Source organism: Passer montanus, unplaced genomic scaffold, assembly GCF_014805655.1.
Source record: "Passer montanus isolate IOZ18808 unplaced genomic scaffold, ASM1480565v1 scaffold2, whole genome shotgun sequence".
Classification (NCBI taxonomy): domain Eukaryota; kingdom Metazoa; phylum Chordata; class Aves; order Passeriformes; family Passeridae; genus Passer; species Passer montanus.
This window is the reverse complement of record NW_024366591.1, coordinates 5,625,075-5,697,163: the sequence shown is the minus strand read 5'-3', so window position 1 is coordinate 5,697,163 and position 72,089 is coordinate 5,625,075. Positions and strand designations below refer to the sequence as shown.

Below are 72,089 nucleotides of genomic sequence, written 5' to 3'. Positions count from 1 at the left end.
TTAGGCTTCATACTTTGGCTGTAAGTGAATATGGTAACATGGCTGACTAACTTTAGAAGAATGTGGGTGTTTTTCATACACACTGAGGGAGGAGATTTGGAATACCCATATGTGACTAACAATGTATGTAGTATTGCATTTTATTTAAATTGTATGCTCTGTCTCACCCCTCCAAAATGTATGGTATATCCTAAGCCTGTGGTCCTGCCCCGAACCATCCTGTATCTGTAATCCCATTGGCACAAGTCTGATTCCACACTCACTTTCAATCTGCCTCTTAAACCGTGTGGGCGAGACCAGCCACCCTCTTAGCCTTTCTCCCCTCCCTTAGCCTTCCTCCCCTCTTGCTCCTTCCCTCCCCTAGGCTCTCCCTTTCCCTCTCCCCCTCCCTCCCCCTTTCCTGCTCAGTAACCATGCTGCCCCTGGGGGTGGGACCCCAAATAAACCCTCATTTAATCAGCACCCTCAAAAGCTGTGTGGAGTCTCCTTGCCTGCCTGCTGCTGCCAACACTCAGCTTAGGGGGCTTTCTGGAGACTCCCCAGGGAGCCCCCTTCCCCCAAACAAACTACTACAAATGTAAGACTCTCCGTTGATGGTCTTCTCAGTTTACTTCAGCAACACCAGAGTTTTGGCCTATGCAGATCAAGAAATAGAGGGTCCAGAAGAAGGGGCAAGGCAGCAGAAATACCAGCATGCTGACATGGTCCTGAAAAGAGATTTGATGACTGATAGAATGGACACTCATTGCAGTGTCACTGAGGGTCAGATCTCTGGGACATTGTGATCAAGGAAGCAGATTAACAGACTCTAAGTGCTCCTTGTGCTTTTTCAGACATCTGCCTCTTCCTAAAAAGTATGATTAGCCTGAATAACTTGGGAGTGGGACTAGATGATAATTAAAGTCCCCTTCCAACCCAAACCATCCTATGAACTAGTCAGCATTTTATTGCCATTCTAGGCAAATAAAATATTCCTGGTTGTCATGGAAAGATGGTGGCAGGTCCCATATACAAAGATGGGCAAGTGTATCAGCAGTACTTTTTTCTCAGAGGTAAACTAAAATGTTTATATTCTGTAAGCAATGATCCCTACGTCAGTGTTTTAAATGGTGAACTAACAATCTGAGATGGTATTTTATCACTTGAAGCATTACATAAATGAAGATCTGACATGCTAGAAGTCATAGTTCTTGATACATTCTAAAAGTATGTAACCAGTTCTAGCAAAACCCTACTGCAGGACACAGCCTTAAAGTTAAGAAGCTTTCAAAGGGCAGCAACAGCCTCATAGAAGATACATTCTCAGAGGGCTGTGAAATATAAGAACATCCAGATTCAAGATGTCTTTAGGTGACAGGTAGGAGACAGAAACAATTCTGAGTAATTATGACTGTATGCTGGATATTCTGTTGTCCACGCTTGTACCTAGGACACACAGGCTAAATTCTACTTTGGTCTGTTGTATGATGCATACTCTTTAAATACTCCATTTTAACTTGGCCTCATGTCACAGGAGTCTAGCCAGAATAAATATTTATCCTGTAATACATAAATAAAATAATCTAAAATATTGCTTAAGCGTCAATATGTGCTCTATTATGCAATGTTTGATTAAAGTACACAGTTAAGCTCATTCTCATGTTACAGGTCATGAAAAGATCCGTTTTCAGGCTTTTATTTCACTGTTCTGTTTGCTTAGCTGAGTTATAATTAAAAATAAGGAGGTTTAGCCTGATCTAGGTGGATGTATTTATAGGGCCTGTGAGTACTGTTTCATATTATTTTATGAAGAATGGATCATGTCAATTCTGTCAATCATTCCAAACCCTTCCAGGCTAAGAATTTAATTTGTTGCCAGAGGCTATATTTTTATGAGAATTTGAGTGAAAATGATCTTGCTACTTTCAAGTATGTGAAAAAATGGTTGGGAAAATAGTTTCTTCCCTCATTTTATGGCCATTATGATTTGTACTTAATAAATGAAGTCATGACTGAAGTCTTGATTTAGTTAGAACTTTAATAATCATGGTATAATTCATATTAGTTTTATCCAGTTTTATTTTTTTTTTCTGCATCCTCAAAAGATTTTTAAGCCTTATCCTAGTTAGAGCTTTAATGAGCATAGTATAAAGCTCATGAGTTTTATCTAGTTTTATTTTGTTCTCCACTCTTTATAGAGTAAAATAACATTTAAATTTTTCCCCTACAGGAAATGCTATCATTATTTGTTATCTAAATTACAAATTTAGCAGAATGGAAACAACAACTACCACCAGCCTGCTGTTGCCTTACTTTCATGGGCAGCTGAGCTGAAGTCCATCATTCGGCTAAGGAGCAGAAATTTGACCTTGTTAGTTGTCATTCAACACAGGGCCCTGCATAAAAGCCCAGATCACTAAAGGATATGGGACAAGTAAGGAGCAGAAGAGCTGAATCCTGGCTCATGATAATGTTGGGCAGAGTTGTAATTCCATCAGAAGGAAAATCTCCACTCACATGCCTGGTTCTTAGCAACAAAGGGAGACCTTTGTTCAACAGTTCAGCTGCTGAAATAGCCAGGTAGCAGCAACATGGGACTCAGCCTTTTTTAATGACAGATATTTGAGCCAATTCAATAGAAGAGATTTTAGCCACCTTTGCCCACATTGTATCACAGAAACACAACATGCCTGCAGTTGAAGAAGGCCCAGGAGATAATTTAGTCCAACTTCATTATCAAAGCAGTTACCTTTGGAGACCTCAGCACGAGGCTGAGCAGGACTGTGCCCAGCTGGCTTTGGAATCTGACCAAGGACAGAGAGTTCCTAGTTCAGATCTTGACCATTTGATAAATATAGAGCATACTTGATATATATTATGAATGCTACCTTGATATTTATATAATCTTACTGCTGTGAATCACAGAAAATTGGTCCGTGTTTATAGGCAATACAGAATGCAAACACATTGTGGAATATACACAGTTGAATGTAAACCTATTTCATTTATGAGAAGCTAGTCTGGAATGTAAAAAAAACTGGAATTAAGCTAGTAATATGGTTTAGGTGAATTTGTATGTAAAGATAGAGAAGAAATATTATTAATATATAGCTCTGGAGACTTTTGGAGTACTTTCTGATCAAAATTTTTTTCATCAAAAAGGTACTGCTGTACTGCTGACACCTAAAAGGAAAAATCAGAATACAGATGACACATGACATGAATCTTGTGTTCTGAGAGGGCAGATCTACCTGCTGTCCTTCACATTGAAGACTGTGAGGTTCGAGAAAGATTCAGGCACTTTAAATTTAAAAAGAAGTTGAAATGGAATAGGACCAAGAATACTGCCTGGTACCAAAGTTAAAATTCTAGTTTTTAAAATTTTAAAATTTTAACTTATTTTTATGGGAATGTAATAATTTTATGAGACACTGCTGATAAAATTAGGCTTAGATTCTTTTAGCTTACTGCAGTTACTGGAAACCAGACTAGTTGAATGATTTTGTTTGAGACCATTATTGCTCTGAAACTGATATTAAGGAAAAACAAAGACAAATATAACTGAAAAACATAACTGTTTCAATGGTAAGGAAATAAATTATTTTATCTTCTCTGCTTTCTTAATTTTTAATAATTTTTTCCCTGAGGCCACAGATTTATACCATTATATTATTAAATGGTAATCCAATACAAGACCTTCTCCTGACAAATATGCTTTATCTATATATGAAATATATGAAATATGAAGAAGGCCATAATAACAAGACTACTACCAGTCTTCACTTCAATTTCAGTAATATCATCACAGTTTACATCACAGGTCAAAGGGACATTTTACTGGCATGTCTGGAAAGTTGTACCTGTGGTAATTTCTCTTTGCAGAAGGGAGAATATTCTCCCATTTTTTCCAAAAAGCAGGATTTACTATTTTCAACAATTATTTGAACACACTTCCCTGTTACTAAGATTTGAAGAAAATAATTTTTTGGTTTTTTTTAATCCCAGAATCTGGTTAATCTGGTTTTGAAAAAAAATAGGTAATGTAACTGCAAGTTACTGACATTGAAGATATTTTTTTCTTGGTCTTTGGGCAAGCCTGATGCCAGAAATATGTTTAACAGAGTTATGGGAAATTCTCTTAGATTTTCCAAAACATTTTCCAGTAGTTTGAATCTTCTTATTTGATATCCCAGCTCTTATAACTGTGTAAACAGATGCTCAAAGATATTAACCAGATTTCGGCTCAGAAGTGTCGAGCTCTCAGTATTTGTTTACTACAATGGAAATGACAAAGTGCCAGCACAGTTCTCACAAACTTTTTTACATGTCTTTCAGTAGTTTCAAAGCTTATCCCATTTTACCCCAAACCTCTTCAGGAAAAAAAAAAAAAACAACAACAAAAAAAAAACCAAAACAAACAAACAAAAAAAAAAAACCAAAAAAAAAACAACCCCACACAAACAAGGCTTCCACCAACAGAGAAAGCACACAAGAAAGCACACAGAAGAAAATAGACATCCATGGAAACTTCAGTCTCCTCTTTCTTCCAATAATTAAATGAAGACTGCCTTGCTTTTTTCTAATTTTCTGGTATGATCTAAATTGGAAGTGGGAAAAGGGAGTTTTCTGCAAGTTTCCATCATTTTTTCTGCACCTTATTTCATCCCAATCCATGTAATCCCAGTCTATGTATTCACTCCAGTTCCAAATTTTCTTTTTTTTTTCACTTTCATTTCATTTCCTCATATATCCTTCCCAATGTATTTGTATCACTGTGTTCACTGTTTTCAAGATTTTATTTCCTTTCATGTAATGGAATTCTTCATTTTAGGAAAGGGAATGGTATCTCGCAATTTCATTAAGTATCATTTCTTGAAGTTTTGGGTAATTTCACTGCACTTCATTTCATTCCATTCCCTTTCAAGAATTTAACTTGTCCTAAGGATTTTATTTCTTGTCAATTTAATTTCCTTGTATTTCCTTTCATGTCTTTTCATTTCACTCCATTCCTTGATTTTTCATTGTATTTCTTTTAATGGAAAATTCTTCATTTCCATTAAAGAAAATGAAATCCTGACATTTAAATGACTATCATTTCACAAAGTTGTGTCTAATTTCACTACACCTAATTTCATTCCATTAAATTTCTTTTTTTTTTTGTTTTGCTTCATTTCTTAATTTTTCAATTTCATTTAATATCAGTCTATTTTGTATTTTAAATCCACAGTACTAATTTCAGTAGTGTGTGGGCCCACATTTATGAGTAGATAAGCTGGATAACTCTGTCATTCATGAAAATCTTCTCCCTGACTGCATTTAGTATTGCCCTGGCTTCAGTTTTGTCCCAAACCTTCCACTGCCATAGGCAGACTCATTCTTCCTTGTTCCCTAGCAGAACTCCCTGTTACCTATCCATCTTCTGCAGAAAGCATTTCCACAATCAATCTACTTCCATCAGTGCTCAAAATAACAGATTTCTTTGGAAGTCCAAAAGGAACAATTAAGTATCTGGTCTGATCACTTGCACAAAATGTGAACTTTCCTTTGTTAAGACAACTCACTTTGAACTGAATTGCCAGCAGTGGTTGCCTTTTTCTTATTTTATTTCTCCAATGTGCAGTTTTCAAGACCTCTTTCTGGACGTCACTGGATTGGACTTGACTTACTCTCCTCCCTTATTCAGCAGTTCTGTACCAGTGCTTGAGAGCCAGCAATAGCTGATTCCTTGAGTATGGATGTACTTGTAACTAAAATGCAAGTAATTCTGTCTACTTCCCATTTTTTAAATATAACAACTATTGGCTACAAGCAGACAAATTATTCACATTTCCTTCTAAGTGTTTCAGAAAAACGAAGTGCAAGCTGTACTTAAAACAAAACCATGCCATTCCAATGAAAAAAAGCAGTTACAACTGGAATAAAATCCTTTATTGAATGAAATATGCTGAAGAAACTTCTACATTTTTATTTGAACCTACATTTGGTAGATAAATTTATTCACCCCAGCCATTAATTAATAATAAAATATCAGTGAGTATCTCACACAAACCCCACAGAAATAAGCTTCTCAAGACATCTGTTGTCAGGTTTGTCACACGAATTTCTTCCCATTGTCAGCAGAGAAGCTGTAAAGGGAGGAAGGAGTGGTTTTCCAGGTGAATAGACCCAAAGGAAAGTGGCTAATAGCTCTGGCATCCCAATAAGTAGTTTCGGGGTGGCGGGGAGGGGGTGTCTCCCGCTGGGGGTTTTTTCAGGAATTGCAGCACAATGCCATGAGAGGGGTTGGGGCTAACCCCAGACTTGACAGGGGAGTGGGGGCCGGCGTCCTGCCTTTTTCCGTTTGGAGATGGAAGAGAGCGCTTGAAGAGGGTCTCAGTCAGAGAGCCGGCCAAGTAACGACACTCAAACCAATGTCGTTTCTCCCTTTATTCAGTAGCTGTGGCATATTTATCTTTCTCTATACACTGTCTCACACCACTAATGCTCATTGGTTAAGTAACTATATTCACACATACATGTTAATTACTGAGTGGTTGTCACGCTATAAGCATCTTTAGCTAAGGTGTGCAGTTCTCACGACGTGCTTGGCAGCCTGTCTCAGCACAGTGCTCACCTCCTGCCGGCTCTGGGTGTGAATGCACCGAAGGGGTGACTGCTGAACAGGTGGGGAATTTCTGTTATTATTTTGTTGGTGCTGGTTCTGTCCTGTTGTGTGTATATATATATATATATAATTTTTTTCCAGTAAAGAACTGTTATTACTTCTCCCATATTTTTCCTGGAAGCTGCATAGGTTTGAAGTTATAATAATTTGGAGGGAAGGGTCACTTACCAGGAAGGTGACCCACCTTCCTTGGCAGACATCTGTCTTTTAAAGCAAGACGACATCTCAGCGTCTTCCATTCACAATCCACAGCGATGTTACCTGACCTGTCCATCACCTGTCCCAGCTCCCCCTGCCCAAGAAACTGATATGAAGGAAAGATAAACAGGTCCAGCAGCCAGAGAAAAACCTTCCCTGGCACATGACAGAGAACTCAGTCCAAGTCTGTTTTGGGCACATTAATTTTTTCTTGCTTATTTTCTAATTTGTGCCACCTTAATTATGTATTAAAGAAAATATATCATCCAAACTCACATACACAATTTCACTGAATTTACTTATTAGTATTCACTGATTAGTAGATCAAAATTTTTTAAAATTTTCATTTCTTATTCCACTCCTTTCCATTCAATTGCATTTCAAATACTTCCTGATCACTTCATAGTACCTTCACTTGAGGCTGAGACAAATTATTCACCAGATTTAGCATATTCTGCTAATTACTCATCACCATTCTTGACTTCAAAGGTTTAAAGAGCTTTGAAAGCTTCTGGATGCTTATCACAACAGGGGAAAAATCTCCTGGGAAGAATAACATCAAATTCTCTGGGGACAGATTAGCAGGGGCAGTTATGACCTTGTATACATGTCAATGAACTTCTGGTTGGAATTTTTTATGTAAACCTGTGCACGATGTGATATAAAGGGGCACCTAGTTTATTTGTTTCTCAGCAATTAAGTAAAACTTACATGTTTATTTAAGATAACATTAATAAATTGTGGATTGTTTTGATGAGTTGCAACAAATTAATGTGACTTTTACCCCTTTATCAGGAGTGCTGGCAATTACAAACTCCTATCCTTGCATGTGGCCATGCAAGCACCTGTCAGCAAATGCCGTGCAAGACATCTATCTCTCTTAATGGAACAGGGTGCAGTATACAGGGAGCAGCTGATCAGCTGTATAAGCAGGAAAACCAAAAATTTATCGCCTCAGATATGATCCTGCCCTAATGATTTTGGCTACAGTCTTGTCTCTGCACAGCACCACAGTCTCAGGTGGATGCAGCAGCTTGTGTTAGAACTAGTCGGTTGCTAGACAGCAGGGCTGTCCAACAGCCATAAATTCTGGAAGCTTTAATTTTCCTCCAGGTGGCCAGAAAGAAAACACCTACATTTTACCAGCAGCTTGTTGAAACAAACACATTATTATAAAATGTTTCCACTGGAAAATTTGTTGGTTTTCAAATTAAATTTGTTTCAACAAACAATCTGATTGCTTCTGACAGTTACCAGCTCTTTTGTCAATGCACTGGGCAGATACCTTCTTCTTCAAGCCCCTCTCCTTCCCATGTCTGTCTGCACCTTTTACTATTTCTCCCCTATCATTTAGCCCTGGATATTCACTATCCTTATCTATTTCCTATCATTTTCTCACTCCCAGATAGTTCCTGATGCACAGATACAATCTTTACAATATCTGGTATCTTTTGGGTTGTCTCTTTTAAAGATGCCACCACCTTAAGATGCACCCACTGTTCAGCATGCAAGCAACATCCCTAGCACATCTAGTCATCCTTCTATAACTGCTATTTACTGCCAAGATCACACCTTCCTCTGTAAGGAACCTGTCTTTACAAGTCTTTGCAGCCATCACATCTGATCCTTACCTTGGCTCAATTTTGAACACTCCAAAATCTCTGCAGATGCCTTTTCTGGAAGCACTTCCATTTATCCCTGAGCAGTGCCTACTCTTAGCTTTCCAGAGTAGGCAACTTACCAAAGTTTTTTCTCTCCACCTTGTCCAGCCAAGCTGGCCTCCTGATTTCCTTCCTGGCTTTGTTCCCGATTTCCACCAGTCACGATGACCATATCTGCCTTCTCCATTCTTCCTTCCTGCACTCCAGAAAAGCCCCTGATGTAGTGCAACGACTTCCCTGCAGCTCACTGGAAGTCTACTATTTCAGACAGTAACATAAACAGCTGTTGCCAACTCCTCAGAATAGAGGATGATAAATTATTTCTGACTATGAAGAAGTGCTAGGATTGATTTGTGGAGTGTTTTGATCCAGAGCAGAAAATTTTTCATTCCCTTCATTTGAGCTGTTTTCCAGCCACACAATGGTGAGAGATCATTTGGGCAGTCTGGTGAGTCCTTCAGACTAACTTATGTGTAAGGCTGTGAGATGGCAGCAGCTGTGTGGAGAGCTATAGATATGTTAAAAATAAGTGGCAAACTCACCAGCTCCATGTACTTGAGACAATGAATAGACCCTGTTTGACTTCTGCTTACCCCCAAGACCATAACCTAGAGACAGGGGCTGGAGCAGGTCTGGAGTGCTGTCCCATGTCCCAAAAAAGGAGGGGAACGCCACATTGTTTTGAAAGTTGTCAGAGGTGGCTTTGTCAGGAAGTGATTGGTCATCATTACTTCTCATAGGGATTCACTTGTTCCACTAAAACACATTTTCTTTAGGTGAAGTTTCTCAGCTCCAGAATTAAAATTTTAATGGGGAGAGACAGAAACAGACTAGCCCACCCCAAACAGAATAATAACTAGGCCATCCAAGGTACAGAGGAGAATATGGAACATACATAGAGAAAATATAGAATAAGGATTTAGGGGAGATCAGAAAGAAAGGAATTAAATATGCCTTTCCTATAACTTGGGTGTGGGGAAGCACTACATAGGAATGTATTAATTATCTTGGAAAGCTCTCAAGGTTTTGTTTCCTCTCAAAGCAAAGGGGGAAAATTCAAACCTGAAGGATACAACAGCTAAAAAAAACCACAGTGGGAAAAGCTACCAAGGTGTAGGTGGGATTATAATGTTTGTTATGTTTGTAAAACACTGTAATCAAAGAGTTTTAATAGATAGCATTTGCAGACAATTCACTTTAAAGCTGCTATAAGTGGCACCCATATAGACTGCATTTCTTTAATTTCCTTTCACACATTAGGATCCTTTCCTTCTTGGCATGTCACCCTAAAATCTGGAATTTGATCCCTAACCCAGACCTGAAAACATAGGAGGTTATCTGATGTCTTTGCGCCATCTACAGATCTTATCAGTCAACTTTCATCTTTTGGGTTTTTTTTATTGTACAGAGCACCGACTAGATGTTTTCATAGAAAGATTGATTATAATTGTATTGTCTTGTTCCTGAGAAGTAATAGTGGCTCAGAGTCCCAACTCGCTCTTTTCCTTTTCCTTTTTTTCTCCTTACTATTATCACAGTCAGACTGACCTCCAACATCTTATTCAGAAGTTCTCTAAATTATACCCAACCCTTTAACAAGTCACCTCCTTTTGGCTTGAAAATCTTCCAATACTTAATTACCCCAGCTTCAAAAAAGTGTATCTTGTTTATGATGACTTTTATCCCCAAATGTAGTTTTTTTCCTCTGAGATGGAGAGGGCTCTTTTAAGAAGCCAGCACAATGGCAAGATAACATTCTTTGTCTTTCCACAAAGAGAGCCTAAAGAGTAGTTTGTGAATTCCCAGGCTACTTCCTGGATGTGAAACTATATATAATTAAACACCTTCTTCAGAGATGAAGAAAGGTATAAAAATTTCACCTCCAGCAGCTGGATACTAAATTCTTTGTGAGAGAAAGGCTCCTTGCCTGAAGGCTGGAGATGTTCAGATGAAAGTTTCTTTGGAGAGCAATCAATAAGCACTAAAAGGAAGCTTGAGGGTACCCAAAACATTACTTTTCCAGATATTGCAATTTAATAACTATCCAAGATACTGGATATTAGGTTAAGGTGACATGGTCACAACAGTAACTCATTTATCTTTTAAAATTACAGCCCATTCATACTTTCATTAAGATAAGGAAATGCTTTCCTAGTCTGAGTTACACACTTGATACTTCAAGAAAAAAATCCAAACTAGCTTATATTCAACTTGCTGCTTCTGGGGGAATTAAAAAAAGGGAAAAATAAATAAATAAAGGGGAATGCTTTTACTGGGCTTTCATGTAAAAATCAGATATTAGCACAGCTATAGCGGAGAGAGCAAAAGTGCAGCTAGAGAAATAAATTTCTGACAGTAACTAATACTGGATGGCAAGGGAAATGATTTATGTAATGGCACAGTCAGAGATTATTCCTTTCTCCCATTCTTTAACAATCAGCAGCTGTGAGGTCTTGAGCTGATGGATGTACTCCAGCTACATTTAACGGTCACCAGTGGACCAATCCTTCATGGTTTTTCCAGATCTTCTTTTGTCTAGCTAGGTGAACTTTAGTTTCCACAGAATCCTGCAGCAGTAAGTTCCACAACTGAGTTCAGTGTTGTGCAAAAAGGATTTTTCTTGTACTGTTTCTCCCCTACCATAAGTACCAAAATATTTTCCCTTATAATCATAATGATAATATATATCACCCTATAAAGACTTTTAGGCAAAAAAGTCACTAGAAACTCTATTTCCTAGTGTAACACCTGCAAAGAAAATAATCCTTTGGAAAAAAAAAATATTTGCCTTTTGGAAACCTCCTTTAAAGAGACAAATTAATTCCTTTTTTCTTTATACTCATGTATTTGCAAGTCAAAAGGATTGCAGGAGGAAAGCCACTTTCTCTCTGAGTTCATCATACACTGTTCAGCCTTCAAGTCTGAACCAATAGTCATTCATATGTCTTAAGTGCAAGTAAGCATTGTTTTGCTTTGTGAATTCATACTAGGGATGAAAAACCTACCTAAAAACTGTGTGTGTACTAATGCTGACACTCTTTTAAGTGTACTATGCACAACCTACTTACTGCCTTTTATATACCAACACACACACAAGTATATAGACAAAATGCAGTTCAATTTTTCGTTTTAATCTGGCAATTCTGAAACTAATTTAAATAGAATATCATTCAATGTCCATTACTGCAAATAAAGCACCATCAATTTAAGGAAAACAGGGAAACAGCTGTTTTCCTAAAAAGTTGTATTCAATAATGTCAAAGATTTTCTCGATACTGTTTTCTATTATTTGGGATGACATATTTTATATGTTGGCCTATTACACTTGAACACAACACATAAAGTATTTTTTGCAACATTAATTAATGGTGCCTTTGCTGGTACCTAAAAGGGACTGGACAGATTTCTGATCTAAATTGTGCAGAGTTCAAAAAATCATGTCACAACACATAAGTGGTTGAAAATATTTTATGGAACATATTTTATTAGAATATGGTATTTATTGCAAAACAATTTCATTGAATCTTGTGGTTTTTTAATAGGGGGAGATGTATATGAAAGTGATGCATCACATCAAACTCAGAATATTTGGGATTGACTCCTTTCTGGAACGTTGTTCTGATTCCTTCCTTTAATACTGTTTAGGCTTACTGTTAGTTCATTAACCTAATATTGTATGTGAAATATTTTACATTTTAAGAAGCAGCTTAACACTACCTTTTTCCCAGCTTCATTCAGGTAATATACATCATAGTAAGGCTACAAATAGTGTTTAGTTTAATACAGCATATATGGGTTTTCACCCCTGACAGAATTTATCTAGCCCTGTCAAATAATAAGTGTTTGGCAATCCCAGATTTTTCTCCACTTAGCTCTCCCCAGACATGGTGCAGTCTGGTGCCGTGCCATTAGATGTCACCATGGACCACACAAAAGAAGACCAAAGCATGAACTAGCATCTTCCAGTCTGCAAACAGTAACCCGTTTCAAAACAGGTATTAAACTTCAGCGACTGCAATATACCCGTGTTCCCTCTCCCATATGTACACCTTGGCCTCCTCCACCACGTTCCTCTGCAGCTGCTGTTCTGACACAACAGCACACAGTGGAATGCAGGTCAGGCACCATACATTAAAAACCTGCTCCTGTCCTCCTTTCATTTCATAAAGGAACAATTTTCAGGGTCCATAGCACCATGAAAAATACAGCTGTGGGGTGCCTCCCAGAGGGCCAAAAGGCCATGCTGAGCATGGTGTCTGAGTTTAGATTAAGTCACTAAATGAGATGTATGGTGGATTGGATCTGAAGCCAAGTGACTAATATTGTATTGCTGCACTGGATTTTTATGGCCTCTACTTCCTTTAGTCTTCTTCATTGGTTGGTTGGTTGGTTTGCAGTTTTTTTCCTGACTGAGTTGTTGCCAGGAGTTTCTGGCAACAACTATGTCAGGAAATTCTTCAATTTCTCTGCAGGAGTGAAGCATTGCATCAGTTTGTTGCAACCACCCCAGGGGAAGCTGGGAGTGACCTTGATCTCTGGAGAAGCAGTAGCAATGGCAAGATGAGGTGTTTCCACAGCTGAGGGATTGGAGGTGGATTCTGCTGATGCTGAAATCCTGGGAGGGAGAAAACCCACGTATTGACTTCTTGTGGCAGCAGGATCACAGTCTAACTGCAGTTATGCTCTTTGTTACATTCCCAAACTTCCAGGCTTGGACATCATGGATGGGCATTATGCATGAACTGCAGGGAGTAGAGCTGCCATGTCATAACAGGAAACATTTTTAAGATCTCCAGTTTTCCTGCTGACATGACTGTACTGCACACACTAGCTATGGAATTCTGGAAGCATCCTGGAATTTCAGCCAAAGGGAAGGTACTGCTGGGGTAAGACTTTTTCCCATTGCCACATAGTTCCACTACATCTAAGCAGCTCAGAAACAGCCAAATGTGGGGCATCTTTGAAGTACCTTGTAATCTAATAATATTTATGTCTTTTTAGGCAGAGTACCTCATATGTTGCAGCAAGGCATTGTTGGATTAATTTAAAAGGAAATTAAAGAAAGGATTGTAAAGCTATAGAGGTTATTAAAGATTCTTCTTTCTGATGGCAAAGGCATTATTCCTTATTAGAAATCACACTGCATACATTCACAGGTGGAAAGCCAAAGGAACAGGAGTTGTGGTTATGAGATCTGATAGTTTTGTAAGTAAAAAGAACTTCCAACCAAGTGAGAAGCATAGCACAGTCAGGCCAAGAGCTCCCATACCAGAAATTACAGCCCTCATTGGAGAACTTGGCCCAGAAACTGGTTGCATAGAGAAGAAATTCTGATCTGTGCTCCAGATATGAGGATCCAGAGCATAAGGTCCTGGGGTAATATCACATGGCTGTGCTGTTTGAGAGGGTTCCCAGTGTGACTAAGACAGACAAAGTGACAAACCTGAACTGAAACACCAAGGAAGCAGGAGTGCTGCAAAAATTACTGGAGAGTTCCAAGTCCAAACTGGCATGTAAATATTGATATCAGCATCAGGTGAGGAGTGTACTTTGGGTAGGAGTAAAGCATTTCAAACTGAGATGGCAGAAAACCAATACCTTTTATCTTCTGACTGTCACCATAATCTTTGCCATTACAGGGGACAAGCTGCTGCTCTAAATGGTAGGAAAAAGGACTGTTAAGTTTGCAAAGCAACTGTTCTCAAAAAAACTTCCTCTGGAATTCACATGCTGTTTTTGAAGGCTCAGTGGGTTTGTCTAAGACAGTTACTTCTCAACCTGGAAGACAGCAAATTGTGTCTTTTTGTCCCACCTTCATTCTCTTCAGTAATGTGAGAAAGGGAAGTGAGCATTTTCTCCTTCATTACATCTTCTCGAGTCTCAGCTTCTTTTCTTATTTTCCCACATTCATCTGGGGACAACCAGAAACGTATCCCAAATTTTGTCATAGGATAACAAAGCCTGCAATCTCTTCTGCACTTCACTTTATATGGTGGAGAGATGTCAAAGGACTAAAAATACAAAGATTTCCTGTTCCTACCATAATTTGATGTCCTGAGAGGGCTGGATTGCTGTCTTCTAGCCAGGGTAGATTGACAACGGAATATGTTGATTAGCAAATGAAAAATTTACACAAAGCAAGTCTAGATTTCTGAATTCTCTCTAGGAAAAACTTTACAGTATTTCCACAAGAATTTCCTTGCAGTAAAGGAGATTTGAGTATCTAATTTTAAATATCCCGTTCTGTGAAGATAAAATATTTCTTTGTGTACCCACACATGTGGAGATGCTTTGGTTCTTTGTGAGTGTTTCTCCTTAATCTGTACTACAGCTGGTGCATTAGTATTATTTTACAGGTATTAAAAATATTCATCAGGCTGGCTGTTAGCTAAGGTTTCACACTCTAGATAACAGAGGGCAGATGTTCTTCATTATAGCAATGAGGATAACAGCTGCCCCTGTGTCAGGAGAAAGAATGAAGAACTTGATCCACACTAGTGTTTGGAGAGAGCTGATCTTAGTTTCTGGCATTCCTAGCAAGGTTGAAAAAACCACTAATGTCTCACTTAAGGGCAGAAGAAGATGGAAAAAAATATCTACCTTGCTGCTAATATGGGTCTGATCACTTTTTCAAGGAAAATTTCAGGGTAAGGATTTCTGCCATGTATCTATACTCTGTTGAGAAACAGCTGCTGAAGAACTACATGTACACAGAGAGAGGAAATTTATTGGTGCAGCAGGGAAAAAAATCTGGGAAGCAGGACTGGAAACAACCTGATGGATAATTTCAACTCAGTTTGTGCTACTTGATTCTACTTATTTCATGCTGCTGCAGAAGGCATGGATGCGAGAGAGCACTGATGTCTCTCAGGCAGGCTTGTACAACATTCCCAGGGGATGCTCAAGCCATGGCATGGAGCCATTAGCTAGCACTGCAATTACAGAGTGGCCATGCCAGAGCAGAACTGAGGCACAAAGAAGCTCAGGGACTCCAACACAAGGACAGCCACACAGCTCTGCTAGGACCAGAAAGAGTACCCCTGGACACATACAGCATTACAGTAGCACCTTATTCCAGATCTCCAAAACAGCGCAGCACTCCCATGGGTAGTGAAAACAGAAACAGCAGCATCTTCCTGAGAGTGAAGAATGTCAGATCTGAGAGATAAACAGCAAAAGTGAAAATAGGAGAAGGACAAGCTACAAAATCCAAAGGAGCTGAATAATTTTTGAAGGCTCACTTAACCAATTAAGTAACTTCAGATTTCCTTTCTTTCTCTCCATATCATTCAGGATTCCTGACAGTGCTACTGATATTTTTCCTATGATCATTGATTGATATCTAGATCTGGAAACACTTTCAAATAGACACTGCAACTGCAAACCCCTTTTCCAAGATCCTGGTTAAAGTAATGCAGTAGGGCAGGCAGTCAAAGCTTTGGCTGAGGTCTAGAAATGTCTGTCCCTTGCTAACCTAAAAGTCATGTTTGTCTTGTAGCAGTGCTATATTTTTCTGGTTCTCACACCAATGTATGTGGCAGTCACTGTGTACCAGTGCAGCATGGCCTACAGTGTTTTATAAACGTAGCAATAACAAAAAAACCCTTGTGAGGGGTAAATGCTCCTCTGAAATTCTTTTCCCAACTCTTTGGTACTGGTATTTGAGGGAGCACATATGCCCACAACACCAAAGCACGCTTGCCATAGCCAGCAGAAAAAAAGCACTAGAAATTCCCGCAGTTGTGCTGCACCCATTCCCAATGGCAACATGTCTGTTATCCAGAGAACTTATTACCAGGTGTACTGGATGTACATGGCAAGCTTTTGGAGGTTGGGGAGGGAGGCTATAGGAGTGGCTTCTCTGAGAAGATTCAATCTTCCCCTATACATGACATAATGCCAACCAGATCCAAGACAGATGCACTGTTGCCCAAGGCTGAGACAAGCAGAAATGGTAATTAATGCCTCTGTAGGAACATATTTAGGAAGGGGGGAAAATGTATCTGCAGTCAGAGAAGAGAGTAGTGAAAATACCTAAAACAACTCTGCAGACACCAAAGTCAGTGCAGAAGGAGGGAGAGGAGGTGCTTCAGGCACAGAAGCAGAGATTCTCATGCAGTTCATGGTGCAGACCATAAATAATGAGACAGCCTTGCCCCTACTGCCCATAGAGGTCCACAGGGCAGCAGAGACCTACCTGCAGATATGAAGGAACCCAAAAGAAGGCTGTGACCCTGTGGGAGTCCTCTACAATGGTGCAGGGTCCTGGTAGGAGTTCTGACGCCATGGGTGCCCATGCTGGAGGAGCCTGTGTCTAAAGGACCACATCCTTTATAAAGAGATGCACACTGAAGCAGTTTGTGAAGAACTGCAGCCTGTGGGAAGGACATACTTTGGAAAAATTCATAGAGGACTGGCTCCCATGTGAGGCATCCCACACGTAAGCCAGGGAAAGATGTCCCTTCCTGAAGGAGGAAGTGGTGGCAGAAACAATATGTAATGAACTGACTGTAACTCCCATTCCCACCTCCCTGAGCTGCTGGAGGGGAAGAGATAGAGAATCAGGAATAAAACTAAGCCTGGAAAGGAGGAGGGTTGGGGGGAAGGTATTTTTAAGACTTGTTGTACTTCTGATTATCCTAATCTGTTTTTGATTGGTAATCAAAATTGGTAATTTATTTTCTCAAATCAAGGCTGTTTTGACTGTAAGTGGTGTGTGATCTCTCCCTGTCCTTATTCCAACTGAGGAGCCTTCCATTATATTTTCTCTCCCCTGTCCATCTGAGAAGCGGAGAGAAGCTTTGGTGGGCACCTGGCATCCACGGGGTAAAACCTCAACACCAGTAGACTGTTTTACATGCTGTAGGTCAATCTCAGACCGAACTAAATTTTTCACACTGGATTCAGCTGTGCTTAAAGTGGATCTGTCCCAATAACTTTAATGGACAGATAATTGCTATGCAGGGAGTAAAGAGTCATGGCCATGTGAAATTTTCTAGTAGTGCTGTAACTGAAGTACATTCCAGTATAGTTTGTGCTTCTCCAGGAATTAGGAAATTTCTCTGCTGTCTCAGCCTTGATGCAGCTTTAACTCAGCACACTCTTGACATAGGCCACTGTCAATTCCATAAGATCCTCTACTCCTGTCCATTGAAGCAAACTCTGCACAGTACCCTCTGTGAGTGAGTATAAGAATATCCAGCAGGGAGGTGAGACTCAATATACTTACTTTATAGCTAACACAGGTGGGAAGAGTACCTTGTATCACTGCGGCCAAAAAAACCAGGAAGACAAGAGAGGCCTTGTATGTTCACATCCTTACATCAGAAAAACATATGGAAAAAGAATGAGGCCATGTGATTTGCCTGTGGTGGGGGATAAGATGTTACACAGAGTAGTATGTAGAGAACATAGTAGTATGTATTTCACACAATAACAAAACCTTTCATGCCCAGTAAACTCTGTTATATGTCTTTTTGCAATCAAATTATGATTCAGGATTACTTGGGCATGGGATGCTTATATTAATTTATGATAGTTACAGTGATTTTAAGAACTCAGTATTTGATAAAAATTTTTAGTTACAATTTCCTGGTCCCTGTTCCCAGGTGTTCAAATGGCAACATACTTTGCAATCAAATTTGTTTAATAAAAAAATACAATTAAGAATGTAACCAAGGAATCTTCATAGGGATCTGACAAATTTGCTGAAGAGGAGTAAGTTTTAAAGATGGTGACATGGCAAAGTCAGGCTATAGATAGTGTGTTTGTGTGTATTTGTTCACAGCCTATTCACATTTTAAAAAATGTGAACAGAAATGTTAAACAAAGCATGAACACCACAGCCTCAGTGGCTGAGGAATTAGAGACCAGCTATGCATCTCCCATTCATCTTCCCCATCCTGGAATGTGCAATATGTGCTTTAACCCATCCCATTGCTGAGCACACAGCATCTCAGCATGCTTACACGTTTTCCATTTGTTTTTCCACAGCCCGCTAATGCTTGTAATTGCCCTGTCACCAGGCTGCTGCAAATGATGATGAATTCAGCAGACCCAACATGCAAATGGAAAAGAATGGAAAATATCTGTTGGTACTGATATGCAACCGGAATTTTGCAAGCCTCCTGGTGTTGCATAACATGGTGAAAATATAGTCTCAGAAAATAAGCACTATCTTCTTGCCAGCACAGCTTTTCTGAAGCATGCCTAAGAGCAAAGCATCATTGTAAAGTAATTCAGTTTTATTCAGCAGCTAGCTTAGTTAACCTTTACAGAAAAGAAGGAAATTAAAAGGAAATAAATATCAATATTTTAATTTGCCACTGCACTTTTTAGACACGACAAAATGAAGCAAAGACTTTACTGCTGAGAGAAGTTTGATATCACGTTGCTCCACAAATGCAATGTGATATCAAACACACAGATGCATTGCTCCACTTAGCAATACTGCAGTGTTTTAATATACACTAGTAAATTTTGCCAATTTATAATGCTGAAGCAATCTCTGCTATGGTTTTCTTAATCACCTAGCTTAGGCCCCAGCTTTAGGAAATGGAGACATAACTGTAGCTCTGTGAATAATTCTTTGAGGGTAGACTTAGCAGGAAAGCACACTTTCAAGACATGTTTTGCGTATATCTGCTCCTTCTTATAAACAGGAATAAAGCTATGATGGAAACACAGGCTTCAGTATATGGGTTTTCATATACAACCATCATAGTGAAAGGAAAAGGATTTAACATTAGCCAAATGCAACAAGAATTTTATAAAGTTTCTTCTCCCACCTCAGATATTGCTGACACTGATGTGCTTTTGTGGGGAAATGCACATCTGCACTTTCTAAAACTAGTTGAGTGAAAACATTTCCCAGTCACCACAGTGCTGTGTGATTTTTATATGCCTTCATACAAATATTCTTAACTCATAAAGCTCATAAAAATATTCCCATTCAGGTCAGTGGTCAAAACTGGATCAGGCCCATTTTGGTTTTGCTAGAAAAGAGAATGCATTTTAAAGCATGCCAAATAAAATCAGAGTCCTTGCAAGCCAGCATGTTTTTGCCCTGCTTTTTAGTGAAAGAATGCAAAAGGAGCATGTCTATGAGCATCCAGGAAGTTAAGGGTGCAGTATATGAATGCATTCAATACCTGTTATTCAATAAAAATACATTACCATGCCATCCTCTACATTGCAGTCTAACCCTCACTACCTGCACAGATGTCCAATGCAAATAAAGACGAACACTAGCTAAATCAGCATGCTGTAAAAATGTAGGAAGAATTCCTCTTTCTTTCTTCTTTCTCCTGATATCCTTAAGCCAACTCTTTTTATTGGAAGACATTTAGTTCTGAATGCCCTGTTGATCCAGAAATTAGAGGTATATGTGGCAAGACTGAAATTAGTGGGTCTTTAGGCTTCACTTTAGCAAACTATTAAAGCCTGTGTCAAAGTTTAAGCACAGAAATAGTGCTTTTGACTTCAGTGGGACAACTCACCTATTTAGAGTTAGGTGAGTGTTTACACATCTTGCTGAATAGGTGCCTTGGGGCCCTCTAACCTTATGTCCTTAAAACTTTTGCCATCCTTACAGTGCCATGAAAGGACCCTTTTTATTTCCTCTTTTTTTCTGGCATTGTGTTTTGTTCTCATTGCAGAAAGACTCTTTGGGGTTTTTTTGCACTAACTAAACTTTAAGTTACATCTGTCCAGGAAAAAATATAGTATCCTTACTTATAAGGCCTCAGAGTTGATCAGTAGAATTCTGCAGTAGGGCAGGATTTATACTTTATACTCTGGAACTGCACACTTGCATGTAACTGTTTCTGTTGAAAACACACTCCTTTTTTGAAGTAGACTTAGATCTCACATGCACCAGGATTTGCTTTATTTTTCAGAGAAGTATGGAATTTTGAAAACAGAAATGTCAGAGAGTATTATAGACATAAAGAATGATGAAAAGACAAATCCACATATAAATGCTGGTAAAGAATCTGGTGTGAAATGTACAGTGTTAAAAAAAGGAATGGGACAACAATTATCTAATTGGTGTAACTAGGGCTTTGAAGGATTAATTTCTTCCTAATGTTGGGCAAGTGAAAAAAGAAAATTATGATCCCTTGGACTAGAGGAAAATTAAAATGACAAATGGTTAAATCAACCAAACAGCACTGTGATTCAAAATATTTTTAGAAGTCAGCTGTGCAATCCAAAAATATGTCCAATAATAGCAGAAAAGGCCACAAGTAAAAATAAACTGCATGTGTAAGAATGAGAGCAGATCCCAGAATGAAGGATTACAAATCACTTGGTGTAACCAGGCAGACAAACAGAAAAAGTGGCTGCTTGCATATACAAACATGATCAGCTATATTAAAAAGCTGTTGAAGAGAATGAAGTAATGGATAAGCAATAATGAAGACCAAGAATCAAACTGGGAGGAGGGTCTGCAACTCTACTGCAACACTGATGGAATTCACATTTAATATTAACAATCAAGAAGAGAGTTTTAAATGAGATTATAATTAAACTTCCAAGGGATGTGAACTTGCTAAGCGTTATGAATTATAATGACAACAGAAAAACACTGCTGCAGAGCCAACAGGAAATCAGGAGAACTGGAAAAAAGTGACGTTTCTGGGGAAAAAATGCAAGCCGCAGTTGGTGGGAAGAAACATGGACAGCGGGGCAGCTGTGAGAGAGAATTGGGTACTACTATCAGGACTGACTAGTAGGCAGTTCTGAATTTTCATCAGTATGCCAGTGAGTGAGACCCATAGGTTTTAAAAAAGGTATTACTCAACGTGGACAAACAATCATTATTCTCCCTGGCTTCTGACATAATAGCACCAGGCAGACTGTGTCCTCACCTGCAAACTGTTCTTAGCAGGAGCTGAGGTGAAAAAAGGCAATCAACACCAAGTGAGCACAATCCAGTGCAAGGCTACAAGCCACCTTAGAAGAGGGTTGGACAAAGCAAGCCAAGGCTACAAGGGCATCAGGATGGTCATGCCTCCATTTCCTCTTTGCCTGAACCCCAGCCCAAGCAGCCAGCCTGGCTCCTTCCCTCAGAACTGGGAAGAGGTTTTGAAGTGATTAGGAAGGTCTGTTATACCTCTTGGCAGCAAGTTACTCACTGATAGTTCCTCTGTGGGACAGCCTTCTCGTCTAGCTCCTCCCTTTAGAACTATTCCATCACATGGCAGAACCACCCACCATTGAAATTTGGCATCTCATTCTTAGAGACATCGAAATTAAAAGTTTCATTTATTTTCAAAGAGTCTTACATCAATTTTGTGTCCCTGAACATGTGGAGGTGCAATGACACTCTGTGCCCTGGCACCAGGCCAATCATACCCAGCCCATGTGCCCACCAGAAACCTCTACCTATGATCTATTGAAAACTTTGGTTATTTCCAATTCAGTTATTTCCTTCTCCAGGGAAGAAGTGCTTCACCTTCTTCCCTGCTAATTAGGATGTCAAGCCTGTATAGTAACACCAAATTGTATGACTTTTTTTTCTTCCCATTTTCTATTATGCTTCCACATCCCTCTTTCTTTCTAAATAACTGATACACTTGATCCTGTTTTCTGGCTTAACCCTTAGACTTCTGTCCTTAGACTACTGTGTGCCACTCCTTCTGCCTACCTGATTCCTTCCATTCTCCTGCATATTCTGTGCTTCTTGAGGACCCCATCTGTTTTACACTTGCTCATGTGCCTCCACAGTTTGCCTATCTATCCACAAATTTATGGATAAGCACAAATTTTTAAGTGGTCCAAAATAAAGCCTTTTAGCTACAAAGATTTCAGTTGAAGGGCATAAACTGGAGAGAGACAAGAGTAAGCACTTTCATGCTAAGCTTGTGACAGTCTTTAGCAACACCTCTTCCCTCCTCCCTTCTCTGCAACCCCCACCACTTTTCTGGGAGCGTCACAAGAGAATCAATCTGCAACCCCATGAAAAATAAACAGAAATAAGCACAAAAACAGATGGACATCTCTTAATCCCCTGTAGCTGAAGACAGGATTTTACTCATGTTTTTAGAAGATTCCCCCTTCTAAAGATTTCCATCAACTCAAATCTGGTTTTGTCATAGAAGCTGTATCCATGAGAGCTGCACTCTTACTTCCTTTTCCCCATCCATTAGCATGTAAGCTATAATTCAAAAAGTCATTTTTTTCAATCCAAATCTGAATTCAAAAAAGGGCCATTTACACCAGTGATTTGCTTCTTTCTAATTAAATAATCCTCAAGACATCAGACCTTAAGAAGAACGTTTTCAAAGGCAGCTGTTCTGCTAATTAGACAAAATGCCTGAATGATGGCAATTTACTTAGAGTCACCTCACAGAAGGACACACACACTATGATGTATTCTCAGGCACAGAACTAACTCTACTGTGTGCATGCAACCTAAGGGTTTACTACACTTTCAGGATATTCTTAATGATTGAATTTAGCATTTCAAAAAACTGGCAGAAGGCTCCAACCCACATTTTAACAGAAGCCTGTACTGCCAAGCAGTGCCTCAGTGTTTTTACATAAAAGGATATGCTTAATACATATCTTGGGCATACAAGGAACAAAAAAATGCACTTTGCCTTATCTTGAGTAAGATAATAGTTTGTGTTAGACTTAGCTCAATCCACATGTGACTGTTCTTCATCCTCCAACTAACCTTCTAAATATCCACCAGATGTCAACAGCTCAGAAACCCCCTTAAACAGGGGGGTGAGATCCCTCGCAGGATCAATGGCAAAAGTGTGGTAGAGTAGAATAACAGGACAACAAGAGGACCGAGAGGCTGGCTAGTAAAGTTAGGATGCTGGCGCATGCACTGAGTTTCTGTCATGTCAAGTAACACTCCTAAACAAATAGATTCATCTTCACCTACTGTATACATGACAATGTCAATACAGTCTAAAAACACAACTGAAATACAAGGAATTAAGCCTAGGCAGGAAGACTTTATATTCCTACATTAGGAAATGTTACTGAAAACACCCTCTGAATTATTTTTTACAACAAAACATAAGCAAATGTGAGAAGTAAACTGCAATTTAGCTCTTGAAGCTGTGTGGTACACTAAAGTATTTTGTGTACTTTGGACTTCATCCAAAGCAAATATTCAACTGCTTTTCTTTTAAACACATCTGGAGGTCAATAAATATTGTCCTTTCCCTAACATTAGTCCCACACAAACTGGCTAATATGCATCCACAAAACAGGGAGTAATGTCTGTGGTCACATGAATTATCTGGATTCAATTTCAATTCCTGCCCTAGATTTCCTGTTTGATCCTGTGTACAAGGGTTAACCTCTTTGTATATCTCCATCTGCCAAAGAAGGTAAATAACACCTGCCTCCTTTCTGGTAGTTTATGAGGCTCTGAGGGCATGTCTCTACCACAGGTGCAGGCACACCCAATCTGTCTCCATATGAGGTGCACTAATTGTATTTTTCATTTTTCTAGGGATTCAAATTAGAATGCCCAGTATTTAATTTACCAAAGTACTGAGTGCTCAGAACTGGAAAAGAAAGGGAACTGTTTGGAACAGTAAGATGGATATATGTTAACTGTATAATAATTCTTCTCTGTAAGTATGCTGAAAAAGAAGGCCAAAGGCATCTCCAGCGGGCACCCAAAATGAACGAGCATTTCTGTAATGAAACTCAGTGCCTCAGGTCTTCTCTTCTTAAACAAAAGCAGCTTTATACCTTTTGGGATGTTGTAAAGACACCATTCATTCATTCATTCATTCATTCATTCATTCATTCATTCATTCATTCATTCATTCTCTAAGGTGCTTAATAGCTAGAATGCTAAGTATAGTTTTAAAAAACAAAAAAATCTATTTGCAAAGCACAGCTTAAATGACCTGCAGCAAATAAGGCATAGGTTGGAGCATGAGGACAGGGAACATTGAACAGTATCTTTCGTTCTATACATTTATTGAGGAATAGACCCATGGAACAACACTATGTAATAATATCATATGAATCAGAACTTAAATTAGGTTATATAGACAAATTGCTTTATTTCCTACTGTTTTGGTGTCTGATTTTCTAACCATATAATTTCTTCACTACAGCTTTTTTCATTAAATTTCTTTAACTCAGGATCTATAGGTGGAAAACAGAAATTTTATTCCAAGTCTTAATCAATCAAGAGCAATATTTCTGAAATTAATGGAATTAAAGTAAATAAAAAGTCAAACTTTTGGATCCTGAAAAGTGCAAGCAACATATAAGCATTTGGTTTCAGTGTGCTAAAGTTAGGCAGCAAAATAAGGTCTTATTTATAGACTGCTTTTTTCAAGTAATTCTTAAAGTCTAGTGAAATTTTTGAGTATCAATACTGAACACTCTTTTCTGTAAATAATTAAGAATAGCAGAAATTTTCAGAGTCCCTGCTATGAAACTTTCACTTTTGTCACTACCCTTCCCCCACATAATCATATGGTTTTAAATCTGGGGGCAATTTACACCTTTTATGCTTTCCCTCAGAAATCAGATAACACAAGGTATTTGTTGAGTATTCTGAAAAGATTAAGTGAAATCATAAGGATTCTATGGAAGAAAGTAATCAGTATAACAGAGGGGATAATAAGGAAGCTGATTAGAATAAAGATACTGGTGTGATATAGCCCATTTGGGATTTCATGCATGAAAAGATAAAAAGATGAAAGAAGAGGAAGAACAAAGAGCAAGGCATAACAGTTCCTTGGAAGGGAAAGAAGGAAAGAAAAAGAAAAATGTATGACCTTATAATATCTAATTCTCCTAGCATGTATATACTAAATGGTAGTTGTGTTGGTGACTCGTTTCTGGTCATGTTAGAACACAGTTTGAATAAAATAAAGGAACTGCACTGTATGTCTGTTTTAACAAGTGCCAAGTCAAGTGATTTACAAAAATGCTTCACTCCTCATATCTGTAATGGCTTGCAAAATTCTTGCCACATGCTGCACAGTGATGGTTGTTTGGTTCTTTGCCCCCCTCATCTGAGAGGTGGCAGAATTTCATGCTGTCTTTTGTCAGCACCTTCAAGAGCATCTCAGTGCTGAACTCAGTTTTTCTTTCCACCTTGTAGATGAATAGTTCAGTCATCATGGCACTGAGGCATTGTTCTGCACAGGTGAGCCCCATGAGAAGAATGGGTAAGGGAAAAAAAGCAAAGGTATGCATTACAGAAGAAAAAAACCCCACAAACCAAAACAACAACAAACATTAATAAGATGGTGTCATACAAGTCATACCACATACACACTTTAACTAAGCACTGTATGGCCACCAGTCATTCTTGTTCCATCTGCAGCTGGAGACATTTGTGAATAGTCCTACACAATTTGTCAGAGTAGGACCTCTCAGGACCCCTTCTGACAAGCTCAACTTTGCAAGGTAAATACTGTTCTCAAATCTTCAAGGAAAACTGTTGAAAGTGACACAATGAAAGCAAGGCTTACATCTTACTGAGACTATCAAATGTGTTGCACAGGACTGTAAACAAACACATGAATAATTTGCCCTTCTGCCCCCAGCAGGAGGTGGATTTGGCATTGCTCTAGTACTTCTAGCACTACTAAAGCTGGAGGCTGGTACAGGAAAAGATAAACTGGCTGCAGTCTCAGTGGTGGACATAGCCACCCACACATGGTGTTGAGAAGAGACTACTTGACAAACAGATGACAGAGCAACTGGTTCCCATTCACCCAACTCCTATCCTTTCATGAAGACAAGTAGCATTCAAATTAGAGATGCTAGGTTTTAAAGATATGCCACAGATTAAAATGAGGATAACCACAGATAGATGGCTTTGCATGTGATCTCTGGAGAATTCTTCATGGAGAATAATACACTTTTCCTGACATTACATCAATCAAGAATGTGGCACACAGTGATCTTGGGATATGTAGATGCTTCCTATTTCTGTGTAGGCAGCAGAAAAATTATGTCTCCTGTAGCATAGTCTTGACTGTGTTCATGAGATTCTTACTATCAGGGTTTCTTGTCCCCTGGTGCATCACTACAGATTATGCATTCTGTCTTTGCTGCCTGTAAGCATCTACCTCTGAAGAAGCTGCAGCTGCCTATCTTGGGAGCTTTAAATGCTGACATTTCTTGGTAGCAACAGCACCACAGTCTTGAATTTCCTTGGCCAACTGTGTTTTCATGTCCAATTCAAACCACATCCTGAGTCCTTCAAATGACTTATGGGGGTAATGAACTACATCTTGAACTCACAAGACAGAATCCTGCCCTGCTTCCAAAGTGAGAATCAACAATTCAGTACAAGACTTGTACAATGAGATCCCAGTTGGGTCGGTTTCTGGAGAGCAAGATGGGTGCTAGTGCTGTGCCTGTGACTGGCAGGAGGCACCACCAGCCAGGAGGAGAAGGGATAGAGTCACAAGCGCCACGTTCTTCGCACCATATCCTCGCATTACTTTAATTTACACGCGGCAGCATGAGGACACCGGCTCGGCTCCGGTGTCCGCAGCATCTCCGGGGACCGCTCCGGCCGGAACGGGCGCTCTCACCCCGGCGCTCTGTGCCGATTCCCAGCCCCTCTTTCTGTCGGGAGAGGGCGGGCACTCCAGCCCTTTTCGCTGCTGGGGGGGAGTACGAGGCGTGGGCAGACCCCCAGGCAGAGGCAGGGACAGGGATGGGGCAGGCAGGAGCCGCCCCCGCGCGGGGCGGAGGATGGGAGCGCTGGCTCCTCGCCCCGCGTATCCACTCGAGAGGTGGCCTCGGCACTGCCTGGAGCCGCCGCCGCTTCCCTTCGCTCACGCCCTCCCTCTCTCCCTCCCCCGTCCCCACCTCTCTCCAAAACCGCAGGAGTCGCTACGGTTCCGCTTCACTCTCTCCGGTGCCAGCGGCGGAGGGGGGCGAGGGGACCTCAGTGCAGGCACGGCCCGGAGCGGGAGCAGCCCCGCATCCTCCCCGCTGCCCCTCTGCCATGGCCCTTGTCGCGGCCCAGCGCTGACGATGCTGCAGGGCGCCCCACGGCCGGGCGGCTGGGATCGCGGCCGGGTGGGCGAGAGGCTGCAGGCGGCCCTCGCCGGCCTCCAGGAGCTCCAGGTGCTTCGGGAGAAGCAGCGGGAGCTGGTGCGGGCCGCCCTGGCCATGCCGCAGCGGCCGGCGGCGGGCGGAGAACAGCAGCCCCTGTCCGCCCACATCAAGGAGCACCGTCTGGAGGTCACCTTCTCCGCCCTGAAGGAGCAGCTGGTAAGGGACCGCGGTGCACGGGACGCCCCGCTGCCCGGCTCCGTGAGCCCAGCCGCGCTGCCGAGCGCGGGCGGGCGGGCGGAAGCGGCCCTGGGCTGTCAGACTCCCGGCTCCCCTTCGGCAGCCGCCGGCGCCGTGCCGGCACCGAGGGCCCGCGGGGCGCTGCAGCCGCGGCTCCCTCCCGGCCGGCCGCGGTTCTTCCGCGGGCAGGGGCGAGCGGCCGGGCCGGGGGCGGTCACAGCCGCTGTAGCGGGCGGGCGCTGCCGCGGCTCAGGCTGGGCTCGCCCGGGCAGCACGGAGCGGGCAGTGCTGGCGGCGGGCGCCGTGCCATCGGGAGCGCTGGGGAGAATTTGTTAACCCAGCACAGCTCATTCATCGGAGCCGAGGAGTAGGCGATGATTAACTTCTGTAATACTGCCCTCAGCTCTCAATGGCAGCAGCCGTTTGCATAGGAGATCAAGAGACACGCGGGCCGAGATACACCTGCATAAGCGCTCGGGGGTTTGGGTGGGTGTGTGCGCGCACACCTCTGCGCCTCCACCTGTGAGCGCGCACCGGTGTGCGCCCGAGCGGCTGTGCGCCAGTGGGAGTCGATCTGCCAGGAAACGCTTCGTGGGACGGGAGTACTTTGTTCTTTCCACGCATTGTGTGATCAAAAGGAGAGAATAACTGAATGCCAGACCTTGTATTTGAAGTGGCTGCACCGGCCACTCACACAGGGGGTTTTTTGAAACTAAAAAGCAATTCTGAATTGTAGCTGAAACGAGTTTTATAGGTGAGACAATAGTCAAAGCGTAAAGGGCTTTAATCTCTAGTATGGGCAATTACACACTTCAGTAAACTCAGTTCAGAATCTTTTCCCTCACTGTACTGGTGCAAGTCTTGGCCATCAGTTATCCATCAGGTGTGAAAACAGAACGGTTATTCACTCCCCACAGGCAGCTTTCTCAGGCAGCATCTCAGGATAAAATGGGCTTTAACCTTCAGGGAAACCTAGCCACCACTGTATGAAAACACAGCAGCAGGCATATCTTGATTAAATTAAGAAAATACAAGACAAGTGGACAGACAGCCACTTGATTACCCGTCATTGATAGTCTTAACTAATGGCTCTACTTTTTTTTTTTTTTTAATTGAGCAAAAGAATTGAAGGCATTTATTGCCTGTTTGAGGCCAGTGGGATAACAGGATCACACAATGAGCTCTGATCATAGTGACTGCACTTCTTTTCAAGTCAGCTGCTGTGCTGTAATTACTCATTTGTCACAATATTTTTCAAATTAAAATAGAAGATTAATTTGTCAGAATTTTACTTCCACCTTACAAGGCTTTCCAAGAACGTGGGAGAAACTAGCCATTAAAATGGAAGGAAAGAAAGGCTACCCTTTAACTGCTTCCCTTCAGAAATGTGTTGAGTGGACTCAAGAATAACTCTGCACACCTCCAGAGAGGGACAGATTTCACCAGTAGGTGCCAGTGCAATTATAGGAAACGTGTCTCTTGGGATGCCTGGGAAGGAAGTGTTCATAAAGTTTCAGAAGAATGACTCAGAAGTACATATATCCAGGTACAGGTTCTTCAGCAAAAATACAGTTGTGCTTAAAGTAGTAATACAGAGCTCTTCTGATTGACCCATGGCTCCTGGAGGCTTTTCAAACTGTACTGTTCAGGCCTCCTGGTAGTTTTATTGGTTTTTTCCCCCTGCAAATTGCAGATGTGTATCTGAGTAGAGGTGCATACCTCAAATTTCCTTAATAACAAAGTAAACTCAGTTGAAAAGAGGCTTTTCACAGATCTAGGATCTCAGTGACCAGAGGCTGAAAACTTTCCCGGTGACTCGTGAACAGTGTATTGCACTTAAAACCCATGAAAGTTCTGTTCATGATTGCAGGAAATGAAGTTAAAACTGAAAGTAACAGAAAATGCAGAGCATAGCATTGCTCAAGAAGTGATATGTCTTCAGCAACTGTTGTTGTTGGCCCATGGAGGGTACAGTATGTGATTGCTGCTCTATAAACTTTCAGATTGAGAAACTCATTAACAGTGTAAATGTAACTTTTCCTTGCAGTGCACCTTGCTCCAGATTGCAAGGAGGACTGTAGCCCTGAGCTTTAGCATTGTCACAGTTTAATTCATAAAAAGTTTGGCCCTCACAACATAAAATGAGAAAGCTGTGTCAGCTGAAAGTGGCTCAAGGCATCTTAGCAATGGAAACAAGGCAGATAAAAAGTCCAGCCAGGCTTCTTCTATAATGGTAGGGTGAGAAACAGGAGAGCAGAGGCAGAAACCTTAAGGACTTGAGTCTGACTACTGGGAATAATGGAACAGAACCATCAAATGCTGTAGGCACCACATGTGGATGCTATTCTAGAATCTCAGTCTCTTCTCAACATTTACCAGGGACAGTGATCAGCTGGCCTTCTAGCACTCTTCTGTAGGCAGTCTGCTACCCCTAGCAGTCATGCCCTTTTTTGCCCTAACCAATGGCTCTTTTTGGTGGCCAAGGTATTTTCTGGCAACTGCAAATTACTACAGTGCAGGTGGGGTCAGTTCTGTAGCAGAAGAGGAACAGAGTTAAGTGATGCCACCCTCTTTCAGAGATCCTGAAGGTGCTAAGCTTCTGTTAGCCAAACTGTATCATGATGACAAAGAGGAAAAAGAAGAGATGCAAATTCAGGCTAATGCAAAGAAAGAAATCTATGACTGCTGTCAGTGTAGGTAGCTATCGAAAGCTGCAACATCCAGTATGTTCTCAGCTTTTTCCTCAGAGGATATATTTATAAACCTTATTTTATTTTTTTGGAATCTGATTATTTTGTTTTGCAAGCTTTCAGGTGGTTTATGATATTACAAAAATGTGAGAAGGGACATATTATACTGAAGAGATAAAAACAAACACTTGACACCCTGCATTTTACACAGATTTTTTTTTTCCCTTTAGATAATTTTAAATAGAAGAAAACATCTTTTAAACCATGGATTTTATTTTTTTTTAAATAACAAAATTGTGTCAGCTGAGAGAAGTCCTTCTGGAAGGAATTTACCTTGCTCTATTACAAGTGTCTGGGATAGATGATAGTAATTTCTCTCTGAAACTGGCTGCATTGCACCATCAGTTAAAAAAAGACTGTGTGGGCAAAACTAGAAAAGAATGCTATGTTTTGTGCATTCCATAATGAAGTCAGAGTAATAGAATTATAGGATGCTAATCTATAACCAAGAAGTTTCAACAGCTCCCCTTTGACTTTGAAGAGATTAACAGTTGAGAAGAATAGTCAAGTATGACCAATAGGTTTTGGTACCTTGATTTGGGGTGCCTGCTTGTGTTGATGTAAAGGAGCCTGCTTTTCAGATAGTGTTCTTCCTTCTGAAAAATGGGTAGTATGATGATACTCCAGATTTGCCTCCCCAAAACTGTAGTCCATTGATAGTACATGTTGTTTGGGAAAGTTTGGTCCCACACTATGCAGTGTCCAGAATTCTTCACAGCTGCATTGCCCAAAGCAAACAGATGGTTTTACCTGCGAGGTTTTGTTACATGTAAAATTCATGTTGTGAATAGAGGAAAAGTGTATTTAGGGGTTACTGTTTTGAGTGCTGCCCAGTGTGGGTATTGGAGCGATAACAGCTTGAAACAAGCACACCGGAAAAGGCATTCTTATCCAAATGGTTTGAGGAATGCCTCTCTTCTTAAAGTGCAGAAGTAATTAACTGAAGGATCAAAGCTGGGTCAGTAGCTGGAAACATGAAAACCCAATGGTGTGAGGCACCATAAAAGGGTTAAAAATGATGGCGTAAATAATGTGTGTTGGTTAAAATGCTGTGAAAGCACAGACAGAACCTGGAGGTATAATAAATAATGTTTGAATACCTGAGAGCCTTGTGGCCTCTCTGTCATTAATCAGAAACCACAGACTGAGGGATTGGCTGGCAAAACATTAATCATTAAGCAATTAATTCCAGCCATGGAAACAAAACTTTGTGATTTCCTGAGTAGGTGGGATTGAAGAAGGCATGGCATGGTTTTGCTTTTTTACCATGAAATAAAGAAGTACTGAGGAGATCATATATCCATCATTCAGTTGGAATAGAAAATCTTATTATCCATTTCTTCCCTTCTTTTTTGTCTATGTGAAACAGGAAGAGGGAAATCGGAAAATCACTATGGATTTCCCTAGGAAGCAGTAATGAGCCTCTTGAGTGTGTGTGTGACTAACAAAAAGGGGCTTTATTTCTTGTGTCTTATATGTTCCTCCAGTTCTCTTTAAAAGCATGCTAAAAATAGATATTTTTTTTTCTTCTCAGCAGCATCAGCAGCCTCAAGAGTTCTCTTGTGAAACTCAGGGCATCTGTATTTTTTTTCCTTACAATTTCTAATAATTTACTGATTTCCTTAGGATCTTAACTTTCTTTTCTTTTAGTATTTATAGCTGTGGAGAAACCTATGCAAATGTTAAAAGCTGAATAATTTGTACAAAAGGAACGAGGCAAAAACGTCCACATACTGATCTTGATTTTCTGATGTCATTTAATTTTAAGATACTTTAATTGGTTCAAGGAACCTAGATTTTTTATTTTTATATATTTGAGGTTGGAAATGCTGCTAGAACTTCCACTTGTGTTTTAAATATGAAATGTACACATGAAAAAGAATCTTAATGTTTTTCTTATCATTACTGAGTGGAAACCCATCCCCTTGAGGGCATTGAGCACAACTTTACAACCTACTTCAAGAGACCACCTTTCTATAAAGTACTGTAGGATGGATGGTGAGGTGTGATATAATTAGAAGCTGCCTAAATAGTGACAGGGCTTTAGATAATTTGCCAGGTGCCGCATGAGAAGTTTGTGACAGAAACAACTGTGCTTCTTTGGCTGGTACCTCACACTTGGCCATCTGCCTTGCCAAGCTGATGGCATAAATACTGAAGGAGCAACTGCAGGAGCTGTTACCTCAGCTCAGCCTGGTCAGTGATTGCAGTAGGCAACAGATCTAGTTGCTGGCTTCTGAAGGATTATTCACCATTTATTTTAAATACAGTAATTTCCCCACCATATTCAAATGCCATCTTCTTTGAGGAAATGGGTGGAGATATCTGGCAACAAGACAAACAGGGAAAACCTACAATGAAATAGATGTCAGAATTCTTGCAGTGTATCCTTTCAACTATAAAGATGTGTCATCAAAACCGAGGTTTTACTAGAGTGGGAATGCTGCCTTTACTTGGTAGGGCAATAAGATACCTCAGCCACAGTAGTTTCCTTTCCTCTGCCAGTATTAAGAGTTCATGCAGACAATCCATAACGTTTATCTCCTTTTGGGCTCAGAGGCAGTGTATGGCAAAGTGTGGTGCAATAAGAATATGTTAATAAGTTAAAAGACTTCTGTACTATTTAGAGATACAGTTCCTGCCATGGGTATAACAAGAAAGCCAAAAGTTAAAATAAGTACCTTCAGAGCGAGTTTTGAGAACATGTTTAGCTAGAAGATAGTATATACTAAGAAACTAAATGTTTTGTCCTTGTCCATTAGCTCAGTCTCATTACAGAGAGCCAACTGCAACAGTCCCTAGCTAAGGAAAACACTTCATGAGAATAGACTCTTGCTGTCACAGATGGCCTGAATTCATGCATTGCTGCTGAGATTCTAACTGATTATTCTTCATTACCTCCTTCTTCCCTTGATTTAGTCTCGTTTGAGGAGACAGGATATTGGCTTGAAAAGCCACCTGGATCAGCTAGACCAGCGAATAAGTGAGCTGAAATTGGACGTCAGTAAGACCTCCAGTGAATACTTGGATAGTGACAGCCGGCCCAGCTCAGGTAATGTGTGCTTGACTGTTTATTCCTAGGAGTATGGTGCTAGGAGAACTGAAGAGTGTCAACAGCTAAGCAAAACTGTCTGTATTATTTGGGCACAAAACAGTGCCCCATGGCTGACGTGGATAATAGTCATCTGGGAGCTCACAGACCTGCTAGGAATTTTCCTGCAAACTTGATTTAGTTGGAAAGTGCTCACTTTCTGGATTTTTTTTTTTTAATGAACCTAGTAGCCACGCATGGAAGGAGAAGGAGACAGGTTTATTTATTAATTACCTTGTGCAGTGTAGAATGACCATTGGTAAAATGGCTAGAGTACTTAAAAGAAGTGGAAACCAAAATCAATATCGACACTCTGCTTGAATCCAGGAAGGGTTGTAAACCTCACTAGGGCTTTGAAAATCATTATTGCAGTGTTCCTGTTAAATGAATTTATGTAGAAGCAAAACAGCACTATTAAAAGACACTGAGAAAAACTATGCCAACAGAGTAAACGTCTCATAGAAAGATACTGGGTATCAGGTTTCTGCACTGATTCACAGAGAGAGCTGTACTGCAGACTTTTATAGCTAGGATTTCTGTCAAAACCGGTTTCTGTTATCTAGTCAGAGACAATGAAAGTAGTTCTTCTAAACAGAATTTTTGCAAAGCCTCAAGTCTTCAGTGAGACAAGGAGATTTTTAAATTTTTTTTTTGCATACAGCATACAGATTTGTAGCCTGGTACTTAGCGGGCATGTAAAAAGTGCAAGTTTCTGTTGTGTGTTTAAGTTCAGGAGTTGTATATTTAGGCACATGCACATAGTTCAAAAGAAAATATTCCGTCTTTGCTCTAGAGAGGAATAATAAAATTTCCTACCTCGAATTTATACAAAGCCTTTCTTAATGCTTCCACAATTACTGGAAATAATCTCAATACTTGGAGAGAGAAGATAGTCTCCATTCTCTGCCCTTAGACATTTCAGCTATCATAGACTTGGCAGCTCTGATCACAGGCTAGTTTTGTTCTAACCAATCCACTCATCCAATCCATGCTTGTGTGCACCTAGTACAAGTTACAACAGTGTCGGAGGCCCCTGTCTTACACCAGTTGCATCATAATCCCCAAAGACATTCCCCAGTGAAGAACTGGGCATGATGGTGCAGCACTTCATCCCATCCCACCCTCAGAACAGGCATGTGTGTGCCAAGCTGGCTCAGGGCCTAAGTAAATATGCAGAAGCCCAGTGAAGGCTGGTTGAATTAGAGTATACCTCTGTTGATGTTACCTTAATAAATGATCATAAATTTAGGCTTGTGGGAAATGAAGATTTATTTTTTCCTCTGCACTTTTCCTCTACAGAGCATGTTTAGTTGCTGTAAATTCAATATGTCCTATTTATTTTAACACTGCAGGATTCTATGACCTGAGTGATGGTGGTTCTTGCTCACTCTCCAATTCTTGCACCTCTGTGTACAGTGAGTCTATCTCCTCATCCCACACCAGTCTCTTACCCAGCTCTCAACACCCTAAAACGAGGCTCAGTGTGTTTGATTACCGACCCAAATCTGCAGATGAAACTACTGTGCACACCACCAGCTTCCAACAGCAGGGAACCTATGTCAGCGATGGAGGTCGGATTGCAGCTAGCAGAGATGTTTCTGGGACTCCTGCCAGGTCCAGACCAAGGCCTGTTTCTACAGGTAATTGATAGCAGAACTGGGTACTTCATTCAAGAGAAGGGCAGATTGCTGGTTATTACTCTTAGGACCTTGTTTAGCCATGTGTAATTAATATATAGCTCTCATTTTCAATACACAAAGTGAAAGTGGATCAAAACCACAAAGCCAAACCGTTTACTGTCCCACTTCCCCATGTCTCCATACTCCTGATACTTTTAAACAGTAACAAATACTAGAATGAATCAATAAAAAATATGTAAATGAGACAGTAACAAATAGGAGGACCTATGCATTTAGAAATGGAAAAATACTCTAGTGTACTCTAGTGTACTCTAGATAAAATTGTAAAGAGTATTGAGATATTTTTCTTAAGTTTCAGTATTTGAAATACCTTGTGTGAAAATGCAGGGATGTATGAAGGATTTCAAGTAAACTCAAAATTCTCTATTTACACAAATTAATCTTGATTCAGACAATGACTCTTTTTCGTAATTTATGATGTACAGTTAGGGACAAAAAATGCCAAAAGTTAACTGACTATCTAGAGAGCAGGCAGGAGCCTAAAAGTCGATCAGCCATGAATTTGCATCATACCTTCAATGAAATGGACAAGTCTATTAATATTCCAGATCTCTTGTTTACCTTCTGTAAAGTGACATCATATCACTTCTTACCACAGATTCTTCCATAGTCTCAAAGCAATCTGGTATTAGAGTGATCCAGCAAGATGTGTAGCAGTTCTGTTATAGAAACAGAGAGGCTATGGGGAATGTCATTTCAAGTACTGTGCCACTCTGGAATCATTCCCACAGCTACTTAACCTGAGCTTAACTCACCTCTGGCTTGCTTGGAAGAGAAACAAAGACCACCTATTCTATACTTAGGTGTGTAGACACACCTGAAGGGATGACAGTAATTACAGCATAAAAGCAAAGTCTTCTCAAGGCTTGTCAAAGGCTGGGGATGAAGCTGAGCTTACTGATCCATGGCTTCCATGTTCACATTTCACATATTTTGCTCTCTCAGAAACTTTCCTGCCTTAAAACATGTTGCTGAGACTCCAGGGGCTGTATGTTTGGTTTGTTGTTGTTTTTTTTTTTTTCATATAGACTAACACAAAAAGGGATAGCTGATACTGAGCAGGGGTATGGGAGAGAGACTTCAGACCTCCTTCAGCCCTTCTACCTGGCTAAAGCCTCTTGCTTCCTTCACAGTGAAAAACAAAAGTAATGGGGTAGCAGTGGGTATAGCCTTGAAGAAACAATTCTTCTAAAGTTGACCATATTGCAGGAAGTGAAGCAAGATTTTATTTCAGAAAATTATCATTTGGAGAGGGGAAGAAATTTATCTTTTCTTCTCTTTAGATGAAATTGCAAGTACAGACCAATTGCCTTTTCTTTCATTGGCAAGCAAAGCTTGCTGAGATATTGCAATCACAACATGCTTTTGACTCCTTCCTGTTTGTTTGCAAAAGAGCGCAGCATTACACACTGCCAACAATTTCCTAAAGAATTTTCATTATAAAATTAGGTTGTTAATGTTGTCATCCTAACCTTTGTCATGGCAGGTCTGTGCATAGGTGGGACACTGCAGACCACCCCAGAATTCTGCGGTCTTTTAAAAGCTTCCTCTCACAGGACATAAATGGTCATCATGTGACTATTCACATAGTTTGTGAATGATGCAGTTTAATGTGACGGTTGAGTTTCATGATAGCATGAAGCACCCACGAAATTGGTTAACTGAGGATTTGTTGGCACTGAAGTCTGCATTGTAGTACAGAGAAATCCAAGCTAACTCATTCCAGAATTCTTGCTCTCAGAGGTAACACAGCACTTTAGTGCTCTGTTGAATGACATGTCTGGGTGGAAGAACCTTTCTTCACACAAGAACACAGCCTCTCCTCTCAATGCATAGGAGATGCTGCTGGAAGGAGGGTGCTGCACTCAAGAAAAGTAAATTACAGCACCCTTGACAGTACTCCAAAATAGAAGAGATAGGAGTTGGTGTCTGTAAATGTCATCTTCAGGGACTACACTTCCCAGGTGCCTGAGTAGTTAGCCTTAGATTTTTTTCCTCTGTGAAAATAAAGATTCTTCAGTTCATTCTTCTATGGCTTCTCTGCTAAGAAATAAAGGTAATCCCTTGGTTTTGTCTAGTTGGGTTCCTGCTGGTCTGAGGATTTTTTTTGTACATGCATAGATTTACTTTCATCCAAGTAGCATTAAAATTTCCTGCACAGGTAGGAGTTTTATTATTGGCATTAAAAGGCATTTTAAATTCTGTTATGCTTAGGTGATAAAAGCTTTGAAGTAATTAATTGACCTTGGAAGACTGAAATTACTTTCTTTATCCATGCTACTGATTTTAGTAAAAGCTATCACATCTCTCTGATGCAGCACTTTTAGCATGAACCAGGTTGATTATAATTGTCTGTGATTTAATTAGGTTGTTTATTTTCATCCACTATATAGGTGACTTGGAAAGGCTCATTCCAGCAGACACTAGATTTCAGAAAGAAATGGATCCTAAATCCATGTTGCCTCTGTGCAATAATGGAGATGTGCACTTGCTCAGCATGGACCCCAAATTCCAGAATGACTTGGTCTCCAAGAATGGCATAGATGTGTATCGTTACCCTAGCCCCCTCCATGCAGTGGCTTTACAAAGTCCCCTTTTCTCCCTGGTGGGAACATCTCCAAAATCAGACTTCCAAGCTCCTCCCAGCAAACCTATGCCTAGTACAACAGGTCCCAGCTTGATTAAGACTAGGCCAACCACTGAGGTCAAGCCAGGGGGTTACATCAATAAATTACTGCAGCTGACGAGATGCAAAGGGAGCAGTCGGGCTGAGGCCAGTGAGTGGGTTTTACCGAAGAGCCAGCCAGCTGCAATGCACCAGAGACTCATTATAACCCCCAGCACCGGCGGAGTGAAAATTAACAGCAGCAGTAGCCAGCTGGAAAAACAGACAAGTTCTCTGGAGAGTAACAAAGCTGAAGGGAAGCTGTCAAGAGAGGTGCCAGAGGGGGAATGTGCCAAACAGCAGGAGACCATGAGCTGTATGAATGATGAGCAGTCATCCACTGGGCCTGACACAGAGCCATCAGCTGTGAATAGTTGTTATCCTGCCAAGTCAGCAACAAGGGGCTCTCCTCTGGCAGAAGAAACAGAGAGCAGCATGGAGCACAGTTTGTCCTACTCACAGCTGTGTCAAGGGAACTCTAGCCCAGACACCTGGAATGCTAAAGCTGTCCCACCCAAAAAACTGCCATCCAAAAAACAAAGGTGTGGCAATGCCAAGTTGGCTTACACTGGAGGTCGTGAACGAGTGGCACGAGCTGAGTTTGTCCATGCTCATTTTGTCCCTGCAGAATCCCATCAAGTCCGGGTAAAGTTTGCCAGCTCCAAAACAAAGGCAGTGAAGATAAAGAGGAGGAACAGTGAAAAAGTCGTTTGTCCTGGGAAGCAAGCCTTCTGCATGGAGAAGGTGAGAGGGTCTCATGGGGCCACCAAGCTGCCTGCTGAGTGGAATCAGCTCCAAAGACCACAAGGACTGAAGAGCCTCATGCGGAGACCTTCATATTCTGGTGACATGGCTGGCAGATCATGCTCAGAGTCGAGTCTGTTCCCAGTGCAGGTCAGGCTCCCCACTGTGCCATCCAGGCTAGAACTCTACGGAGCCTCTGCCAATGCACTGTATTCCCTGGAAGCAGCTTGTGCAGACACGGCCAACAGGAAGAAGCAGCGCAAGTGGCAGTCCACAGTGGAGATCTCTGCCAAGGCCCACCCGGCCAGCCTGTCTTACAGCTTTGGCCCAGGAGCGCCAAGGCAGCCAGCGGGGAGAGCCGGCGTCCTGCGCACTGTCAGCATGAGGGCTCACTCCAAGGGTCAGCACTACGGAGATTGTGCCAAAAGCGAGTCAGACCACTCTGAGTACTCTGCAGAGTGTGCTTCCCTCTTTCATTCCACCATTGCAGAGACCAGCGAAGGGGAGGTCAGTGATTTCACAACCAACAGATTTGGGGACAGTGAATCCAGTGAAGGTGATTGGGATGGCAGCAGTAACAGTAGCAGCCTTGCTCTTGACTACGATGTGGGGGATGAAAGTGAGCTGATTTGGCCTGAAGGTTCAGTCAGACAATCCGTGACTGTCCAGGCCTCTTCCAAGCCTCTTCCTCCAGTGCCCAAAATCTGTCGTATCAAAGCTTCAAAGGCACTAAAGAAGAAGATAAGGAGGTTCCAACCTGCCTCTCTGAAGGTCATGACCATGGTGTAAGGGAGAACAAGCATCTATTGCTTACAGTGAGACATCCTGATGGCTCTCATTTGCAAAATAAAAGAACTCATATGCAGAGAAAAGGACTTTCTTAAAGGAGCTCTGAATAATCCCTGAGTCTGCACAAGGGATCTGTTTGTTAATGCCTGGACATAAATGTCACTGTATGTAATACCCTCTTTTGCCATTTATTCTGTAAATATGAATCTCTGTGTATATTATGTGATGACTTTTTTAATTATCCAGAAGGGTTACCATGGTGAAAATGAAAAGAACCTCCTCATAAGATTTTACAGGTAGGCCGTTGGTGGTTTTTTAACCATATGCTCGCACAGAATCAGACCAGACATTAAGACTTGCTAAGAAGAAAATGTACTTCCCTCTTGCAGTCTGAAGTCTGTATTACCCATCTAGTTGTTATTGTGGTCATATGGAAAAGCTCTGTTTCTTATATAGTTTTATTTTCAGATCAGCCATCCCATACCTTCTCCCAAACATCAGGAGGATGAGTCTGTTCTTCCATAAAAACATAGTATGCTTAATCAAAAAGGCAGGTGTATTTGTGAATAAGAACAAGATTTCGGTTTGCTTCCTTTTTTTTTTTTTTTCCAAAATAACATAGGGTTGTTTTTTCAACACCCCTCTTTATGATCTTCCATGTTATTGTTCATTTGTTGAATGGATGAAAGAATGTGAGGGCCACATGCCACAGTGTATGATTAGCTGGGACTGAGATAATAGCTTTGCCCCTGAAATTGCAAACTCAATAAATACTATTTAATGTACTTCTGAAAATTATGCTTGTCTGATGTCTGAAAAAAATTATTCTGATCTATGATATGAGACAGTTCTATGTTTTTATGATCACTGTGCAGAGGGGTTCTTTTATATTTTCAGAGGATAACTGTAGCTCAGTCATAACCAGGGTCTGCTCACCCTCTACCTCAGGAAAGCTTTTTCAGCACCTGCTTCTAAATGAAAGGATTTGAAAATGGTATTTATATTGAGGACAGGGTAGTTTTTAACTGACTCGCTTAAAGTGATGCAATTTTGTCAGAAGAAACTCTAAAATATTTATGTATACGTAATGTGTTTTGAATGCATTTAAGGGCACTGATATGAAGTTTTATATCAGTGTCTAAATTGAAGTCATTTTGTAAAGAAGTCACAAAATGAACTTTTTGTGTTCAGACAAGCAGCCCTAATTCTTTCCTCTGAGCACAGCAGTCTGGAAACTGAGCTGAAGTTCACCCTGAATTTACAAAAGAGCAGGTATTTTCCTCCTACCGTATTTCAGTGCTCAATCTGAGTACATTCCCAGCCTAGGAGATGTAGGCATTACCTCATTCAACTGCCTGAACTGGGTCTGAAACAAAAAGTAAGTGCTTTGCAGAAACTGGGTAAAAGAATGATTGTTTATTCCAAGGATTCAGTAGCAAACAAATATTGAAAGACATCTTTCACCTAATGCCTTCTATTTAGAAGCTAGTTTATGTTTTGAAACCACTCAATTTTCAAATAACTTGTGGAAAAAGAGAAAAGTAAAAGGTATGTAAAGTCATTTAATTCAAGTATTCTAACTAGCACATCATCCTTACTGTAACTAGGAAAACATTACATTTTAGTCAGTTTGAACATTTTTTCATTGTTCCAAGAGCATTGGACGTAATCACTCTGGTAGGATTAGTTGGAGAATTTCACAGGTCTGGCAGTGGGTTCTTGTTCAGCATGTCTAGCAACAGAACAAATAAAACAGTGATTTATGCTTTGTTGACTTTCTACACCATGAAAGGATTCTTTTTTCCATTTACACAAAAGGTTTCATTTGGGGGAGTGTGTCAAAAGTTACATATGATCTTTTAATCCTGAGATTTTCTGTGTTGGGGTGGGGTTTATTGGTTAGATAGGAATTTTGAGGGTGTTTTTTTCATGAAGGAGGAAATTGTTCTTAAGTAGAAAACTGCTCTGGGTAGGAGTGTTCTGAAACCTGGTAAAATGTGCCACCCAGTAGCTCCCTGCTTTTTTATCAGACTAAGCTTAAACAATAAGTTTGTGGTCCCACGACTCAGTAAATCCCTCTTTAGGGCTGTTAATACTCCCTCAGAAATGTTGCCAGACACATGATGAAAGTGCTGATACAGACTGAACTTAAGCTGCCAATTCAAATAAAGAAAAATGATGACTTAATTTTGTACTGACAGGTTTTATGCCAGATGAGGTATCATTGCCTCTACGACTCACACTTTCTGCCAGGTCAGATACCTTCTGTCCTCCCAGAGCCAACATAAACTCAACATAAAAGCATAAAGCTGGCCCAAACATCACTCTGTGCTTTGGCTAATTTGACAGAAATACGATTATGTGCCCACACTTGATCCAGGGGAAACCTGTGGTGCTGGAGAACCCCAGCAATGCAGAGAACCTCCTGTAAGGTGTTGAGGCATTGCTATGCGCAGTGATGCTACTGAACTGTGACTTTTTGGCGAGGGCAGAACAGGTGGTGCTTCCCCTCTGTATTGCAGGACATTGGATATTCTCCCTAGCACTGCCCATTGGAAGCACTGCTTTCGTCTGCTGGAGCAGAAACTGCATTGGGACCAGAGCTCTGGAGGGAAGAAATAGAACAGTGCAAAACAGCAGGAGACTCGGGTAGCCAATAGGTCAGGTATACTGACACAAAAACATGATAGTTCTGTGTACTGTAGTGTGTTTTGTTGACAAGGACACCAAGAATTTTGATAACCACTGGGTACAAGTGTGATGCCTCTGTTCATCGGAGACTGGGCTAGCTGTGCTGACAGGACCCCAGAATACCTGCCACCTAAGCAAACAGCTGAAACATACTTAAAATCAACAAATGTCAGTAAAGACTCGGATGCGCTATTCTTTTATGTGTATGTACTAAACATCAAAAAACTACCTTAAAAATATCATTTAGCTTCATCATGAAAATAAAGGATGCCCATCCCTGGGATCATGGCCATACAAAATAGAAGATTCACTGTTAGTTTTCCTTTTCAGAAGAAACCTATAAAACCTTTTTACCTCACAGACTCTTGTACTATAAAGACCCAAGAGAATGCAAAAAATGTCAGTTGATGATACAATTAGAAGTCTAGCACCAAACCTGATAAACTTTGGGAGTAAGAAGTTTAGCACTTTTACTGTGACTTGATTAGCAAGTGTATAGATCTAATGGCTGCTTCAGAGCAGCTTTATGCAGAGTTTCTGTTGCAGGAGCTAGCATCTATCATCACTCCAAGGCTCCTGAAACAATCATCTACTGTTGAAATATATGTGCCAGATCAGCAGTTTCCTTCTGTCCTAGGCAGACATTTACACTTCAGTGTAGGAGCAAATTGCTCCTAAACCGCAATGGAAATAAAAGAAAGTAAAGAAGAGAATAGAAAGGGAATTAAGGAAGCTTTAGAAGCAATTTGCAGAATAGATCATAATTATGATTTTAAAAACTTTTGTTAATCCTTTTATTGCACAAACCATTTTGGAACTGGATAATTACCAGTTTTCTTGGCCTTGACACAATCCTAGATTTTGGAGTACACATGCATTACCCAAACCATGGGATAGAGTCTGAGAACTGGTGTTTTGTCAGAGACACCAACCTTCAGACCTTCATTTGCAATGACTTCTCGTCAGTCAGGGCACTGAGCAAAAGAAAAGCAGCGGTAAGTCTCAAAAGCAGCTGTGGATGATTCTCATGTTGATGAACTTGAGCCCAGTGGACATTTTAAGGCTATGCTGGAGTCTTTTGTGTTTTCTTCCCCATCCTAGTCTGAAGCTCTGAAGGTGAGAGCTGAAGGAGAGAGGTGCTCCAAGAGCTGCTAGAAGGCTGGTGGTAGCAGCAGCTCTTTGCGGAGTGAGTTGTTGCCAAGATGAATCAGGCTGAGCATGGCACCAAAGGGCTCTGGTGGTTCCAGCCCCACCAGCCTTTGCTAAGTTCTTTAAGATCCTCTTAGGGCTGTCACCCAGCTCATGTGCCAGTGCTGTGATTTGGATGCTGCCCTTGAAATATGGGCCACCAGCACCCATAGCCCGCCACAGGCTCATCACTCATGAGCTCCAAGATGAGGGAGTCCAATCCAGAGTCCTTCCAGGCTACCAAGTACAAAATCCCTAGTTAGGCAAAGAATTGTGCAGCAAAATAAGACATCTGTGGCTGCTGTCTGACAGGAAACAAGCCAAGAGCATGCCAGGGAAGGACTATCCTACTGCTGATCTTCTGAAGCAATAGCAGTGGCTTTCATTTTCCAGCCTCTTTTGAGCCCTTCACAATTCCACTCAGGCTGAAGGATTCACTCCTGCTGTGCTCACTGGAACAGAGCAGCTCAGCTTTTAAAGCACAACCCCCCTCAGCCCTACACAAAGCCCTTGCTCCTGCAGAGAGCTGTAGTTCTTATTGCTCCTTGACCACAAACTCAGTCCTCCTCACTGAACATGCTCCCAAGGAAGCTGCCCTGACATGAGCAGCTGGAATGATTATGTGAAGGGAAGAACGTCATTATTCTGGAAAAGTCCTATGTCTGAAACTTGTCTGTGAAGAATGCAAACATCCAATGACACCAATACATAATCCAGGCAGTTTTCCCATATCATATACATATATATATGTGTGTGTGTGTGTGTGTGTGTGTGTGTGTATCTTATAAGGAAACCTGGAGTTCCACCATTATCTGCTACACTGTATGGACAACTACTGTGAAACATCAGCTACAGATGAAGAGTGATCAACAGGAAAATGCTCAGCTAAGGCTTGATTTTTGATATATATACTTTGGTATATATACTTATGTTTGAAGCTATCACAGTATGGCTGCTTATATTGCAATGCAGAACATCAGCAGAATAACAACTGAAATGAGCAAAAGTCCAGGCTCTATCAGTTCTATTAATTCTCTGTGTTATGATAATAAAGCCTGTAGACTTTTGTTAGCTAATACTGATTTTTTTTTTCCCCCAAGCATTCTAGTGTTTGTCCTGTCTTAGCATTTGTAACTAGGGATGGAGGGCATCAAATCCACCCATGACACAATTCCTGGGAAGTCATTAGAGCTACTCCACAGATTCATTTAACCTCATTTAACCTCATCATGCTGTTCTCAGGATGTCAGCAAGTGGGATGATTGGCATGACAGACGGAAAATAAGGAAGATTTCAGACCTCACTTTCATTCTTGCAGGTGCTGCAGGTCTGTGGAAGTAACTGTGTTTATGGCTGTCTTGGCTGGGGAGAATGCTGTTGCCATGTCACATCTGTGTTAGCAATGAATCAGGGAAATGGTTAGGGCTTTACTCAGTGATGGAATTTCATGTTTATTCTGGTTTTCAAAACACAAACTGAAAGAGTATCAGCAGTCTGCTGATCTCCTAAAGCTACAAATCAAGAGGAGAAAGGCCACAGATCAAACAGGGTTAATCAGGGAATGTTGAACCCGAATTGTAGTCTTAGAAGCCCCAAATGAAGAATCTTAGTTCCAGTAGACTTGGGCAACTGGATCTGCTCAAAAACTCTGTCAAATCATTCTGGATGCCTACTTTTCAGCCCAAGATGCATATGTCAGCCTAGCAAGTTGCTCTGAGGAAATATGCATTACTGCAAACCTTCACTCCTACATTTACATGCAATATTTTCTCTCCATTTTTAGTGTAACAAAAATGATTTTAAAAAGCTAAAGATTCTAACTCATGCGGTGTGAAATTATGTTTGAGACCCTACCAAATTCTTCTACAATTGACAAGATGGAATGGTGTGGATACACTAACTCTCCAGACAACAAGACTTATGCTTCAGCAAGAATCTAGAAATTAAACTTGCACCCTGTAAGGCAAGCTGTAGCATCAACACTGAAGCTTTCCTTCAAGACTGTTCGGGCCACTGTAATTCCAAAACACAAATAAAATCTTACATTTTCTAAGATTATTATCTCACTCACTAATGAAAGTCAAAAAGTTCAGTTATGAAGAGTTTAACCACTGTCTGGCTGTACAGAACTTGGCAGAAAATGCCAGTATGGGTTTTTATGTACTTTCCCTTGTTTTCTATTTAATTTTCTGCAAAGAATACAATGAAGAGAACCATAAGTTCATTTTCATGCTCTTTATTAGAAGGGTCATTTGACTTGACAGAAGACGCAGAGCAAGAGACACAGAAGAGCAAGAGCAGAGACAGTTGCAATCAGGATGAAAATTGTTTGTGTCTTAAAAATGCAATGCAGAAAGCCACTTTTTAACCTATTTGATGGCAAGAAAGTGGGAGAAGTTAATGTCTTGGGCATACACAAAGTTTCCTATTCAGAGATCATTTGAGTTAAACAAATTCCTTTTCTCAGATGGAATGGCTACATGAAAATGAATTATTCCCAAAGGGAAGATTTACCCGATCTATACTATGTGCTCCCTAACTGTGTTGCTCAAATCCTTCTGTGTATAACCAAATCAGTATCTGTTGTTTCCCTAGTATTTCTGTTCCACTGTGCATTAGTGCAAGAACAAGGTGCTTATCAACCACACTGTGACCTCTGACTGTTGAGAATTTCACCTTGGCACAGGACTCTCTATTCTTCATAAGGACTGAGGTTTATGAAGTTATTGCTTGAAATGGAAATTTGCCGTACATCTTCGTAGTATTAGATTTATATATAGATATTTGGAAAGAGGCAGTTCATGGAATGGATGGATGTGATTATGTCCACAATTGGAATCAATGCAGAAAGGGTTTTTGGACTACTTTATGTCTTGTCACTGCCTCTGACTGTATTTTCCGAAGAAAAAAGGTCACAAAACTGGAAAGGTACAAAGAACGACATGTTGGTGATTAAAATTAATACTGTGAGACTTCTCCTTTTTGTATTAATCACATCTGCTGAAGTTAATGTCTTTGGGGATGGTTCTCTTAAATACATCTTTGGAGTGGGCTGAGTTTCTTTAAAATAATTTGGTGGTTTTTTTGTTACACCAAGATGTTCAGGAAAGCTTCCTCTGTGCTTGCCTGATTTATACCTGAAATCCGAATAATCTGAAATGTACATTTAACTATCTGTTAGAAATTTGTGATCCTTTTACTCAAAAAAGTGGGCTTATGTTGCACATGTACAAATTACCTCTAATAAAATGGGTATGATTGTATAATGGCTTTTCTACCTCTTCACATTATGTATAGATTCTATGATTTTGATTATGTTTCATCCTGGGGGATATTGTCACTGGGGCACTGAAATTGATATAATACTGGTATGCCTACAACTGCAGCTTTATAACCAGTATTTAAAGTGTACAGCCTGCTTCTAGAAGGTCAAAGAAAGGTAGGAATTCATATTCAAACTATGAATTTACATTACAAATTTTTAGAAGCTCACAAATCAAAAAAGGCTGAAAACCCACATGTTGTCTCCTAGGTGCCCGAGATGAAGAGGGCTTCAGAAAAAAACTACAAAACCAGAAAAAGGAAGAATTCCAGGAGAGCTGAGATGAGAGGAAAACTATTTCAAAGTCTGATGTTAAGTTACTACAAATCAAGGGGAAAAGCTCTCCACAGATGGTGCTAAATAAATACAGAGGACTGACAAGCTGCAAGATAGGCAGGGAGGGTGATAAAAAGGGACACTTTAAAGCTCTGTTTATGGGAGGGTTAATAATTTTCCAGCACTACGGTTAGCATATAATCACAGCAGCCTCCCACATTAAGTAATGGCATGTGGTTGTCAGGAAAGTGTGTGCACCATGGAAACACGCCAGGGTTAGGAGCCAAATATCCCAAATGCATTTGCATCATCTGCAGCCGAAGGCACTCTCCCAAGCCCAGCCTTTGGTGTCAGCTGCCTGGGGGTCACCTTCCCTCTGGGCTGCTCCTGCATCCCAACCCCTCCACCCAGCCTTCATCACCTCCCTGCCATGTGTCCTGTGCCTGCAGCCAAGAACTTTCCTTCGAGGATTTCCTTTTTTTTTTTTTAGAAGAATCATCAGGTTATAAAATTTAACCTCAGAGCATGCAGAGAACTTGTAATGGAAAAATGTTTGGCCACCTCACCACAACCAGCCTGCAGAAACGTACTGTTACGGCTCACGCCTGTTGGTAATATTGTCTCTGGGACATGTAATTTGGGGACACTGGATGTTAACTCCTTGGAAAGCAAGGAAGCTACTGTAGAGAATGATCCAGCTAGGCCTAGAAATCAAAACCTAAAAGGCAACAGACAGGTCCTCCATTGTCCCTTTTTTCAGATGCAACCATATACTTCATGCAATGCAGCCACCACACATCTCGGGTGGCACATCTGGAGCTGTGTAATGCAGGGGAGAATGACCCCACTTAACACCATCCCTCAGTGTCCTCAGTCACTATATCAGTTCAGCTCCTTGACATAGGTATATGTGATCTTCACCTTTACTAACTGGAGGAATATCAAGCCCTTTTTGTATGAGATGAATCTCCAAAGGCATCCACGAGAAAGAATAGAAACAAAATACATCTATTTTATACAAACTGTTCTCTATACCATTACCTATACAATTACATACTCTAACTCAAGAACTATCTTCACCCACTTTCCCCTTTACACGATGCTTTCCCTGGCTTTTCTGATGGCCACAGCAGGCTCAGAGGTAAGAGCATGCCACGTAGAACCAGGCTCTGTGCCTTATGGTGTCTGTCTGTCTGTCCTAACATGTGCTAAGAAGCAGAGACACTACCTCCTTTGTGACTGCAGACTTTACTTCCTGAGTGGCCTCTCTCTAAATTTGAGGTTGACACTGCCTGATTATCTGATGCAGAATGCTATTTTTTGCATGTTCCAACACCAATTTGAGCCTAATTTGCACTGAATAAAATCACATTTTATAATAAAATTCATTGTGATAATGTGGTTTTCAACAAAGAGCCACTGTTTGTATTTCCCTATGGATTCAGATCACATCAGCTTTCCAGGTATAAGAAGGCCAAGTCTGTAGCAGACTATAAAGGCTATACTATATATATATATATATATATATATATATGTAAGTATTTACTGTGTATAGTGTAAGTATACAGACTTACACAAGACTAAGAGGAAGGCAGCTAGGACAATTACTGTCTTCACTAGACATATATTACTAAGAGGAATACAACAGATAAAGTGTCTATTGTAGTATATAATACAGTCATTGTGTGTTTGGCCTGAGTAGCTGCACAATGCCACCATCAGTTTTAATTGCTCTCACTTACTCAAATGCCTGTAGGAAAAGCATCTTGTTCCTGTAAAGCTAAAGGTCTGTCTTTGAGATACAAAGTCTCCTATCTATGATTTAGTTGCTTTCCATCAATAAAAGGCTGTGGATAATGATTGTGGTTTCCTTTGAATATTCATCTGAGAAGTTCTTTTTTAAACTATGTTTAAAAAAGCAAATAGATCATTAAGTCTTCCCCAAAACAAACCTGATTTTTAAGGAGATTCAGAGCCAAAATTATTTATATGTTTTACACTCACCTCTAGCATTTCAGTAAGTGTTTGTGAGTTCAAGCCGGATCAAACCAAATCTCTAGAAGAATATGCTGCTTTTTCTATAAAGATTTTTTTTCTGTAAAGACTATAAAGTGAAGTTGTATGTTTCCAGAAATTTGTCTTTAATGAAAAGCATTCCATTATTTTAATAAAAAGATGTCTTTTCATTAAAAGTAACATTTTCCATGTTGTCATTCAGAAAATAAAAAATCTTTATTGTCTTATGTGTAGTCTGTGGCTTGTAATATGCAGGAGGTCAGACTAAATCCTTCTATAATCCTTTTGAGCTTTAGTCTATGAACTTTTTGTTTATTCTGTTTCCTATAAGGCATTTCCGTTTTAAGGGAAGAGCAATGCTTAGATAAGAAAGCAGGTTTAAAAATTTCCCAGCAAGCTAGAGGAAGCCTTAAAGGCAAATAGCAATGGATTTAGGAAGGAATTTGTTACATCTGTCTAAAAGCATCTGAAATTTAGGAATCTGGGCTAAACTAGTCTCCTAGAGACCTGATATTGCCGGCAGAGTGAACAGCACGATGCCAGCAAGGAAATTACCTCATTCTAAACAAGGTCTCCCAGATAGGTAGGCTGAATTGTTTTCGGGAAGGACTGATTGTGAGAAGCCAAAATTACTCAGTTCAGCAATACCTGACTTTTGAATAAGTAACATCAGATTAGACAAAGGTGATTTCTGAGGGTGTGGGTAGCTTCTCTTGATTGTATACAGATGTCACTGAGCTATCTAAGGAGTTGCTGGAAGAAATGAAAGAGAATTAATATGTTTTTGGGGAGATTTTAATAAAGAAGCCACTTAGAGAGTGCTGGCAATGCTGGTAATGAGTTTCAGGATAGACACAGCACATAAATGTACAGATGATACAAGTAAGGACAAGTCATAGCACATGCACAGTATAGAGTTGTGATGTTGTTGTAAATTATGTCCAAACCCTAGATTAATATAAGAATGAAGAAATAAAACAGGAATCTATCAATCAAAAATTGTTACATTAAAAATCCCTTGGAGCTGTGCTTTTCTTTCTTCCTCTGCTTTTGCAGAGATGAGGAAGTATTTTTTACTCCAGAAGGCACTAAATCTTGAACAGACTTGAAAAAACTCAGTAATATCTAATAATGTCTGGAAAGTTGCAACATCTACCTTTTTAGACTTTAGCATGTGTCCCTCTTTGTTTGGGCATTTCGTTACTATTCTGCTCAACAATCTGTTAAAGAATCAAATAGGCCAGATTACCATTCCTGTGCACCTTATGGAGTCACTTAAATCAAATCAAAGGGAATTTGCACATAATTGGTTTTCACAGGATTTGAAAAGCTCAGCTAATTTTTAAAATGGATATTCCTCATATGACTCATATGACATACACTGTTCCAAAACAAAGGGAATGAAAACTTTCTTTCCTTAGGGGAAAGAAGAAAAGAAAAAAAAGGCAAAACAGACTTTCTCTCTGAATGACTGTTAAATACCAGACATTCTTTAATTCAGAGTAAAAGAAGCAAAAAGTTAAAAAAAAAATCTCAGATTTTGTTTTTTGTACAAAATCCAAGGCATGACTAATACTTCATTCTCCACTTATATAAAACTGCTCAACAGAAAGCAAAAGTATGTCTTTGATAGCCTGGATGTCTACTAGTCCCATATATACTCTATCAACAGGAAAAATACCTATTTTTCAGGGACTCCCCACAAGTATGACTATTCTAATTCCTTCACATAACTGCTTTATTTTTATACTGTTTGAAGTAGTCTGAATTACCATCTCTAATTTATCTCTGTAGATTTACCCAAACAGACAGTTTCATGCAGTGAATTCAGATTTCCTATCACAAACATCCATGTAAAAAGTGGACTGTAAGCATGAAGTACTGTATCTCATTTCATTTGCTGATACTAAATGTGTAGGTAAATTTACAATAACATTTACTCTGGCATGCACACATACTCAGTTTTTGGAGCCCTGTTATGTAATTTAGAGTAAAAACAAAAAAGAAACCTTGAAGAAAAGAAGTTTAAAAGGAAGAACCATATGGGGCCACAGACAGGGATTTTACTAGCAGGATACTCCCTTGGATGGGCTGAATAAAGGTAACAGGCATTCTTTTTCCTTTAGTAGGAGGTGCACTTGTGAGGGAAATTGCTGAATAGTTTTGAGTGTTGCACTGCTATGTTTGTTTCTGCTCTGGAATGTAATTCAGATATTGTTCGATAGTTAAAAAAAAAAAAAAAACCAACAAACTTCAGAGCAAGTTCCTGCAAACTCCATGAGTTCCTAGTGTACATATGAATGGGAAGGGACAATCTTCTTGCATGCCAGAGGAGAATGACAGCTTTTGATGGCAGGTCATTCAGCTATAGGGTGCCACAGGAATTAACTGTATCGTATGCAAGAGATAGCTTCCTCTGGTCTTAACTGAAAGCTCCCACCCAGGGGGTCTGGCAGGAATCTCAGTAGCATTTCTATTTCGTTCAGCAGTATTTGGTTGACCAGTTCAAATGCACCTGTTTTCATAGAAACTGGTCTCTTTGTTCAGTGTACATTCCAGCACAGTGTTAAAAACCACTAAACATGGTCAAAAGGTCACTGCTTGTGTCTCAACATAGCTTGTGTTCCACTCTACTAACTGATTTAAAACTGCCATTTCTCTCCAGTGTGCTGCAGAGCGTCTAGGTAATAGTAAGGAAGCTGCCCATACTTGCATGGGAATACTGGGGAAGAGCAGTTTTCCAATCAGCTTTGCCATTGTACCAGGTGCAGAGTGCCTGGGATAACCAAACCTTAGCCCAGTCAGTAATTTATTGTCACATTATAATTATTCCTCATATGGCTTCTTTGGCTATCTGTTGACAAAGCCCCTGCTCTTCTCCAGAAATTTGACAGCTGGTGTGATTTCATGCTGAGTCTCTGATAGATTTGTTTCCACACACACCCTTTTTCCCATGTCTGGACAAACCTGCCTTTGGTTTAATTAGAAGCTGTTGGATATGCCTAGCCTCTATCATAGTGTTTCATGAGGCACTGGAAGACTCTGTTTGGCTTTAATTGCAAAGTCAGCAGGAGTGGGAGCAAGTCTTTCCTGTAGCCAGTCAGGGCTTGGATGTGTTTATCCCTCACTTCCTCTTCCCATGTTCTGCAGCTACAAAGAATTCCATAAGGCAGTAGTCTTCACACCCAGCTCAGTGTTCAATGAGACAGCAGAGAAAAGGCTGAAATTAAAATGAAAAGACCTAATAAAACAAATGACAGTAGCCAAACTGCTGTGCACAGAGACCCTGGATTTTCAGGGCTGCTTTGGTAGCTCTGCCCTACCCAGAATTTCCAATGCACTATGAATGAGCCAGTTCTGCTCTCAAAGATCTGTAGATCTCAGCCTCCCTCAGATGCTTGCTTAATTTTTGGCATCCTCTACTTTTCTCATACATTTCCCTAGCACCTGCCAAGCTTTCCTGTGATGTGGTTGGTGCTGTAGGGCAGAGACCCCCTCTTCCACTTTGCCTGCATCTACTTCTGTCTTCATGGTTTTGCTTGTGGTTGGCACATTCCTGCCATCACACTCTGCATTCATGAAATAAAAAGAATAACAACAGAGATTTGATGAAGGGTGAAGAGGGGCTGTTAATAGAGTAGGCAAACATAACAAGCTTAGATCCACCTTGCTGCTTCAGTAAAACCTGCCTTTTGCATAACAATTTTGTATTTCATACTCCTCCTGCACTGCATTTGGTGTGAGAGTTATATTCAGAAGAAAAAGGATCCAGCCACCGCCTGTTTTTAATAAGCTACTGAGAAGCTTCAGAAATCCCATTAATCATTGGACCTTTGTTCTGTGTTCGAAGCATACTGATGACTCATGCCTCACCTATGGTAGCTTCACTTGCTGTCACACTCCCACTACAGTGAGGAAGAAGACTGAAATGGCCAATAGTTCCATTTTGACAAACTGAGGGATAGAAAAATCCCTTAAAATAAGTCTAAATATCCAAGTGAGCACAGTCTACCTCTGTACTGTTGCCAAGACCTACTATGTAAACTCTAGACAACCCCTCCCTAGCTAGGAAAGAAGGGTTTGGGGCTTATAAATGAGTGCCAGGGCCATTCCTTCAGGGGCAAACTCAACGATTTCCCTACTTTGTAGCGGGTTCATTGTATGTCTGCATGTCTGCGTGGCACAGAGTCTTTTCCAGTACACAATGGTATCCCTAAGTGGATGCCTGGTTGTTGTTCATAAATTAAGGGTCTTTTGTTTTTCCACCGGGAATCTTGGAGTGTCACACTGATCGTCTGTTATCTGTCAAGGCATCAGTCAGCAACCCAGCAACTCTCTGCTGGAGACTGCCCTGCTTTTACAATTAGCAATAAAAAGCTTTTGTCGCTGCACAATGATGCTTCTGAGGTCTGGTGCAGGGTTTTAGGACAGTTTTCTTAATCACAATAAGATAAAAAGCATACATATTCTCTTTGCTTTAACAGTGAACTGGAAAAGAAAATATTTAGCTGAAAGACAAAGAAACACTTCTACATGCTAGAGTAATTATACCGATGCATATGAATACGGACAATAATAATATAATAAAATAATAATTCCCTACATTCTCATGCATTGCCTCATAATCTCCAATAAATTTAATATGAAATGTTTTGAAGTACACTTCTACAAGATACATTAATAACTGAAATTGTAATTTACACCATGTTTAAAAGAAACTTAACCAGAACAATATCAGCTTCCCTTCACTGTGTTGTTTATATAAACAACTCTTTAAAAAAAAAATCAAGCACTTAAACAGACCAGCTGGATACAATTACGGTCACTTGATCCTCCTCCCAAGCAATATTAAGGCCCACACATACTAATCATGAATCAGTCAGGGGATAGCAGTGTTAATCCTAATTATGTATAGCTTATTTGAGTACATTAAAAATGCAATTTAAGGCTACATTTGTCAGGACAGTTCTAGGTACGTTACTAGTTCATGTGCAGCATTAAGCCTTCTCATTTCTATCAGCTGTGGTCACAGGACCTTGTATATGTCAAAATATAGGTTAAGCAGATTGTAATTCTGTCTTTAAAGAGCCTCTTATTTTGTGAAGGCTTAAATTTGTATTAGATGTCTGGGGCTGAGGAGGGATTTGACAAAGAGTAGTAGACTTCACTTTCTTGTCCTCTCGATGTGTTATATTTGTGCCATGAAAAAAATGTGTGTACTGGTGGTGTAAATAATGGGTAAGATATAAAGAAAAAGACTGAGGAGAAGTAACAAGAAAATTTTGTGAAGATATTGACAGTATATTATACCTTGTAAAAAGCATAAATGGTAGGAAGGTAGGAAAGTGCAGAAGAGGAAAGACAGTTTAATTTAGAAAATGCTACAAGGTAGAACTTCTGAAAATAAAAAAACTGTCGCTTTTTTTTTTTTTTTTTTTTTTACTTTTGTGATCACCTACAAAAGGAATAGATACCAAAAAATTACATAAAACAATCCTTGAAAATCTGGTTCAGGTTTACACTTTATCTAGAAGATTGGTGTACTCATAGAAACTCTGCTGACTGAGACCATTAAAAAAATCATGGGAGTACTGCACAATATAGTTTATTGAGGAATTTAAAAAATGTTATACATACAATCTGCAAAGTTCTTTGAGACATTTGTCCCTTTTAATGGGTTCCATATTCTATCAAAAATTTGTTGTATTCTGTATAATAGAATAGAAATTGCAGAAATAGAAATTTCTAATACTATTACACAGAATTCTGTGTAATAGTAGGAGAAACTCAAGTGAGCAAAAAAGTGATAAAATGCACTGCAGTTATTCAGATATAAAACACTGTCGAGATTATAATGAGTTTCCAACAAATGCAGCAGCTGCAGTTTTTAAATCAGCTTGACATGAAAAAAGCTTTTATTACACACAGAAAGTCTCCTCTAGACAACATATTGTCCTTTCTGGGCAAAAGGACACTAATTTTTAGCTTAGAACACTTACATGTACATATATATACACAGACATGCATGAGGTCTGCATTTTAACACCATTCATTGACACCCCCCCCTCCAAAATTTGTATGAGACTATTCACTATTCATAGTTTTCAATGTCTTTGCAAGGCAAATTTATAGATATAAACTAAATTTTGTTTATTTACCCAAAGTTTTTTCTCTCCATGTAGTGGACATGGGGCAGGAAACATTTGATGTAATTATGAAGAAAAAACAGAATATTTAAAGCATTCAGCTGTACATAACAAAATCTTTGTTTCAGTGCATATGAATTTGGTTTAATTTATTATGTTTTGCCTCTACTATTTGAATATGTAAGTAATGTAAATAAGATTTTTCCTACATAGTCTCTATGTAGGAACTTTCAGTCATGCATTTTATGTGATATTTATAGTCAGATTTCCTATGAAATGTACTCCCTGAAGAATATCCTTTGTAATTACATTTCAGTAAAACTTACTCAAGCCAATAATTCTATCATTAAATTAAGTTCCAGCTTGAAAATAAAACACTTGATCTGCCCCAGGAAAAGACTTGAAAAAAAACCCCAACTAGCTCAGCATCATTATGCCAGTTTCAGGGAGCAGTGGATGTGACCTCTGAGTGTTAATGGTTAAAGAGAAGCAGCAAATCCTCAGCTCTGACATGAGAATAGGCCTGACATGCAATCCATACCTATGACCACTTTCACCTGTTTCCTCATCAATACTTACCTATCCTTACCCATTTCTTTTCATCTGTCCATGATTCACATTACCCATCCCTGGCCCATCACTGACATGCATTTCTATATGGGAAACCATTTTTCTGTGTTGCACATGTGCCTTAAGCACCTTGGGGCACACCACTACTGCCAGCTAAGTGTGGCTGAGAAGCTGCTCTGCAAATTGGCCTCTTTTACTTCCCCCACTGAAGATCTCCAGAACCTCCCTCCGCAGGATGGTCATTGGACTTCAGCTCTCCCTTTCATGGGTATGTGATACAACAGTGCAGTCCCCCTTTTTACTCACATGGTGTGGCAAGGGCATATCCGCTTGAATTTCCATGTTCTTTGACAGTAAACACACCAAGGTCTACTTTTCCTATCAACAATGTGGATGTTCTGAGCAGAGGCTGCAAAATCAGAGAGGCTGTCAGCAATTTTAGACTTGCTTTCCAGGTCTTGGTGCAAAAGTTAGATGAGTTTCAGGCCCTTTAGGATGCCTGCAAGTAGAGGCAGATTATATTGATGACAAGTGCTGATGAAGAAGAGATGCAATGGCCAGGCTCTTTACCTTGTATTGAGCAGCTTTAAGGTAATTTAATGATGAGGTGGAGGTGTACACATGCCAGGGCTGACTTTGCAGCTGGGATTTCCCATGCATTTTTTACAAAGAAGAACTACCTAAGGCTTCTAGTAAATTATTAACTCATAAACGAACAGCAGTTTTTGAAGTAGGAAGGTATGATGTTGTCACACCTTTTAAGGGAAAGCAATTAGGCAGTTGAAAGGAAATAGGTAAGGACCAGAAAAGCAGATTTTTAGTTTTGACTTAGTCTATTAAGAGATCATTGTGCTTGTTAAACTACAGAGGACTCCTGAATTTAGAATCAGCTACTTCAGTTGATGAATATGATATTAAATTCACAATCCTCTCTTTTATTTCTTCTTCATTTTTTCTTTCTTTTTAATCTAGTGTAGCAAGACATCTGTGCTAGGTTGTTCTGAGGGTCACAGGAGACTATTGTCTGAGTTCTATCTTTCAGAAATTCCTCTCCCAGGTCAATCAAATATTTTTCTTCTGTTAACAAATAACCTTACTTATTTTCCATTTTCTCGCTGTTGTACTCCTGAAATTCTACTGTCTAAGATTACCCCTGAAGCCAGAGTTTGGAGAAAGCTACACAAGGCTGCTCTGATTTGTCAGGGAAATACTGACTGTGAAGAAGTGGTGTCTGAGAAATATGTGGAATAGATAGGGTGCTGCTGCTGGGTCTCAGCCCTTCCCTGCAACCTACCCATGGCAGAGACTACCCTTTTTCAATCCAGTCCTGAAATAAATTAAGCTATGAGGTTTGCTTGATTAAATATGCCCCATCTTGTTTCTGCATTGCTTCTCCTTGTGGCTCCTCCTGCCCAGGCACATTCTGCTCCAGAGGGTACTCAACCCCATGACAAAGACCAGTCAATATTTGTTTCAGTTAATTAAATTCACTGAACCACTCTTCTTGGCCAAGGTGAGCACTGTCACTCCCAGGTGCTCAGACCATCTGGAGTGTTTCTACTCCCTTCTCTGAGCTGAAAGTACTTGTCTGTCATTGATGTCCTGAAGAAATTTAGCTAAAGTCCATTACAACAGAAATTCTGTTTGGATAAGCTGGCATTTTCCAGTGGAGGCGGGGGGAAGTGTCATTGTCACCTATGGTGAGAAGAGAACCTGCTAAGTGTAAGTATAGGCCAAAGTACTGTAGTAGAGCACAAGATAACTTCATTTCTCTGTTCTTCCTTAGCATCTGTACCATTCCTTGATCCTGACTACAGAATTGAGGCTGTGCTGGGAATACATAGGAACTCTTTTATCTGGTTTGAACATAGTTTTCTTACTTAAGGCAGTAATATTTGGACAGATGATTCTTTTGACTGTACTTAAATTGACTGGATTCAGTTGTTTTTTAGATGGTTTGGTCACTTGAAGTGTGAAATATATTTCCCAGCATTACTGTGTTTCTCTTGCACCCTGTCTCATTAATGGAGTGGTCTGCAGGTTTTTGAAAGGCTTCCACCCTCAGGAACACTTACAATTAAAATATCTGATTTTGAGCTTATTTTTAATAATGCTTCCTATGATGACCCAAATACATGCAAATACTTCAGCCCTCACTGACAAGGGATGGCTCTCATCTTCCTCCTTGGGAGTATTTAGAGACTCAGGGCACAAGAAAACAATTAAGCAATTCTTGCAATTTATAGCAGAAGGTAATGTCCCTGGCATATTCTATGAGACTGTAGCCTGTTATTAAGATATTACAAAGATGCCATGTATTCTTGATATATTCAGAGTACCTGCAGTAATAGTCTCAGACCTCAAAAAGTCTGTGAACTGCACCCAGAGAGCTTACTGGGAGGCAGAACAGCAGATATGGTCTGTGGAAATACTTCTTTATTCTGGGGAATTTATGTGTTTAATATTTACTTATCTTCCTGGATTCTTCTTCTTTCCACTACTAATGTTTAGTGAGTAGAAATGGAAGTTGTCTCCTTCTACCCTTCATTTAAACAACTGTGGTGTTAATCCTCTACATCTCAAATCAACATACCAGACCAGTGTGAGACTGACTATGTAAACTGGATAACTTATCTTTCCTGTAACTCTGCAGCTTTTAAAGAAAAAAAATGTTCTTTCTTATATTTTTCTCTCTCTGTAGAAAGAAGATACAGAGGAGCAAAGACTGGGCATTGTAAGGCCTCATGGTAATAAAAATGTGTGCGTAATTTGAAGTTGTTTACAAAGTGATGTCACAGGAGTGGGGCAATATTCACTGGATTCAAAGTCCAGTTCCTGGCTATTGCAGCTATATCACCATATTATCCCCTAGTGCTGTGCAATGTTTCCTCTACTTCTTCCACACAAAGCTGTTCCCACTGGGTACGTCCTTATCATGACTTACCTGGTTTGTACATAGGTGTCCTTGTGTCAATATTGCCCTTTTGTTTAAAGGCTTAGAGGGATTATATCTAGGATTTTGTCAGTCTCTCATGTTTCTTTGAAAAAAAATGACTGAAAGTCTTATTAAAAAGAGCCTGGATTACCTTTTAAACAACACATGGAAGGAGACTTTCCTGAATTAATGACAAACTCTTCTATGGCTGCAAAAGTGTTTTTAAGATCCCAGTTGTGGTTAGGTCAGATTATATACCCTACATACTAAGTTAATATTTTATATAAAACTGTACAAGGTCAGTCTTTCTGCTATTACATGATGCGTGCCTCTTTTTTTCTTCCTCCCCTTTTTTCTCTTCCTCTCTTTCAAAGCAAGACAATAACAAGGAAAAGAGGAAGGGCTTTAAGAAATTTTCCTTATGTGCCCCGTGCTGCTCTATAGCAGAAAGTTTACAGGACAGGCTCAGGTTTCCTGACACCAAATGGATGTCTTGTGTTGTTGGGGCTGTGTGATGCAGCCACGATTTGCTCTTGCATCATCCCTTGTCACTGGTGCCTGCATTCACATCAGTGAGCCAAGCAGGGCCAGCGCAGTGGCTCAGGCAGTGATATGTGCATATCAAGCTTCCCAGCTAGGCTTGCTGGTCAGCCTCCTTCAGAAGAGGGATAGACACATTTTGGAGAGGCAGAATGGGCCACAGTCTGTTCCACTAGAAAATTTAGACCTGAAAATCCTTTTAAGGGTAGAAGAGTTTAGCCATATGGCTCCAAGACGTGCCCTTTTTCTGGTCTCTTTAATTCACCTTTGAACTACAGGTACTACATTAATCTAAGTCAACATTTGTTCCACCAGCTAAAAAAGTAATTATTTTCTAATTTATGGCCAAAGTTTTGAAAAAAGCTGTCTGATTCCACAGCTGTGCCTGTGAATGCCAGCAATGTGTTTAGTGCTTGGACACATCACTTTTGCACCCATCTGAGTTTTGGAAAGCATGAAACTGCCCTGAAAGGTTAGTTTGTGTTTACTACTGTCTAATTGCAGGCACAGATGTGAAACACCAATTTGCAAAGCTATTCGCAGGGTCAGTCTGGAGTGTGCTGCCTTCTTTTGCTACATAAAACTGCAAAAAAAAACAAAGCAGGCCATGTTATAGTGCTGAGGGTGCAGCAGTAAGTACACAGGTCAGATACAAATTTAAGACAACAATGATTGGTTAATATCCTAAGCTAAAATTATTCTTCACATCACTGCAAACAGCATAAAATCACTCTTCATTCTTCTTTTTCTACATAACACTTATGCTCATTTAAAGTATATATGTACTAAGAGAAACTCATCTGAAACATGACTGCAATTTGTGGGTTCTGTTCTTCTGTTCCACTTTATTTAGAACCACTCAAAGCTTATAAAATTGTCTCTGAAATCCTCAGCTGGATGTTCATGACATCACATTATTCCTGCACATGAATTTCCAATACACAGTCATAGTGGTATAGATTTTAGCTGCTTTAAATTCTCATCTTCTACCATTGATCCCTTCACACTGCTGAATTTTGCTGTTAGCTGCACACAACAATAACTTGTGCTTGTTCTAGTGAAGTCAGTCATTCTAACATATCAACAGTTTTTCCTTAGCTGCAACAAGCTAGTTATTTGAAAATTAATCTTTCAGCAGCAAAGTTCTTTGAAACTTCACATTTAGAGAGTAGTCAAGGTAAGCTAGAGGCTCATAAACTCACATGGTGATCTACCTATCTGAAATTTTATTGCTGGTCTGCTTCAAATCAGAACTGTATCTGAAAGCCATGCAAAGGTTTCTGTGCAACATCTCAGTTTCGGGGGAGGTATTTATTCTTCCTGTTTTAGAAAGAAAATGTCCTGGGAGTTTGGATGGCAGAAGTTTCACTGTGTCCACACTACAAAACAGATCGATGCTGCGGAGTTGCATTTATGTAGCTCCAGGCCAGGTTTAATAATCTGTAATTCAACTGGGATGTGACCCTCAGCAGCATCCTAAGAAGACTGTTATGAGTAAGGTGGTAATTCGTGCTGGAAGATTAAGATTATTAATATAAAATAAAGCCTTAAAAATCACACCAGCAAGAGAGAGAAGGAGATTGTCACATAGGAAGACAAAAGCCACAACTAGCAGCCAAGGAGGAGGTATATTATTAACAGACAAAGTAAACCTAGCCTGTACAGGAGATGGGCGCTCCCGATGGCAGCAGGATGCCATTGCCCAGCGATGATGGCCCATGTAGATGTTCACCTCAGACAGACAGGACCATCAAGGACATACATCTGAGTGCGGGATTCCAGGAAGTGGAGGACAGTTACTCATCAGTTCCTGGAATGAATGAATATGAAGAACTCCAAAAAGGGACAAAGGGACTCTGCTGCAGGCACGAAAAAGAGTATAAAAATCAAACTCTGCCAGGCCTCGGTGGTGAACAGGGGGATTTGGTGTGATAGAGGGCGGATCATCGTTCACCTGCTCTCATCCTGGGGTCGGCGCTGCTTTTGATTGTTGCTGGTCGGGACTGTACATCGGTTGCGAATAAATTCTATGTTTATTTTTATTAAATTGGCTGGATGGATTTTTACCTATAACAGGACCTCTAGAGCTTCAGGGTTACAGAGACTTCCATCTCCCAGAAAAGATTCCTTATGAATATACCCTTCGTGTTCCTTTAAGATTAGGGCTGTTGTTATGGACTGAGAGTGCAACAAGACATGGAGAAGGATGTGAGGGTCAGCTCAGGCTGTGGAAGGAGGCAGTTCTTCCATTTGTGCATAACTAGGGATAAGGTTGGCTGCAGATGGCCAGAATATCAAAGCAGAGCTTAGTATATTCAGTAATCCACTAGTCATCTATTTGTCATCAAAGTGGAAAGCATGTGAGTATCATGGGAGCGGACCTTTGAGTTAAAATGACAACAGAATACTGCTGGCTGAGAAAAAAAGTAGCCAGGAATGAAGTTGTGCAGTTTCTCAGCTCAGAAACTCATAGCAATGGCTCAGCTTGCTGGCAACAGAGATCAGCTCAGAGGCTGGCAAATAAGTGAAGATTCTGCTCTTCACTGTCCCTTCTCCTCAGATCCCTGTCCTTCCTGCCTGAGGGAAGGCTTGAGCCAGTGCCCTGAAGAACAAAGAGTAAAGCACAGCTTCAAAAAGGGCTGGTGCAGAAATCCAGGCTCCCTGTGCTTCATCTTTGCCAGTAAGATGCCAAGGATCCCAAGCACTCAATGACCATCTAAAAGTCAGTCAGTAAAATGAACATGGTTTGTTTAACTGCAATTTTCAGTCAGACGTATATTAATATATATTTTATACTCAAGACTGTTCACTGTTGAATTTCCATACTGAGAAATTCTCACTGTGAATTGCCTGAAGCATTTTTACCAGTTCAGCCACACCACACGATTCAGAGTCAGAAGCACAGCTGTAGAAATGGCCATCACTGACTGCAGGAAAAGCTTCTATATATGCTATCCATTCACAGACTACAAGTGAGAAAACCAGAGTAAAACCGAATAATTTCTGGTGAGATGAATGTGCTTTACAGCAATTTAAAAGAAGAGCCCCAGTTAATGCTGCTGCTGAGGAAGGCAGCAAGGTCATTAACTCTATGTTGTTTAGCATGGCATGGGCTTGGGACCCTATGCATGTTCTACCCACCTTAATTAAAAAAAAAAAAGTGAGAAGTGATGAGTATTCCTGCTAATCCCATTCTGCAAAGAAGTTTATGGCTGCAGTCAATGGTGCAGATAACAGCAGGGACAAGAATTTCAAAGGGCAATGAAAGGTGAGAAGGCACCTCCTAGATACTTCTCTCTCAGCCCAGGAATCAGCCTTTGGGCTATGGCTGATACACAATTTGGAGAAGTAGCAGTCTTCTTCATATTGATTCTCTGATTGTCAGAATAGCCAAAATATGTTTCAATTTTAAGGGACATGAAAAAGGTGAGACAAAGAAAAACTATAATAGGATCAATTGTAGAAGTGAAGAAGTTTTATTACCACTAAAACAGATGTCTCAAGCTATAACCAAAACTGCTATTTGTTTTTTGCATGAGGTATATTCAGATTCTCTCCCAGCAAGAGAATCTGAACCAATCAATTAAAAAAATCGAGGGGTGCTGGGTGGTATCACTACTGTGTGGCACTAATAGTAACTATAAACACAATCTTAGGAAAAAGACGGTAAACATTTGAAAGATCTCCATTTCAGAAAGGACTCAAATATTTCAATAGGAGGCATGTCTCCCTCCTATTTTCACTCAAGTAGTGTTTACTTCAGCTAATGGAAATAGTCTAGCTATGCAGCCTTTTCGTATGCAGGGAGGCAAGTATGCAGAGCAACTGGGTCAGGGTGTGCCTCATGCCTTTTCCATGAAGTGTGACTTTTGTTTATATTGTATTGCCAAATTAGTCAGAGAAATTGTGTGTGTATGTGTCTGACACTGATCAGGACAGCCTCCTCCCATCCCCATCCTCTGCAATTGAAAGAGTTCTCTTAAAGGTCAGGAGTACAACAGCAGGGAAGCCTGGAGGCTCGGGGACAGCCCAGAGATGGATGCTCTGTTCACTCAACACTAACTGAACCATACTGATTTGAGAATCCATGTATAAATATGATAATGTCACTGCTAGACAGTGGATTGCAGCGAGTTGCCTCACCTCTCCAGAGACTGGGAGAGTTGTTTTCACTGAGGGTTCATGATGAGGTTTTGGGTGGGAGTGGAGAAGAAGGAATTTCTTATCTGCACCTAAAGAGATAACTTAGATGAAGAAACTGCTTTGCACATCTTCGGTGAGTTAACTTCCAAGTTAGTTTATAATTTATTTTTACATCTTCATTGAACAGATACAGTGACAGTCTTAATGTTTGAAAGTATAATGGAACATCCATTCAGATTGAAACTGTAGTATTTTCTACAAAAAACTTCGAATAATAACTTACTCTTGTACTGCCCTGTAGAGCTTTAGGATGCTCTTCCTACCAGGTAGCCCTTCGTTATCTCCCTATCTGACCCCTCTGGAGGACTGTTCAGAAGAGGATGCTCAGGTCTCACCCAAGCTCCTGACTTGGAGCCTAATTTGGAGTTGTTGGGCATACACAACTTTCCCAAATCTCTGAGCAAAAAACCCGGGCATGCAGTCTGCAAGGAGTTAGAGCACACTCCAGTCATACCAAGATATAGATAAAAGACTAAGACAGACCCATAGACTAGATGTAGTCAGAGATAAGTTTATGCACATCTCCATATCACCTGCACTGAAAATGAGATAGTGGAGCCTCATTATCAGCAAGCAGGAGAAAATTTTCCCCACCTGGTTTCAGGACTTAAGTTAATGTGGGATAAACTGTTGCATCCTTTAAGGGAAAAAAAATCAAAGGGATAACTCCATCAGCAAAGATAATTAGTAAACACACGCGTGTGTGTATTCAGCTTTGTGAAGAAATGTTCCCTATAGAATAGTTGTGGTGCTCTCTGGCATACAACATTGAATATTTTTTAAATACATTTGGTAGCTTGTATGGCTGGATGCACCAGCTATGACACCTTGCCTATAAAAGAATCTGACAAATAAGCTTATAAATATATTCAGTCAAGTCCCAGAAAGCCCTCGCATTAGGTCATGCTTGTACATTGATTCTTGCTTTTAAGATCTGCTAAACCCCTTCCTCTTATTAGGTTGGCTGTATTGCTTCTAAGCCTCTGCTACAGTCGTACCTAGGGCACAGCTGAGAGAGAATCCTTTATTTTGAAGATGGAGAAGAAATGAGGCACCAAAGAACGTACAGAGATATGATAAATATGGTTTCAATTTTTAGCTCTAAGTCCTATGATAATACATTACTCACTGAACTATCTCCTATTTATTCCTTGATTTAAAAAATGGGCATCCAAATACTGTTTTTGCTGAAGATTGAAATAATTTCAAGTAACACTCTCAGTGTCAGCAAACTCTTCCAGTGTCCTGTATAAGACTATCCTTCATGTACAAATGTGACTTCTAATGTTAGGAGTGTCTTGTTAATCGAGGTCTGACAAACTGGAATACTTGAGAATGAGAGAGAACAGAAATTATATGTTTCTAATAGAAATGCACACCTGGTTACAGGTATGAAAGAGCAGGTCCACAGAAGAGCTCATCTGATGCCTTAAATTAGTACTTTGTTGGATCCAGCTTACATGTTTGTTCAGATCCTGGGTGATCAATCAACTCCCAAATGTCCCTAAACTCCCAATACTTTCTCCATCAACCTGGACAAGTTGCCACAACTGTCAAGCTGTGCAGAGACCAGACAAATGCCTAAGGTCCAGAGGGATGCTCAGACTCTGCTTTTCTCCATAAATTGCTTGAAGGACACTCTATACTTCTCAGATCATCTCCCTGATAATAAACATCTGCTGTCACTGTTTTCCCTCCTAACTTAAAGCACTCTACTGCAACCCAGGAGACTCCATTTTACCTTGTTCAGAAAGGGGCCATTATGCAGATCTGGTGGGAGAGAGTATTTGTGCTACAAGAATCAGGAGCTCTTCCTCTGAAGTTAAGTCCACCCTTCAAGAATCACATCAGAAAACCTTATAGCATGGTGGTTAAAGCACTTGACAGAGATGTAACATGACCAACCAAGTATCTTCCCTCAATTCTGAGTTACACAAACCGGAAACAGATTCAATCAAGAGGACAGAGTATCCAGCAGAAATGAGGGTACTTTCTGTCAACATATGAAATCTGGAGTCAAGGTCCTAATTAAAAGTCAGTGGAATTGGGAATTCCTGAGTATCTCAGGTGTTTGTGAAATAGAACCCTCCCTGTGTGAGGGAGATGTCTCTTTTCCCTTTGAATCATATATTGGAGCTGTGGGTTGAGGAATTGCTGGTGAAAAGAGGTGCCTTGCACATATATGTGTGCTCATACATAGGCTCCCACTATCTTCTTGACAAATATTCCTGCCTAACTTTGCAGGTTCTTGCCCTGCTTGCTGGGGTCTCAGTGTAGGACTTCCTGCTCTGGTACAGAAATCTCTGGGAAACCATGGGGAACAAAGCAGTCAGGATGCAGCACTCACCAGAGAATGAAACCCCGCAGAATTCTCTCTATTTAGACAAGATACCTAATCAGTCTGCATAAAGCAGACTTGCTCGGCAGATAGGTTGAAGAAAGCTTAGGCAAGTGTATGTGCTGCAATGTACACAGTCCATCTCTGCCTGCACAAGATATGCGGAGGTACAGGGCTAAGAATTTCCCCAAGTGTGAGGCATGAAGCATCACAGTATCACACAAGGCTGTGTGACCTGGCTGAAAATACAGATCTCTCCAGGTCCAGCTGAATACCAGCCTTCTTCTCCATGTGGCTATCTGTGCATGGCAGCACAATGTTTAGTTGCCTTCATGGCTCTCACTCATCTGCTTACAGGGACATGGAGAGGAGATGCTCCTGCTGCCTCTGTGTGGCTCCGGACAGTGGGCATTGCCTGTCACATGCTGCAGCCCCACCAGGATGTTTTTATTTATGCACTGGGGATGAAAGGAGCAGGCTGGCACCTAACTTGACAGACAAAGGTGCTAGGCAGAAGAGCTTTTGAAAACTATGCTCTTTATAAAAACTAATCTTCCCAGCTTCTTGGCAAACAAGAATGTAAAGAAAGGTTGGAACAATTATTGCCTAGATTCGGACAACAACTCCTCCTGGTCCTGCAAGAAAGTATCAGGCTCTCTGTGCCAGGGTGTGAGCAGCTGTGCAATGTTTGGCCTTGTACAAGTTTTGACAGTGCCTAATTAACAGTTGTACAAGGGCTTGGAGTGACTTTGAGTCTGAAACACAAATTATAAATAAAGTGACTTCAGAGGGATTTTGATTAACTTTCATGTACTGACACACTGGAGGGTGTGGAGACACACTGGAAGGATTTGTCTTCCTTTGCAGGTGGTTATAGCCTGGAGTCAATCACTTTTATAAGCCTTTTTTTTGTCAGAGGAGACAACAGCCATAGGCCATATTTTTAAAATATCTTGTCTCAGTGATGATATTGCCTCAGGCCATCTTTTCCCTGACACCATGCTCCCCCTCTGCCCATTGGACACAAAAGATAGCTTTACAAAGATTAGAACAAAAACTTAGTTTTGGTGAATCAGTGTTCGGCAATTATTTTTGTAGTCCATGTTTTTAAATACAAAGTTCTGTGATGAGGTGTGTGAACCTTCCCTTCCAGCCTTAACCTCAGACACCCATGTGGGGTGCCCAGGTGGGCATCTGATGCGTTTCTGTCCTTCTGACCCAGGTTAGCTTTCTTCAAGCCAGTTCTTAAGTTAGTCCTTAAGCTAGTTAGAGACAAATGTGGGGAATAAAAGAAGAAAAGAAAAAAAGCCTCTCAAGATTTAATCATCCCCAAGGGTGAAGCAGTGTGCCATTGGTAAGAAAGGTCACTGAGGGTCAAGAGGATTTGAGGAGGAAAGTGCCTTTCATGAGGAATTGCAAATATTTACTTTAAACAAGTATTTAAAAAGTCAAGATCCTGAAAGAAGCCATATGTTTTGATTTTGAGACCAATTAGTCTTCCTCATCTGCAGTTTATTCTGTGGACTTTTGGCCTTTCACTTCTTCTGAAGGCAAGGAGACTAATGTGCAAGCACAACTGATAGGCAAGGGAAAGATGGGGCTGCTGCCTGAAATGATTTTGAGAGATGCACTTGAGAATGCTTTTCAGAAAGGATACAAAGATTGACTGGGCAAAGGAAAGAGGAATTTAACTGTGCCTCTTTGGTGGAGGAGAGCTCTGGCAGTCACACACCTCAACACTGATCTGTTTGTGTTTGGTAACACACTTTGATAATGAGAGTCTTTAAGAATTCATTAAGGCTTGGTTTGCATATGCTTGCATATATAATCATTCTCTTTTCTCTATTTCTGCCTTTCCACAAGGATTATTCGACTTCTTTTTAACTTCAGGAAGATGCTTTTTGACAAGCAGAACATCAAGAGAAAATGAAAACATCATGAATAACAGGTGTCAGTCCATGAAGTCCACTAGCAGCACTACATTTGATACGTGCACCCTAGAACATGAAGCCTCTAAAAACAACTAAAGACAAGACAAAGCCAACCTGAAACAACTGACCTCTTCATATATAGATGTTTCTGTTACTCTCTTCACCCAGATCATTGTTCCTGTGTACCACAGCCAACACTTAATGCCCTGGGAGCAGGAACCAGGGCCTGTTGGTGCTCTTGAACTGTCCAACAATATAGATACACAGTATACATCAGATGATTTGTGCAGCAGGAGAGGAAAATTCCACAACATCAAGCACTTAATCACGCTGCACCATCACCATTGCTTCAGCAAAATATTCTAGGGTTGAGTGGCAGTCTTGGGTGCAAGTCTCTTCAATCCAGCTATCCAAATTCAGCCTCAGCCATTTTAATTCATCACAACCCTTTTCATGAATACAGATGTAACTCAAGGTTGAGAACAGAAGCAAAGTCTTGGTCCCACTCAAATCCACAATAAAACAGGGTAGAGCATGATGTGGGTTTCACTCAACATCCCACTTCCCTGACTGCCAATCTTGTATCATATGTTTGGTTATACTTTACCACTCAGAATGATCACCAGAGCAAGGACAAAATTCATACCAGATTTTGAAACCTCAGCATTTAAAAGGTTTGCTGATGCTAAAGGAAATAAACATGAATCACTCGTTCAGAGAAGAAAACATGTGAAATCTCTGGCTTTCCTCTAGTTTGGAATTGAATATTTGAAACCTTACCAAAATTAATACTAAACAATTGGAATGTGCTTTATAGACAAATAAAGGGTGGTGATTTGTCTGAAATATTTAAATTCTCATGAAGCAGGAATCCTGCTTGTTTCTTCTCATCAAAATAAAAATTAAAAAATCCCTGATTTTTCAGTGTCCAGCAAGTATATGAGACCTACTAGCTTCTCCACTGAGAATTATTCTCATGTTTTTTCATCAGAGGAATTCTGGACTCATCCAAGCTTAGAATCCCATATGTCTGTAAATTACTACATGAAAGAACTCTTCCTATAAAACTGATATTTATTACCTGTGTAGAGACAGCAAAATGAAACTGAATTAAAGGAACAGACTAACATTAAAGAATATAGGATTTCTAGCTGCAGTTCAACTTAGCATTTTACAGAGTCTGACAGAATTGAGGACTGAAATGAAATGGAACAAAGTAAGTATTTATTAAAATTCCAGAGAAGTGAACGGTATATGTAGCATCACCTAGATATAGATATTTTGTTAAAATAGGGACAGATCATCTGGAAAGGCAAGGAATCCCCCAAGATCTTCTGACAGTGACATAGATTTTTAATTGCAGTATCTATTTCATCCTAGATTCTCCATTTATACCTCTGAAAACAGTGGCATGTCTGAAACAGGAAAAAAGCCACCATCTCTTTTAGCAAAAATAATTTGCTCTGAAATCTTTTTCTTAAATGGATACTGACTTGAGGCATTCGTTCATTAGGGTAAAATTGGATTAATGATTTCCAGCTTAATTGAAAAATAAAACAATTTATTGCAGAAAAATAATAGGTTAGTTGGTAACTGTTATGAATAAAAAGTTATCTATTTTTTTTAAGATTGTAGAGTTAAAACAAGCTGGACCAGTTGCTGTTAAGTTAGCTTCATTGTTAAGAGTTCTTCTTCAATTACCTGTTAATGGTTGGTGATTAACCATTGTCCCCCTGAAGCTTGCCAGGGAGGGACACCGGGACCCTGCAGGTACCAGGAGAATGGGAGTGGCATCAGAGCTAGTATGCAGATGAGAAATGCATTGCACCAAATTTTGCAGTTTTCCAGGAAAACCCCTAAAAACAACGAGCCAATATAGAACTAGGGGACCTAGGTGATGTCTAAGGATAGGAGCATTAGTCCAGTGCCTGTTTGGATCCTTTTTGCTTCTCACCCTAACCTAAAAAGAATGTTGATTAGAGAGAGGACCGAGGTGTTGGACCAAAAAGGCGGAATCTCCTAATCTCCCATCAGGACGGAATCCCCAGCTCTGCCTGCAGACCAGCAGACAAAGCTGCATCACCCTCCTTCTCTGTGCCACGCCTGGAGCTGATTCTTCTTAATAAAGGCATTAAAAAGGAGAAAGATCTCCTGCCCATTCATTTCAGTAACTCACTTAATAAATTAAGCATGAGAGATTTTCTCCTCAACTCATTTTACAATATATTCTGAAGCTTGTCTTTCCCTCCACTATTCTGGAGGTTCCCCCCCCCCCCCCCCGCAGTTCATGAAATTGTATCATAAATCCAGCAGCTGAGACTTCCACTTCAAGGAAATGCTGTTGTGTAAGCACTAAATATGATGGTGCTGAATAGTGCATGACAGCTTCCTAATGCAATATACCTTAAGGGTTCATCCATTTTCCCTAGTCTCTAAGGAGACCTGATGAAGTTCCTGTAGGACATTGTATTTTGGACAATTTTTGTTAAACTAGATGCTTCCTAACTTGGTTTGAAGCATTTAGAAAATGTTTCCAAATGCCTGGACTTAGTTTCACAATATTTCTGGGCATAGTGGTTTCAGTCCCTCAAATTGTACAGAGCAGACTTCAGTAGTTTTTCCACAGTCAGAAGCGATTTTCCCATGATAATGTCCTGCTCTGTAATGCTTCCAAAGGGACCAAAAACCCACACATAAGGGTGTTAAATAGGCAATTAGCACTGTGAGATTCTATGATACAAAAACAAACAAACAAACAAAAACAAAAAAACCCCAAACAACAACTACTAGAGAATAAAAATGGAAAACATTGGCTAAGTTAAAAAAATACATGTATATTATTTAATATAAAATAATATGAAATGCAATGCATGCAAATTCCTTGGGACTTGAAATGTTATCTCAGAGACTGAAGCTGCAAACTGAAATGGCTTTTTCCCTTATCCTGACCCTTTCTGTTCATGGCAGAAGGATACACCAGAGATCAGCCAACGGTGCCTTTTTGCCTGCAGCCACTTTTTTGTCTCCCCTTTCACAATCATAGGCATCAGCAAGGCCAGGAGCATTATATCTGCATCCCACAACAGCTGAGTGGTGCATGCCCAGCCAGCACAGCCTAGAACATGCCAACAGAGAAACACCACGTCACACAGGCTGTGATCCTCAGTCCAGGCTGTTGGGTGTCCACTAGCCATGATAGTCAGATGTCAAGGAATCTGGCAGATTATCCCACTGCAAGAGCCAGGGGCTTTTACTGAGTGCAGGTGGTAGCTGGCAGATGGAGCAGCTGGTACAGTTTAGGAACAACACCTCACTTCATCAGTGACCAAAGCCAGTTGCGTAAGGTGAACAGAAATGATCCCAAGTGTCAAGTGCTTGTTGCCTCCCATCCAGTCTGTCTTTGCTGTAACTATCTGCAGTGTGAAAGGAATCCAGATCAGCAACATCTTTCTGGTGACTATGACAGCACATGTTGGAGCATCCTAGGTGCCATAGCCCAGCAAGTACTTTTGTTGCTCATCTGCCCTGAAGTACTTCTGCACCTGATTTTGACTGAAATGCTGTCGATTCATAGAGTACTCTTCTGACCCATATCTCAAACTGCTTTACAGGGACAGCAGTGTTATCCCATTTTACTGAATGATTCATGTAAGGTATGAGGAACTGAAACGTTCCCACCACTGGCAGGAAGGAAATCAGCCCTTCTCCTGAGCTGTAAGCCCTTTTCTTTCTCTGACAAATCCCCCTACCCAAGCTGTACTTCTCACAGCATCTCAATGCTCAGATTCTATGTATGAAGCAGTAAAGCCCATAAAATGAATGAAAGCTAGTATGACTACTTCACTAATGACTGTTGAAATTGCTGATGAATTACAGACACTCTTTGTAAGGTCTAGAAGAAGAGACAAGCTTTCAGCACACACACCTCTTTTCTTGACATACGTGTGATGTGCACTGTGCTCAATTCATTGCATGCTGCTTTTCTTTGAATTCTAGTAGCATCCTTGTCCACAACCTTAAGAAGTTATACACACAATTATTCTTTGGAGAACATAAATGTTTTGCTCTTGGTTTTGAATCTGTCCCAGTGCTTAGATATATAATTATGATGATTCCCTCTTTCCTTTACTTTCTTACTTGCCACTACAACCTTCATCTGCCTCTTCTCTTACATAGCTCTGAGCAAATCCAGCAGTGGTTTACACCAGTCTCTTTTGGTCTAGTGAGTATGAGAAGGTGCAGGGGCTACTCTTACTTCTCCACTCCTTGGTACATGGACTTGTCTGTCATGGTCATATTACTCCTGACAGCCACTATTTTCTGCCCCAGTCACTTCTGTATGACTGACCTGTTTTTCTTGCTTTTCCCAACTGAAGATCAACTGCTCAACTGGTAAATCTGTTTCACTCACTGCTTTTATTTACTACCTTCCCTCAGACAC

At 40.4% G+C, this 72,089-nt stretch overlaps 1 protein-coding gene across 2 annotated transcripts; it reads left to right on the top strand.

Moving 5' to 3' along the window:
* The first annotated feature begins 26,879 nt into the window (after window positions 1-26,879).
* Window positions 26,880-40,287, top strand: DACT2 (dishevelled binding antagonist of beta catenin 2). 2 transcript variants are annotated; one of them, XM_039707663.1, is made up of 4 exons: window positions 26,880-27,732; window positions 33,423-33,555; window positions 34,947-35,234; window positions 37,688-40,287. In XM_039707663.1, the coding sequence occupies exons 1-4, from the start codon at window positions 27,208-27,210 to the stop codon at window positions 39,490-39,492; spliced, it is 2,751 nt and encodes a 916-aa protein (XP_039563597.1). In that variant the 5' UTR covers window positions 26,880-27,207; the 3' UTR covers window positions 39,493-40,287. The 2 variants fall into 2 exon arrangements, with proteins under 2 accessions (XP_039563597.1, XP_039563598.1); XM_039707664.1 differs by having other exon boundaries at window positions 27,089-27,732; window positions 38,588-40,287.
* The last annotated feature ends 31,802 nt before the right edge of the window (window positions 40,288-72,089 follow it).

Bases quoted from the DNA above. Each gene is read 5' to 3' on its own strand.
- DACT2 (XM_039707663.1), top strand. From the start codon at position 27,208: ATGGGAGCGCTGGCTCCTCGCCCCGCGTATCCACTCGAGAGGTGGCCT. The intron at 33,556-34,946 runs GTAATGTGTGCT...TTAACACTGCAG, and splicing joins TGACAGCCGGCCCAGCTCAG to GATTCTATGACCTGAGTGAT. The intron at 35,235-37,687 runs GTAATTGATAGC...TCCACTATATAG, and splicing joins ACCAAGGCCTGTTTCTACAG to GTGACTTGGAAAGGCTCATT.